The sequence below is a fragment of the Staurois parvus genome, unplaced genomic scaffold, assembly GCF_062004578.1.
Source record: "Staurois parvus isolate SC_StPar_1 unplaced genomic scaffold, SC_StPar_1.0 ptg000706l, whole genome shotgun sequence".
NCBI classification, from domain to species: Eukaryota; Metazoa; Chordata; class Amphibia; order Anura; family Ranidae; genus Staurois; species Staurois parvus.
Window position 1 is genome coordinate 1,417,417 of NW_028318502.1, and position 72,089 is coordinate 1,489,505.

A 72,089-nucleotide genomic window follows, 5' to 3' on the forward strand; every position below is an offset into this window, starting at 1 on the left:
ATGTGTTCTCTCAAACCAATCGCCTGAAGGGTTGCCCTCAAATAATCCCAGGACACTCTGTCAAAGGCCTTCTCAGCGTCCAAAGAGAGAAGGAACCCAGGATTCTTTGATGTGCGAAGCCAATGGATAAGGTTGAGGGCCTTGATAGTATTGTCTCTCGCTTCCCTGCCAGGAATGAAACCCACTTGATCGAGGTTAATCAAAGAAGGGAGTAAGGGGAGGAGACGGTTGGCCAGAATTTTAGCATAAAGTTTCACGTCTACATTCAGAAGGGAGATGGGCCTATAATTGGAAACCAAAGTTGCATCCTTATCTCCTTTGGGTATGACAATGATGTGCGCTTCCAGAAGGCGATGACACGACACAGGGAGTGAAGAGAAAGTGTTGAAAGCCGAGAGGAAGGGGTTGGACAAGACGGGTAAAAACTCCTTGTAATATACCGCAGACAGGCCATCAGGGCCCGGGCTTTTACCAGACTTCATTTGTTTGACGGCCCGCGACAGTTCCTCTGCCGTGATAGTTTGCTCCAGTTCCAGGGCGGATGTCTCAGAAAGTGCAGAAGGGCTATAAAGATGAAGAAAGTCCGAGATCACCGTGGCTCTGAGTTTGTTGGTTTCAGGTGGGGGACGTTCCGGAGGGAGATTATATAATGCCTTATAATACTGCTCAAAATGAGAAGCAATGTCAGCATTAGTGGTGGCAAAAGAACCGTCTGGACCCCTGATTTTGTGGATTGTTAAGCTCGACTTTTTCGCTTGAAGGGATCTGGCGAGGAATCGCCCGCTTTTGTTCGCAAACTCATAAAATAATTTTTGAGACAAGACATATCTACGTTTAGCCACCTTACCCAGTTCGGTCAAAAGCTGCGTGCGAGTGTTTGTGAGTTCAGTCAAGGTAGAAGCCGCTTGACTGTGTTTGTGAACTCTTTCCAAAAACTGGATGCGCTCCATAAGTCGTCGCAAATGTGCTTGTCTCTCCCTTTTACGCTTCGTAGCCATGGCTATGAGAACCCCGCGAATTACGCATTTATGTGCCTCCCATTGCGTCAAGGAGGAGGTATCTGAAGTCTGGTTGGTCGCGAAGTAGTCTACCAATTGGGAGCGGATCTCGGCTTCGTGAGTTGGGTCGGAAAGAAGAGATGCGTCCAATCTCCAAATCTTAGAGCGGGAGTGTTTTTCAGGAAAACGCAACGTCATGGTTATGGGATGGTGATCCGATAGGACCATTGGTTCAATGGAGGTGTCATGAAGAAATGGCAGATCCACTTGCGAGAGAAAAATGTAGTCAATTCTGGAGTACTTATTGTGTGGAGGAGAAAAGAACGTATAATCTTTAACGTTCGGGTGTAGGATTCGCCAAGAATCGTGAAGTTGTAAATCCTGGAGTTGTGTGCGGATCTGTCTTAGGGATTTGTATGGTAAAAATGAACTGCCCGAGGAGGAATCCAATAAGGGGCATAAAGGGACATTAAGGTCTCCCCCCAAGATCAGTACACCCGACTGAAAAGAAGAAAGAGAGGTGGAGATTGAGCGGAAGAAGGGAACCTGCTTGGTATTGGGCGCATATAAATTTGCCAGTGTAATGGGTCTGTTGGCAAAAGTACCTTTTAGAAATAGGAACCTACCTTCTGAGTCAGGGAGCGACTCCGTTATAGTTAAAGGGAGATGTTTTGCAATCAAGATGGCGACACCTTTTGATTTGGCATGAGGGTTAGGGGCATGAAAGACTGTCGGATAACGTGAGTTAAAGAGCTTGGGAATGACATCCTGTCTAAAATGCGTTTCCTGAAGGAAAACGATATCCGCTCTTTGTTTAGATAAATAGGAGAGCAGAATGGAGCGTTTTTCAGGCGCGTTCAAGCCCTTCACATTAAGAGATAGAACTTTCAGTGACAAGTGTCCGGACAACGATTTGGGAGAAGACATGTCCAAAGAGGTATGTGAAAGCAACCTAAAAAAAAAAAAGGGAACACAGGGTACTAAAAGGGTGGGAATAGAATTGGGGGGGGGGGGGGGAGAGAAAAAAAAAAAAAAAAGTAAAAGAGATAAATGAAAGAAAAATAAAATAAAATAAAATAAAAGAAAAGAAAAGAGAAATAAGAAAGGGGAAAGGAGAGTAGATACAGGTAAGAGAAAAAAAAAAAAAAAAAAAAAAAAAAAAAAAAAAAGACAGAACTACCAGCGGGAGGAGAAGACCAGCTAATCCGCCTAGATATATAAAAAAAAAGGAGAAGAGAAAGGAAGAGAAGATGGGGGGGGGGGGGGTAAAGGGGTAACAGAAAAGAGAAAGGAGGGAGTAAAAACAGCCGGCAAGAGTCAGTAAAAGCTCTCCGAGCTTACTGTGTGGGGAACGCAGTGGGTCGAAATCCAAAATAAAAAAGAGGCCCGCCGTACGGAAGACCTTAAAAAGTGCAGGGAATGGAGAGGTAGGGCGAGGATAGGGCATGCACAGAGAGGGACTACACCCAACCGGCGAGGGAGATGTATCAACCCTCACCTGGTAGGGCGTATGGCTCAGGATTTAGCGAGAAATTGGGGTCAAGAACAAAACGGTAGCCTGCGCTAGGAGGGAAGTGAGGGAAGTGAGACAGGCAACAAGCCATATCAATGTTTGGGAGATACCCATATGAACGGAGCACTACGTAGGAAGTCTAAAGCGGAAATATGGTGTCACGAGTATACCGTGGTGGAACTACTAGGAATGTCGTCCTCAAAGGTATGGCTTCATAGAACGGTCAGACCGCCCTCTCCTCAGGGAGAGAACAGGCAGTGTCTCACAACGCATGAAGTCACAAAATATTGGCAGAGGAACAGTAAGGCATAACATGTGCAGAAAAAAACATACAGCTCAAATATCGCATATCAAAAAAAACCACAATATACTAAATTGAGAACAACTAATATGACAGAACGACCCCCCCCCCGGCCTGGACTCTCAAGGTACTCCTGGACTCGAGCAGCACCTCAGATCAGATAGGAGGAAATGCGTGGGGAGAAAAAAAGAAGGCACAGGCAGAGTACCTACATTGGAGCCTCAGCAGAGGTACTCATTAGTATGCAGAAGGTGAAAAAGGATACAGAGCGGGATGGGAGAGACCGATTTCTGCAAGGAGTCTCCATCCGGAGAGCTCATTGAGGTGATGCTCGTTCACAGGTGCACAGCAACAATGTGAAGGTAAAAAAAAAAAAAAAAAAAAAAAAAAAAAAAACAAATAAATAAATTATAAGCAAAGGTTTCCCCCCCCCCCCCACCCCTCCCAATCCAAACTCAGCAACCCGCTCATCAGAGTACGTGAAAAAGGAAAAATGGTGCTGAGGAACTCTCTTCATCCTCTCCCAACTCAGTCTTCTGGAAACGGTGCAAGGCGAGATGAATACGATGCGTGTGGGGGGACATAAAGTCCTTCATTGGCGAATCCGATATCCTCGAAGGTCCCCAGGAAAGGCTCGGAGTCAGCTGTGCAGGAGATGGAAGAGGATCGGAGCCCTCCGTAGTCCACCCGGGGACTCTAGATGGCAATAGACCTATCAGAGGTGTCATGGAGGAGGTTGGGCACTAAATTGGTTGTAGATCCGATATTCCCGTTGCGAAGCGACAGCGGTGGTGCAGAAAATGGGCGGGTAGAAGGGAGGAACTTAAGGGAATATTCTGTGCCAAACAATCATTAAGGGTCAAGAATCGTAGGGATGAGATCGTAGTGGCCCCAGATGCATAGGGCTGCCTGTGTGCAAGAGTACCAATGAGTCCAGTCCAGATCATGTGGAGGGAAGATCCCAGGATGATAGATCAGAAAGCTCCATAGGTAAGGCGAAATGGGACAAGGAATTTGCAGACAAAGTCCGAAGAGTGGCTGAACGGATCGTGAGCAATGAAACCAGCGGTAGCGCACAGTAAATTAAGAAAATCAGGACAGAGTGTAGAGAAGGGTCTCTAAGCTTCATGACGAGGCCTGCGATGAGCAGGAGAGGCCGTCGGGCTGGTTATGCTGGTAGAGCCACCGGCTGGAAGTCTCGGCGGGGTTGCGGGAATCAATCGGCGTCGGCGAGAGCCAGGGCCCTGCCATTCCATCTCACTTGGCGTCGGTCTGGATTCCGGAACACCTGGGAGACGCATATTGCTGTACCAATCGGGGAGGTCGATTAGTGGGATATCTAGGGAAGTGCAGAAATTAGGCAGATCCTCCGGAACTCGCAGGTAGGCTGTGCGCCCCTGCGCCTGTGCGGAAAGACAAAATGGGAAACGCCACCTATATGGTATGTTATGTGAGCGGAGTGTATCCAATAGGGGGCGAAGTTCCCGTCTTTGTTGCAGAGTAATATTGGAGAGATCCTGGAATAAATGTATTTCTGACCCCTGATATAAGAGGCGCCTTCTGTCCCTGGCGCGCCTGAGTATGTCCTCTTTTAGTGGGAAACTGACTAGGCAACATATTACATCTCTTGGGGGATCAGAATCTCTGCCCCTGGGACGGAGTGCTCTGTGTGCTCGTTCCAACTCTATAGGCGTGGCCGGCGGGCGACCTAGTAGGTCATTAAAGATCGCCACAACCGTTGTAGAGATGTCGTTCGGTTCCACAGATTCTGGCAAACCACGGAGTCTAATGTTATGTCTGCGTCCACGGTTATCCAAATCCTCTATTTGTCTGTAGAATTCACGGATATGTGATGCGTGTGAGACTGTTGTCTGCTGTATTTCTGCTATGGCGTCTGCATTATTGCGGCTAGCAATTTCCACTCCCTCCAGCCTTGTGCCCAAGGAAAGTAAATCCTCTCGCAGGTCACTGAGGGCGGTGGTGAGTGTGACTTTAATATCTGCAGCCACCGCCTGAAGATCTCTGAGGGATAATGCCTGGGAGTCAGAGGAGAGATCATGCTGAGGGACTGTGTCAGTGACATGCTCAGTGTCACTGCCCTGAGCACAGGCTGCCGTGGAGGAGGAAGGAGGGGGGGGAGAGGGGGAAGCTGCTTGGGCCCTGTCCCTCTGGGAGCGGAACAGCTCCTGTATATGCCGCGATTGCGGCTGATTAGGGACCCGTGGGGAACGGGAACGGGAACCGGGTGTGTTCCGGTCCGTTTTCCCCATGGTCATGTGCCCCTGCCTCACCCGATCCTCTATGCAGAAGAGGGAGAAGTCTTCGGCCGGCGGGAGCTCCTTGCTTAAGCGGCCATTCCGGATCGCGGCAGACCACGCCCCCCGTGGAACATTCCTTTGTTTTCATAACAAGAACCTGGATTGGTAGATAGTATGCAAAAGGCTTTCATATAGTTGTCATAGGCACTGCAATTAAAAGGGGGTTGGAGATTAGAAACATTCTGAGAGTTCCATGCATCATTCTGTTGGCCTCCATGGCCTGCAGCAGAGCCAGAGGAGTCCGGGGGGATCACTGACAAGAGCTGGTGCAGGAGAGAGTGTAGGTGCTGGGGCATAGCAAAATAGAACCCCATCCTTATGTATACTCAGCACATGGGCCCAGTATGATCTGGGAATGGTGGTGGTGGTGGTGGGGGCTACAGTGATGGTAGTAGATGCTAACAGTGCCAGGCCAGTAGTGGTAGAAGAAAGTGTTAATGGTGGCCAGCTGTGCTCTTGGGGGCAGGAGACAGCAATAGTGGAGGATGGTGGGATTTATTTCATTCCTGTAGTGATGAAAGGAGAGGTTTAGGCTGTACAGAAAATAAATACTTTAGCAGAATTCCCCAATTATTCAGAAGCATCTGCAGCAGCGGCTTGCTATTTGTTCCTGATTCAGGACTGGATCATTTTCAGCCACACAACTGTGTGCAGGGACAGATGAAATAACTGGTCTGTCACATAATAATTTCCTCAGCTATCTCCCCATATCTACATACAACTCCAAGGATTTGTGAGGAATGAAACCAATAACCCGAAGCCTGCCCTATGCCCTCCTTCTCCTCAATGCCACCTGGCAACTATATTCCTTCTCCTCCTAATGTTGCTCCTGTACCTACTAAGGCCTCACAGGGATGGTGGCCAGATATATCCGACCCTGAGACACTGGGAAGTTCACCTTCTAATTTTACTGTGCCCCCAGTGCTCTGTCTATAACGTCATGCACTGTCTGTTTCAGAAGAAATGCCACAGGAATAGTGATGCTGATGCCTGCATTGTCACAGCTCACCATTGTGGTTGCTTCCTCAAATCATGACGATATGGTGCATGCATCTTGTATGAGATGCTATTAACTTGGGGTGACGGATCCCGATTCCATACAAGAGCTCAGATTCCCCATAAGATCCTGTATAGTGCAACCGGCATAGTTCAGTTTCATCTCACCCAGATAGCACGGTACTCCTCAGTAGTCTGAAAATAGAGCCAGCATGCCCAATGGTGGGAGTATGTGTGGATGGAGTCTCAGGCAATATGGATCAGTTCCTCCAGTTCTGCCAATCTATTCACGTGCAGGATCCATTTCCACAGGGTAGGTAGAATTGTCATGCGCCAGTGAGTTGAGATACACATTCGCGCTGCTGTGATCAAAAACATGGGCATGGATCTGCGATAAGAAGATCCCATGATGGAAGAGTGATGGAACAGGTACTGAGTTGAACTGAAATCCAGGTCAAAAGTTGTAATGCGTGCAATCAGATCATGCACCTTGTTCTAAAAGGGCTTAATCATTGGGCATGACCACCTGGCATGTACAGTAGCATATCACCTACATCTAGTCCGCAGCACCAACAAAGGTCAGAAGTGTTTGAGAACATCTTATGAAGAAGCTCAGGAGTTTTATACCATCTAGAAAACACTTTAAAATTGTGCTCCTGGGCCGTTACATTACTGGATCCTTTATGTATCACAGCAAGCGATATTTGCCACTGTCAGGGCTCCAGGGTATGACCAGAGGTATGTGAACTGACGCAGGGAAACGCAGGCTTCAGATATGTTATAAATAGAGATGAGCGAAGTATTCAAAAATTCGATTCGACTGATTCGGCGAATTCGTGGAAAAAATTTGATTCGAGTCGAATATATTCGCTGTGAATTTAACTTATAAAAGGGTGTTTCTAGGCTTCAGAGAGCCTTTATATTAGTGCAGAACACTGTACCTTTAATTTAAATGCCCTTGGAGTCTGCTGGGGAAGAGAAATAATACTGTCAGTCAGTATGACATGCAGATGAGTGCCGTCGATCTTAGAATCACCGCACACTTCACTCATTTGGGCAGTCACGGGGCCAAAACCAGAGTGTGGAGCCACAGTGTGGCGGTGGAGGCAGCAGCAATGGGAGGCCATACAGCACCCTATGACAAAATGGAACCCACCAGCAGTGTGAGGAGACCTGAAAGTGGCACATGGCAGAGTGTGGCGATGGAGACAGCAGCAATGGGAGGCCGTACAGGGACCTACGCTGCTGGTGGAGCTGCCACTGCTCCTACCACCCCTCCCCTGCTGCCATGGCAGCGGAACGCGAGCGCACAGGGCCCACAGTGTCTGAGGATGGACGTTGGCGCAGAAAGGCAGAGACCAACTGACTACATAGGTGGTTTTTATAGTACGTAATTTTGGCCTCCCTCTCAGCAGGTGTGAAAAAGGCCACCATTTTGGAACGGTAGCGAGGGTCCAACAAGGTGGACAGCCAAAAGTCATCCCTCTGTCTGATGGTTATTATTCGGCTGTCGCTACGCAAGCAACCGAGCATGCTATGGGCCATTTGTGCCAAGGAATGCGAGGGACTCCCTGCCTCCATCTCCACAGCATACTGCCACGGTGTGTTTGGGTCCTCTGTCTCCTCCTCCTCCTCCTCTACCAGATGCTCCTGCTCCTCCACTCCTGTCCGCTGAGTGGAAAAACCACCCATTTCACTCAATAATTCCTGAGCACCAATGTCCTCCTCTACCTCCTCCTCTTCTTCCTGTCCTGCCCCCACAGGGGTCATGTGGCGTTGAGATCTGTGCGCCACGGCTACCGCACCCTGACCAGCCATTGTTAACAGCATTTGTTCCAGGACGTGCAACAGAGGAATGACGTCGTTCATCCCATAGTCCTGCCGACTCACGAATAGCGTGGCCTCCTCAAAGGGCCTGAGCAAGCGGCAGGTGTCACGCATGAGCTGCCAATGGATGACATCGAAGTTACACAGGGGAGTACCTTTATCCGCTTGTAACATCAGGAAATCGGTGATGGCCTTTCGCTGTTCGTAAAGGCGGTCTAACATGTGTAGGGTTGAATTCCACCTTGTTGCAACGTCGCAGATCAGGCGATGCTGTGGAATTCCGTTCTGCCGCTGCAGCTCAAGGAGGGTGTGCTTTGCGCTGTAGGAATGGCTGAAATGCATGCAAAGTTTACGTGACATTTTAAGGATGTCTTGCAGTGGGATGGTGGATTTTAGGAACCGCTTGACAACCAGATTGAACACGTGAGCCATGCATGGCGCATGGCACAACCTTCCTTGACGCAGAGCAGACACCATGTTCTTTCCGTTGTCGGTCAACATGGTTCCGATTTTCAGTTTGCGTGGAGACAGCCATCTGTCGATTTCTCTGTTCATTACACTCAGAAGTTCCTCCCCTGTGTGACTACGTTCGCCAAGGCATACCAGGTGCAGCACAGCGTGACACCGTTGCGCCCTGCACATGTGATATGCCGGTCGGGTAATGGGACTTGGCACGGGGGTGGCGGCTGAGGACACGGCGGAAGAAGAGGTGGTAGAGGCGGACATGTTTGCTGGACCAAGGACGTGCAAACGTGGAGGCAAAAGCGTCGTGACCTGTCCAAGTTGCTGGTGCGGCTGTGCCGGCACCACGTTCACCCAGTGGGCCGTAAATGACATGTACTGTCCCTGACCGTAGTTACAGCTCCACACGTCGGCGCTGCCGTGCACTTTGGCAGAGACCGACATGCTCAAAGACTGGCCCACCATCTCTTCTACATGTGAATGCAGGGCTGGCACTGCCTTTTTGGCGAAGAAATGACGGCTTGGCACTCTCCACCGCGGCGCGACACAAGCCATCATTTCTCGGAAAGGTGCTGAGTCCACCACTTGGAAAAGGAGGGACTGCAGCACCAGCAACTTGGACAGGAGGACGTTCAGCTTTTGCACCGTCGGGTGCGTGCTCGCAAACTGTTGTCTCTTGGAAACGGATTCCAAAAAAGACTGCTGACGGAATCCGTGAAGAGGAGTAGCAGGAGAAGGAGCATCTGAACGAGCGGAACAACTCCCCTCAGCAGAGGTGTTGGAGCCTTGACTGGCTGATAGAGGGCGATTGACGTCGGGTGACGGAGCAAGTAACGGAGCGGGTGATGGAGCGGGGGCTGGGGCAGGCAGAACCGCCGTATCTTTATCATGGTTTTCCCAGGCCACCAAATGGCGACGCTGCATATGCTGACGCAACGCTGTAGTCCCAACATGGGCCCCCTGGCCACGCTTGACTTTCTGGCCACATAGTCGACATACGGCTACGTTTACTTCCTCGGGCGGCTTGACGAAAAATTGCCACACCGCCGAGTAGGAAACTTTGCCCCCGCTACTCCTCACTGGCTGACTGCTACTTCCTCCGTGCACACCGGCACCACTACTGGCCGTGGTGGTAGGCTGCAGTGGAGCTGGTGCTCTACTCCGTGGACGTTTGCCTCCACTGACACTGCTGCGACCCTGCTGCCTCCTGGGCAACCCACCGACTGTTTCGCTCGCTGCCAAGCTGGCACCCTCTTCTCCTGATGATGCGGAAGAAATTGCCTGATGACAACGAGGCTGCCAAGTGCGATCAACCTCCTCATCATCAAGTAGGGTCTCCGCCTCACTACTAGCCCCCTCGGCTGCGTCTGGGTCAGGAGACAGACCTGTCTCTAGACCGGCTACCGAGCCACTCTCCTCGCCAGTACTTCTTCGCCTGTCTGCTGAAGAGGCGGATGTCTCCCCCCGTTCCTGACCGCCCTCTGTTAGCTCTTCCTCACTGTACAGTGGGGCTGAGCCCACAGCATGCGATACTTCGCTTGGTGAGGGAACAGCAAAGGACAGGGGCAGGTAGAGGACACGTGATTTCAGTGGGCTTGCTCCCGGGCCATGCCAACTAACGGTTGTGTCTGACGTACACACCGACCGTTGGCTGTAGGTGTCAGTGGTGACCTGGGAAGAGGAAGACGACCGAGCCAACCAATCGATGACGGCAGGGTTGTCGGTGGAGACACGACCGCTGGATGACACCGGGAGCACTGGCCTCTGGCTGCGACTAGTGCTGCCTCGACCCCTTCCTCTGCTGCCACGTCTGCTCGCTCATAAAACATTGCCTCCTCTGCCACTCCTCTGCATGTTGTCTGACATACTCTTTAATTCAACGATTATGTGTCCCTGAGTAACAATTCTGTGTCCCTGAGTAACAATTCTGTGTCTGTCCCTGAGTAACAATTCTGTGTCCCTCAGTAACAATTCTGTGTCCCTCAGTAACAATTCTGTGTCCCTCAGTAACAATTATGTTGCCCTCAGTAACAATTCTGTGTCTGTCCCTCAGTAACAATTCTGTGGCTGTCCCTGAGTAACAATTCTGTGTCCCTCAGTAACAATTCTGTGTCCCTGAGTAACAATTCTGTGTCCCTCAGTAACAATTCTGTGTCCCTCAGTAACAATTCTGTGTCTGTCCCTGAGTAACATTTCTGTGTCCCTGAGTAACAATTCTGTGTCCCTGAGTAACAGTTCTGTGTCCCTGAGTAACAATTTTGTGTCCCTCAGTAACAATTCTGTGTCCCTCAGTAACGATTCTGTGTCCCTCAGTAACAATTCTGTGTCTGTCCTGAGTAACAGTTCTGTGTCCCTGAGTAACAGTTCTGTGTCCCTGAGTAACAGTTCTGTGTCCCTGAGTAACAATTCTGTGTCCCTCAGTAACAATTCTGTGTCCCTCAGTAACAATTCTGTGTCTGTCCCTGAGTAACAGTTCTGTGTCCCTGAGTAACAGTTCTGTGTCCCTGAGTAACAGTTCTGTGTCCCTGAGTAACAATTCTGTGTCCCTCAGTAACAATTCTGTGTCCCTGAGTAACAATTCTGTGTCACTCAGTAACAATTCTGTGTCTGTCCCTGAGTAACAATTCAGTGTCTGTCCCTGAGTAACAATTCTGTGTCCCTAAGTAACGTTTCTGTGTCCCTAAGTAACGGTTCTGTGTCTCTAAGTAACGATTCTGTGGCCCTAAGTAACGTTTCTGTGGCCCTAAGTAACGTTTCTGTGGCCCTAAGTAACGATTCTGTGGCCCTAAGTAACGTTTCTGCGGCCCTAAGTAACGTTTCTGCGGCCCTAAGTAACGTTTCTGTGGCCCTAAGTAACGTTTCTGTGGCCCTAAGTAATGTTTCTGTGTCCCTAAGTAACGTTTCTGTGTCCCTAACTCTGTCCCTAATACAGAGAGGTCTGCCTCTCTTGAATGACTGGAGGCAAATGGAGAATTCTAAAATGGCCGCCATTTATAGCTCGACCATTACACAGTGCTGGCTGGCTGGCTGGCTGCTGATTGGCTAATGCGATCACATGTCATGAATGAATGCATTATGGGTCAGCGCGCCTTGTCTGCGCGCCTTCCCAGACATCCCCCGCTCCGTCGCCGCACATGTCGCCGCCATTTTAGGAAATTTTTCCAATATTCGAAACGAATTACACTTCGCCTACTTCTATTCGCTCATCTCTAGTTATAAACAATACGACAATTTATTAAAGACTAACAATACAAACATAAACGCAGTGCAATACTAAAACATAATACAGTGCAAATGAACCAAACCACCCACAGATAACAGTACATACAATGCAAGCGTCGTCAGGCAGGCCGGGTCAATAACAATCGGGCAGGTAGGAACAGGAGGAGCAGGCAGAGAGTAGTCAGGTCACGAGCCGGGTACAGCAACTAACGGGCAGGTAGGTACAGGGGGTCAGGCAGAGAATGGTCGGGGTCACAAGCCAGGGATAAAACAGGAGAAGTCAGCAGAGGTCCGGATCAGGCAGGGTCAGCAACGAATCAGTCAGACAGGAACAGGAACAGGGATGCAGGTAACAAGATACAGGGGCCCAGGAAAAACACACACCAAGGCCCAGACTGCAGGTCTGGCCATCCCTTAAATACACCTGCATAATCAGCTTCAGGTGTTTGGCTGGCTGCAGGGTTGAGTCTCTGATTGCTGAGAGCACCCGCTGGCCAGCCCTGGTACTGCAGCCCACAAGGCAGGTGAGTCCCACCATTACTGGCAAGTCCATTCCTGACAGCCACTCTTCCTCCGGGAGGGAAATGTTTGGGTCTTTTTCCCATGATCTCACTGATCTGAGAGTCTTAGGGGACTTATCCTCAAAGAAAGTCACATAGATCATGGAAATCAGTTGACATTGGTGGGATTTCAAGCAGCATAGTTCTTCATATCAAGAAAGCAGTCTGCCAAATGCTTGTGGCTTTTGGGAGTTTAGTGTCTCAGTTGAAAATAAAGCCACCACGGGAAAGAAGAGGAAGTAGAAAGGTCTATCAACTGGAGGTTATTTTTAAATACTCCTCTCTCAAAAAACAGAGTGGCCTCTAAGCGGTCTTCAGAACATCCTGGGATTCTGATTCCACCCTCAATGCCAGGTAGAAAATTGGGGTTAAAATTCAGGGGTGTTAATGGGCCTATAATGAAAGAAAACTCATGATCCGAGATTCATGCCTCGTGGAAGCTGCTCAGAAAGGCTGCTGTCCAGAGGTGGTCTGTAGTAACTGCTTGCATATTTCTAATGACCAACCAAAGAAGTCAGGCCAGAGGATTAGGTACACACACTTGTTTAAATGGCAATCCAGTCTTTCTGGGCATTATGAAGATGCCAGTCTACGATTCTCACTAGGTGGCATGCTCTGTAATACAATTTGAAGTCTGGCAAGCCTATACCACCTTTATGGCGGGGTTAAACAAGGGTGGATAAATTTAGTCAGGAAGTTTTAGAACTCCATATAAAAGATCTAAAAGCGGTTCTCAATGATTTATAAAATGCTGCTGGGATTTTTATATTGACCGTCGTAAAGACGTATTATAAAAGTTGCAGAACAATCATTTTTACAATTGCTTTCCTACCAAACCATGAAAAACATGGCTTGTCCCAGTCTTTCAAATCTCGCTGAATAGATCTAAGTAGAAAATTTTGTGTGTACAGTGACTGGGGATTTGCCGTCATTTGTATGCCCAAGTATGTAATTGCGTCCATTTGTCAGCTAAAGGGGAATTGGTGAACACTTCTCTGCATTAACAAGGAATCCAGAGTAATATTAAGAGTGTAAGATTTGGAGATCTTGATTGCCAGGTTAGCTAAATCACCAAAATGGTGCATCTTGATCCCCCAACAGCGATGGGGGAGAAGATAGAGGATCAGACAGAAAAAGAAGCATATCATCGGCAAAAGCCTTGATCTTGTATGTCTTATTCTTAATGTGAATTCCCTTGATAGACTCCACTTGCCTAAGACAATTTAAAAATGATTCTAAGGTAAGAACGAAAATAATTGGGCAACCCTGTTGAGTGTCATTATGAATTTGGAAGGCGTCCGACAGGTGGCCATTTACTTTGACTCTGGCTGAAGGGGTGGAATACAGCGCAACAATATGTTTGCACATCTGAATCCCCAGACCCAAATGAGATAAGACCGACAGCATGTAATCCCAGGCCAACCTGTCAAATGCCTTTTCAGCCTCCATAGACACAAGGAAGCCCCGGACCCCACGATGTTTAACCCGGTGGGTGATACCTACAGCCTTGATCGTATTATCCCACAAAAGCACAAAGTCTACTTGATCCAAGGAGATCCAGGATGCGAGAAAAGGTAGCAAACGGTTTGCTAAGGCTTTTACGTAAAGTTTAACATCCACATTAAGTAAGGGTATGGGTCTATAATTATGGACGATTGCTGGATCCTTTCCTTGTTCATGACTAACCATTACATGAGCTTCCAACAACTGACTAGAAACTAAAGCATCCTGAGACCATGTGTTAAAAGCGGATAGAAAACGGGGAAGTAGTACCTCATTAAAGCATTTATGATATTGCACATGTAGTCCATCTGGACCAGGGCTTTTCCCAGCTTTCATTTTCTGGAAGGTCCACTTAATCTCTACTTCAGTGAGTGGCTTCTCCAAGTTAGCCATCTTCTTATGGGGATTGCGCAAGGGCAAAACTTAGACAAGTAGTTCTCAGTCATTTTGGTTCTAGAATGTTCATCAATAATCAAGGAAGGTCATAGGTTGTAGAGGGCCTCATAATAGGTCTTGAATTGAGAAGCTATTGCCTGCATACTATGATGGTCGGTGCCAGTCTGGTCTCTGATTTTATGCATTCATACTCACTTTACAAGCCTGAGCCATTTTGGCCAACAGCTTGCCACTCTTATTAGCATGTTCATAGAACAGCTTTTGACTCAAAATCAACTGATGCTTAGTCTTCTTCCCCACTCCTCTAACAAGGATTCTCTTGCCCTAGTCAGGGAAGCCATAACTGATGATAATTGCGAGCGCTTATGTTTAAGTCCCAGTCTCTGTATTTTGTCGGTCAATGTCTTAACTTTTGCTTGACTTTCTGATTTGCGCCATTTCGCAAGGGCTATAAAGGTACCCCTAAACACACATTTATGTGCCTCCCAGATCATGTTTTCATGAAAATAATCTCTTATATGAGTGTTGATCATAGAGATCTGTGCAGGATCACTCAAAAGAGAGGGGTTCAGTTTCCAGTTTTTTTGTCCTCCAGTCCCTCTCTGGAAATTGTAGTGTGAGATTGTGTTATGGTCCAATAGATACATTGGATCAATGGAGGCCGCTGACAAATATGACAGGTTTGGTTGCAATAAAAATAAATAGTCTATCTGCGAATACTTACAATGTGGTGCAGAATAAAAAGAGTAATCCTTGACCAAAGGATTTGAGGTACGCCAGGTGTTGTGGAGCATGAGGGATGCATGATGTTTTCTAAGGGTGTTTATGGTAGTCTGACTGTCATAGACATAAAGCAGGCCATACAGTATGATTTTTTGGGAAAAACTGAGTAGACTTACTGCACCTTCTGCAACACTCTTCTAATGCTACTCAGTTCTCTCCCTTCTGCATCCTTGCACCCCTGGGGTACTGCATTACAGCACTTTCAAAATGTAGTTACTGTTTACCAATAGCAGTTCATTGTTTGTAATTTATGTTGTCTGCAATTGCCATTTAAATCATTTTTTTCCTGTGAAAGTCTTAGTTTTATGAGCTGTGGCTAAACTGTAATCTCAGAATTAACCATTTTGTGTGGTTTGAAAACCTCTCATATCCTGCAGAGTTGACTTTGAAGAGTACAGAAGCATCATAGCAATGATCTATGTTATCAATGAGATTAACAAGGATCCCGATGTTCTGCCCAATGTCACCCTGGGCTATCATATATTTAGTACTTGTAGTGATGCAAAGAAAACTTTGGGATATGCCATAAAGATATTGTCTGGAGAGATGGAAGCTGCTAACTATTGCTGTAAGGAACATGGAGAAGTGGCCGGCTTTATTGGTGACAGTAATTTCAATTCAAATTATGCATTGGCCCAGTTACTTAGTCTGTATCGGTATACACAGGTAAGTGATCACTGCAATATACATTGCTCAAAAAAATTAAAGGAACACTTTGAAAACACATCAGATCTCAATGGGGAAAAATATAATCCTGGATATCTATACTGATATGGACTAAATAATGTGTTAAGAATGTAAGGACGCCCCATTGTTTGATGGAAATGAAAATTATGAACCTACAGAAGACTGAATTCAAAGACACCCCAGAAATCAAAGTGAAAAAATGATGCAGCAGGCGAGTCCATTTTGCTGACATTTCATTGCAGCAACTCAGAACGGTCCTCAGTAGTTTGTATGTCTCCACATGCTTGTATGCATGCCTGACAACATTGAGACATGCTCCTAATGATACAACGAATGGTGTCCCGGGATATTTTCTCCCAGATCTGGACCAGGGCATCACTGAGCTCCTGGACAGTCTGCAGTACAACCTGGCGGCGTCGGATGGACCGAAACATGATTTAGATCAGGCAAATGTGGGGACCATTCAATGGTATCAATTCCTTCATCCTCCAGGAACTGCCTGCATACTCTCGCCACCTCATCAGGCCGGATATTGTCTTGCACCAGGAGGAACCCAGGACCCACTGCGTCTGACAATGGGTCCAAGGATTTCATCCTGATACCTAATATCAGTCAGGGTGCCATTGTCTAGCCTGCAGAGGTCTGTGCCTCCCTCCATGGATATGCCTCCCCAGACCATCACTGACCCACCACCAAAACGGTCATGCTGAACCATGTTACAGGCAGCAGATCGTTCTCCACGGCTTATACAGACCCTTTCACGTCTGTCACATGTGCTCAGGGTGAACCTGCTCTCATCTGTGAAAAGCACAGGGCGCCAGTGGTGGACCTGCCAATTCTGGTGTTCATTGGCAAATTCCAATTGAACTCTTTGGTGCTGGGAGTGAGCACATGGCCCACTAGAGGACATTGGGCCCTCAGGCCACCCTCATGAAGTCTGTTTCTGATTGTTTGGTCAGAGACATTGACATCAGTGGCCTGCTGGAGGTCATTTTGTAGGGCTCTGCCAGTGCTCGTTCTGTTCTTGCATAAATGAGCAGATACCGGTCCTGCTGATGGGTTAGGGAACTTCTACGGCCCTGTCCAGCTCTCCTAGAGTAACTGCCTGTCTCCTGGAATCTCCTCCATGCTCCTGAGACTGTGCTGGGAGACACAGCAAACCTTATGGCAATGGCACATATTGATGTGCTATCCTGGAGGAGTTAGACTACTATGTAGGGTCCAGGTATGGCCTCATGCTACCAGTAGTGACACTGACCCTAACCAAATGCAAAACTATTGAGAAACAGAAAAGAGTAGGGAAAAAATGTCAGTGATTTACACCTGTAAAACTTTTCCTGTTTTGGGGGTCGTCTCAATGTTGCCCATCTGGTGTACCTGTTGTTAGTTTAATTAACACCAAAGAAGCTGAAACTGATGAACAACCCCCTCTGCTACTTACCTGAACAGATCGATATCCCAGGAGTTTATTTGACTTGATGCTAGACTCTGATTAAAAAGTTTTCCTTTAATTTTTTTGAGCAGTGTATTTATTATTGTTAGGAAGGGGAGATATGATTACATGCTGTATATAGCCCCGCTGGCATCTGTGTGGTTTGGAGTGAGGTTTCATGGAGATAATGGGTTTGATTCTTGATGGATGGTGATTTTAATGTAGATGAGGTGGGATGTCTGCTCTTTTAAAATGTATACATGATTATTGTGCTTTATACAGTATATGGACCCGGCTGGGCTCCTTTGAGGCATTTTACATGTTGGTTGGATACACTATTATCATCCTTGATGTAGTGCTGTTTGAATCTGGGAGACTCATGGTTTTGAGAGTGGCGTTTGTGGTAAGATTTGAAAATCATTCTAATGTAGGAAGGCTTGAGCTTTCATTATAATTGGATGTCTCTCTTTTTTTTCTTTTGTTGCTCTAAAGTCAATCTGAATTCTATTTCTTCTGGCAACCTACTTGTCATAACATTGTGCATCTTCCTCCTTTTCTGTAATATACGGTTGAAGGAAATATCGTTTTTTTATACCATACTATCTGAGGTTTCCTCCTGTACTTGTCAACAACCTATTATCATGTAGGTCCTCTTAACATTTAGGGGAAAGTGTTGAACCCAAAATTCCAGTGGGGCTTTTGTCATTCTGGGTGGATGTCACTTGACGTCCTCCCGGAATGCTCCTCATATGCTCCCATGCAGCTGTGCTGCAGGTGCAATCTGTCACCAACTGTGTCCATGACAGATCACTGTCCTATCCAGCTGCCAGTACTATGTGATAGCTGTGGCCAATCACAGCAGATCACATGACAATTGTAAACCATGAATGTCTTAATTAGGCAGGCTAGCTCACTTGTAGGTCCTCAGTCAGGAGAGTCTTAGTTTAATCTTGAGAATTGAGTAAAACACCTGCAACCAGTGTCCCCAAAAAGAATAAACTCTGAATATAAAACAGTCTGAAATCTTGCCTCTTCTGCCGGCTTAGTTGGGGCCCTGCATTGGTGCTCAATGCAAAGTGCTGTCCTTTTAGGTAGTGCGATGAACAGCATTATTCTCTTTTGAGAGACAGACTCATTGGCACAAATCACTTTAGGTAAGGTGAGGTGAGGTGGCTGACAACATTCACTTTAGAATGAGGAGCGGTGGGCTGAAGTTAATTTAAGATATGTAGCTGTCGGAAAAAGTCACTCTAGGATATGAAGCAGTAGGCCAGTTTACCTTGAGGTGTGAAATGGTTAGCAAAGTCACTTTAAGGGAGTGATTCTGTGGGCTTGATGGACTCTAACATAAGCTTGATAATAACCGCAAAGGCAACCTCCTTAGATGGCCTGGACAGAAGTGGATGTAGTCACTTGAAACAGACTCTGCCTAGCAGGGAACAAGGGGTTAACTCAGTTCAGCAACCTGCAAGCAGAGTTTTGCAAAAAGAATTTTGAACATACACCGATCAGCCATAACTTTATGACCACTGACAGGTTAAGGAAATAACATTAATTAATTACAGTGGCAACCTGCAAGCAGAGATCACGATGGCAGAATGAAGGATGGCAGTCTGAAACTTGAAGAACCTGAATGGTAGCAAGCTGATTATAACTAAATATGATGATATGTGTGCCAGGAACCCTCTCATCCAATCCTTGTGTGGTGATCAGTAGAGTCAATGGGGGGCAGGTAGTGGGACACCCCTTTGATTTAAGATGTGGCTATGATGGCAGCAACTCTCATGCTCCTACACCTAACAGGTTTCCTAGAGGTGGCCTCTGTCACCTGATGCTCGTCTTGACAGTAATCTCTCCAGTTCCTCCAGTAGCTGTGCTTGCTCTGGTCCAGTCCGGTCCGGTCTGGAACAGCACAGGTCATCACAAACAATCACATGCACCCAAACCTTCCAAAATCTCTCTCCAACTCCCCACTGTCTTCCCAGGCTTTCTTTTATATGCCCCGGCCCCTTAGTGATCGCTCATGGATCCTGTAGTTTATCCTCAGCTTAATGATGTAGAAAAGTTTTGCTTTCAGTTTACACTTCCCAGAAGTCTCTGATTACCGGGATTAAGACTATGGCAGATAAAGTGCTGAATGTTGTCATATTGAGAATAAGGAAAGTTCTGCATTCACAGAAACAACATAAAGTGTTCGAATAATAACATCCCAATAAAATATTTCCCAACATTTCATCTAGATCAATTATCAAGTCACTGACCATCGCCTGAGTGATGGAAAAACCTTTCCAACTTTATTCCGTATGACACCAGATGATGGAGCCCGTTATACAGCTATTATTAAAATTATCCAGCATTTTGGGTGGAACTGGGTTGGAATAATATCATCAGGGAGTGGCGACGGGGATGATGAGTCCCAAGAACTGAGTAAGATGATGAGACTACATGGGATCTGCACAGATTACATTATTCAACTCACTTCAGTTAAAGCCTCTTATATTCAGAAAAGGAGAACTGTTAGTGAATCATCAGCTGAGGTTGTCATAATATGTGGAACTTTTACAGTAAACTTTTTTTATTTAATTTCTGGTATACGCTCTGCTATAAACAATATCACATTTATTCTCCCACAATCATGGAATAAAGTAAGAAGTATGTTTTCCTATGACTTTACACCACTCAACTGCAGCTTCATATTTATATGGAAACCAAAAGGAGAATTAGGCATTAATATTTATGGTGATGGTGCCAACATCTCCGACTGTCTAACTGACCCAATACTGGAAGATTTTTGGATTTATGCGTTTTGCTGCCTTTCCCCAAACTCACACAAAAATAACTTTTTCCGATCAAGGTATCAAAGTATTTCCACAAAGCCTTGTACAAAGGTAACAGATGTGTCATCCATATTTTCTCGTTATACAACTATGCCCTCCTGTGTGATCATGGCTGTAAATGTTCTGTCCAATGCTCTACACATAATATACATGAAGAAAAATACATCTGAGCAAAATGGATTACAGCACAGAGTAAGTTGGAGAATACGTGTTTATCTTACTAGGATCCTATATTATAAAATACAAGTAATTATGTAATTTAGGTGAGATGGACAGCTATCTCCACCCTTTCTCTCACTGTCTGGGCAATCACTGTCTGGGCAATCACTGTCTGGACAATCACTGTCTGGACAATCACTGTCTGGGCAATCACTGTCTGGGCAATCACTGTCTGGACAATCACTGTCTGGGCAATCACTGTCTGGGCAATCACTGTCTGGGCAATCACTGTCTGGACAATCACTGTCTGGGCAATCACTGTCTGGGCAATCACTGTCTGGGCAATCACTGTCTGGACAATCACTGTCTGGGCAATCACTGTCTGGGCAATCACTGTCTGGGTTTCTCTGTTTTAAAAATTATAAAACAAATGGGCAGCCTTTATAATAGGAGTGTGTGTGTGGGGGGGTCGCCAGTGCACTGTATCCCTCGGACACAGCGGATCACGAAAAGAGCCGAAGATGTCGGCTCGGTCATGTGATCAGCTGTGTCCAATCACAGCTGATCACATGTAAACATGGAAATGCCGGTTATCAGCATTTCTCTCCTCTCGATCTGTCACGCTGACAGAGGAGAGGAGAGCCGGTAATCGGCTTTCCGTGGAGGGGACATGTACACTGATCATCAAGGCACTGATGATCAGTGTGCCCTGATGATTAGTGTGGCCCCAGAAGTGCCACTTGTCAGTGTCCATCAGTGCCAGCAGTCAGTGCTCATCAGTGCCACGTGCCAGTGCCCATCAATGCCACATATCAGTGCATACCAGTGCACATCAATGCCACATATCAGTGCCCATCTGAGCTGCCTTTCAATGTCACCCATCAGTGCCAGTCAGTGCCACCTATCAATGCCAATCAGTGCCACCTATCAGTGCTGCCAATCAGTGCCGCCTATCAGTGCCAGTCAGTGTCGCCTATCAGTGCCATTCAGTGCCACCTAACAATGTTAGTCAGTGCTGCCTATCAGTGCCAGTCAGTGCTTCCTATCAGTGCCATATATCAGTGTCATGTATCAGTGCTGCCTTTCAGTGCCCATCAGTGATGCCTGTCAATGCCCATCAGTACCACCTACCAGTGCCTCCTCATCAGTGCCCATCAGTACCACCTATCAGTGTCCATCAATGCAGCCTATCAGTGCCCATCACTGCAGCCTCATTAGCGCACATCAGTGAAGGAGAAAAATCACTTATTTACAATATTGTATGACAAAAACTAAGAAAAACTTTTTTTTTTCAAAATTTTCAGTGGTTTTTGGTTTGTTTAAGAAAAAATAAAAATCCCAGAGGTGATTAAATACCACCAAAAGAAAGCTCTATCTGTCTCAAAAAAATGATAAAAATGTCATATGGGTACAGTGTTGCATGACCGCGCAATTGTCATTCAAATTGTGACAGCGCTGAAAGCTGGAAATTGGCCTGGGCAGGAAGGGGGTATAATTGCCCTGTAGGCGAGGGGTTAATTAAACAAAATGTGTGTGAACAGCATGTCAGGCCACTGCCTTGTGGTACAGTGGTGGGTTGGAACTAGAAGAATCAAATGACAAAGGGACGCCGTCCATGATCCAAAAACTGTCTTACACATTTTGAGGGTAAACCCTCTACTTCCGAGCCAAATCATTTGTCTCTGAGGATACGGGTTTATCCTTGAAACACATAAGCCGCTATTTGGACCTTGGATGGTGTTCTTTGGCATTTGTTTCTTCTGGTTCTGACTTACCAATGTAGCACGAGGCAGTGGCCTGACTTGCTGTTCACAGACATTGTTTGTTAGTCTGTTTTTATCCTTTTTCATTCATCTATCCTTGGGATAATGCACTAGGCTGGGGTGCTGTTTGTCTCTTTGGAACAGGACGACACAGTTCCAGTTGTCACAGTAGCAGCGTGTGAACACCATTGTGTTCTGTATTGGGAGTCTGAGTTCTAGAGAGCCGTGTAGTCCGAGGTGAGCTCCCTTATAGCCAGGGGCTGTGTTTTTGCTTCTGATTTCTGTGTGGAAGCTGAACCCCTGTTTGGGAATCCTGATGTGAGGAACCTTTACTTTTAAATTATTTTAAATGAAAGTGGGCAAATAAAGCCCTTCAATGGACTTCACTGGCTGGACTGAAGATCATGAATAGAGATGAGCAAATCGAACCAGGCGAACCGGAATTCGAGTCGAATTTCAGGAAATATTTGATTCGCGTCGAATCCGAAATTTTGCCTACTTCGGGTGCGCGAATCGAATATTTCCCGATCAGCCGGCAAAAGTGTCCCTGCAGTGAGCTCCGCTATTTCTGACAGTTCTCTGACAGAAGGAACACATGTAAAGCGGTTGAAACATTGTATCTATTAGTTTCCATTTAGGATACAGATGTTTCAACCGCTGTACATGTGAAGGAGCTGTCAGAGAACTGTCAGAAATAGAGGAACTCTGCACATACACTTTTTGCCGGTTTGGAATTCTTATTTTCATCCTACTTCTTCTTCTTCTTCTACTTCTTCATCCTCATCCTCATCCTCAGAAGAAGAAGAAGAGGATGAGGATGAGGATGAAGAAGAAGAAGAAGAAGAAGAAGAAGAAGAAGTAGGATGAAAATAAGAATAATTCCAAGCCGGCAAAAAGTGTATGTGCAGAGCTCCTCTATTCTGCAGATACACTTAGAGGAGCTCTGCAGATACACTTAGAGGAGCTCTGCACATACACTTTTTGCCGGCTTGGAATTAATCTTATTTTCATCCTACTCTTCTTCTTCTTCTTCATCCTCATCCTCAGAAAAAGAAGAAGAGGATGAGGATGAAGAAGAAGAAGAAGAAGTAGGATGAAAATAAGTATAATTCCAAGCCGGCAAAAAGTGTATGTGCAGAGCTCCTCTAAGTGTATCTGCAGAGCTCCTCTAAGTGTATCTGCAGAATAGAGGAACTCTGCACATACACTTTTTGCCGGAAACCGCTGTATGGAGGGAATGTCCCAGAACTGTCAGAAATAGATTATTTATGACAGTTCTGGGACATTCCTTCCATACAGCGGTTGAAACATTGTATCTATTTGTTTCCATAAATGGATCCATTTATGGAAACAAATAGATACAATGTTTCAACCGCTGTATGGAGTGAATGTCCCAGAACTGTCAGAAATAGACAGAAACTGTCACAGAACTGTCCTTCTTCTCATCCTTCTCCTTCTTCTCATCCTTCTTCTCATCCTTCTCCTTCTTCTCATCCTTCTCCTTCTTCTCATCCTTCTCCTTCTCCTTCTTCTCATCCTTCTCCTTCTTCTCATCCTTCTTCTCATCCTTCTTCTCATCCTTCTCCTTCTTCTCATCCTTCTCCTTCTCCTTCTTCTCATCCTTCTCCTTCTTCTCATCCTTCTCCTTCTCCTTCTTCTCATCCTTCTCCTTCTTCTCATCCTTCTCCTTCTTCTCATCCTTCTCCTTCTCCATCTTCTCATCCTTCTCCTTCTCCTTCTTCTCATCCTTCTCCTTCTGCTTCTCCTTCTCCTTCTTCTCATCCTTCTCATTCTTCTCATCCTTCTCCTTCTTCTCATCCTTCTCCTTCTTCTCATCCTTCTCCTTCTTCTCATCCTTCTTCTCATCCTTCTCCTTCTTCTCATCCTTCTTCTCATCCTTCTCCTTCTTCTCATCCTTCTCCTTCTTCTCATCCTTCTCCTTCTTCTCATCCTTCTCCTTCTTCTCATCCTTCTCCTTCTTCTCATCCTTCTCCTTCTCCTTCTTCTCATCCTTCTCCTTCTTCTCATCCTTCTCCTTCTTCTCATCCTTCTCCTTCTTCTCATCCTTCTCCTTCTTCTCATCCTTCTCCTTCTCCATCTTCTCATCCTTCTCCTTCTTCTCATCCTTCTCCTTCTTCTCATCCTTCTCCTTCTCCTTCTTCTCATCCTTCTCCTTCTCCTTCTTCTCATCCTTCTCCTTCTCCTTCTTCTCATCCTTCTCCTTCTCCTTCTTCTCATCCTTCTCCTTCTCCTTCTCCTTCTTCTCATCCTTCTCCTTCTTCTCATCCTTCTCCTTCTCCTTCTCCTTCTCCTTCTCCTTCCTCATCTCCAAGGGCATTTAAATTAAAGGTACAGTGTTCTGCACTAATTTAAAGGCTCTCTGAAGCCTAGAAACCCTGTTAATAAGTTAACTTCGTAGCGAATTAATTCGCATCGAATCGAATTTCATACTGGAATTCGCCGAATCAGCCGAATCAAATTTTTGAAAAATTCGCTCATCTCTAATCATGAACTGTTCTACCAAATCCGAGATTTTTTAAATTTAAAACACATTAAACAGAAAATGATGTCTCCAGTCTATGATAACACAAAATCACTTAGATCTACTCCCACTCCTATACACCAGTGCCATCTTAATAGCATCATGGGCCCCTAGGCAAAGTAGTGCACTGGGGCTCCTACTAGCCTGCATCAGGTTTCCCTATCACAGTGCCCATATACTGTTCATCAGATGTCCCCATCATAATCTCCCCATACATCAGGTGTCCCCATCACAGTTTCCCCGTACATCAGGTTTCCCCATCACAGTGTCTCCATACATCAGGTGTTCCCATACATCCGGTGTCCCCCATCACAGTGTCCCCATACATAAGGTGTCCCCCACCACAGTGTCCCCACAAAGCCGGGATCCCTCTCCACAGGGGTCCCCTTACAGCAGGTGCTCCCCATCATAGTATCCTCATACATCAGATGTCCCCATACATCAAAGTTATGCCTTCCCCCCTTCACTGTTGTACTCACAGCCATCTGCAATGAAGAGAACTCCTCCTCCATCTCCCACACTGAGACTGAGATGAGTTCTCAGTCTCAGTGCCCATTCTCTGCTACCCATGCAGGAGGGAGATGAAAGCTGAATCCTCTCTCCAGCAGAAACCAGATGTTGCTCCTTGTTCAGTTACTCCTGACAAATTAGAGTGGCATGAGTGACCAAATCGCCAGTGCACCCCCCCAATACAGCATCTGCCCACCCCTGTTTGTCTTGGGCCTGATCATGGGCCCCCCATGCACCTGGGGTTCCAGGGCAGTGCCCAGGTGTGCCCCTTCATTAAGACAGCCCTGTCCTACACCTCTTTCTATGGTTACACCTTCACACACATATATTTAATTATGAATTTGCAGTTTTTTGATCTTACTTCATTAGTGGCCCATGGTGCACCTGGAAAAGGGTGGCCTGCTCTGATGAACCACATTTGTTTTCATCATGAAGATGGCTGGGTGTGTGTAGGACGAGATGGCACCAGGACACAGTAAGGGAAGAAGACAAGCCAGTAGAAGCAGGGTGATGCCCCAGATTGTTTTCTTGCCATACTGCATCCTGTTCTACAGTTTTGCTAGGAATGTTCTGTTGGGAAACCTTGGGTCATGCCATTCATGTGAATGTTACATGACACATACCACCTACCTAAACATTGTTGTTGACCAAGTACACCCCTTCATGGAAATTATGTTCCCTGATGGCAGCTGCCTCTTTCAGCAATATAATTTGCCCTGCCATACTGCAAACATTCTTCAAAAAAGAGTTTTCTTCTGCAGCTACTACAGACTATTGATATTGACTCTAGTTGCAAAAAACAACAGGGATATAAAAAGAAATCCAATGGGTTCCAACTGAGATTAACCCGAGTGTAGAGCTATTTGTCATATGAATGGTGGAGGAGATCAAGAATATGGCCTTAGAATCTATACAAAACCTTACATTACTTACCTACAAAACCTTCAGACAAAGAAGGTAACATTGTGGCAATAATTATTTAGCCATACATAATGATGGGTTTGAAAATTCCTAACCCTTTCTATGCCCTGACATGGGGGGGGGGGGGTTTGCACACACTCACAACAGCTGCAGGTGTTCCCAACAGAAGATGGAAGTGTTCTGGAGGCCGGGCAACATGCGATCACTTTCAAACACCCCCAGTAACAGCCGCCTAAAATACAATAAAAAAAAAATTGGAAAGAATGAAAGTTACACCAAAGAACTTAAAATAACCCCTTCAAAATTCTGAGTCCCCCAACCCCCGCACATATGCATGTATGAACGTTATTGCATGCATTAGGAAATCCTATGAAGGAAAACATTGATTGTGCTACACATTTTACATATCACCGTACATGCTGGAGGGAGACCAAAAATTCTGGCACTAGAGCTCCTAGAGAACTCTGAACCGATGACCTGTAAAGCTTTGCCTATCCACTTGCGCTCCAGACGATTTACCCCCCTTCATGGCCAGGCCATTTTTTTTTTTGCTTTACGGTGCTGCATTACCTTAACTGAAAATTGTGCGGTCATGCAACACTGTACATTCCCCCTTTTTCCCCACAAATAGAGCTTTCTTTTTCCTTTATGAACAACATTGCATGACCGTGCAATTGTCAGTTAAAGTACCGCAGTGCCTTATCGCAAAAAATTGCCTGGTCAGGAAGGGGGGGGGGGGGGTAAATCCTCTGGAGGGCAAGTGGTTAAGGTTTGACATGCTGGTTATATATTTGGTCTTTTATATTTTATAAAAAATTGGTAAATACATTGTGTCTGTGTGCCCTAACTATATCTCTAGTGTAGTTTGCACTGAAATTTTGTTTTTCCTAAACTGGTGCACCAATCCTGTGTGACATAAAAAATTGGGAGTTTTATATAATCTTTAGGATTAAATGATTTTTTAATCATTGCAAAAAATACAAAAAATGGCTCTGAAAAAAATGGCTATGAACAGTTCATAATATTCAATTCCAATCACTCCATATGAAACTTTTTCTGTCCTCTGCTTACCTCTCTTGAAGCAAAAATATAAATAGAATAGACAGAAAAATGTACATTTTTTGAGTCTACTAAATATATACATACAGAGTTGTGCAATCTGAATATAAAATGAATGATTGATGATTCTCTGGATTATTAGGACAGGAGATTCTATTCATATCAGAGGAGACATTGCAGGAGAACCAATAGTGAAGAATAAGTGATTCTTCTGGTTCATTCATATATAGAAAGACCGCCGAGTCACTTGGATGGAGCTCTCTCACTGTTTTGTGTTTTGTGAAGAAATTCCAGAACTCTTCTATCTGTATATAGTAATCTGTGAATTTTTGTCTTCCATGAAAAGCTGCACAAATATGTGAGAAAAGTTCACTTCATGGACCTAGCAGAAGGCGAGATCTACTTTAACGAGAGAAGAGAAATTCCAACCGATCTTCAGTTACTCCACTGGACTGTGAATGATACAGTCTTTTTAGATGCCACAGTTTCCATTATTGAAGGCCCAGATTATGTGCCCGAAACGTTTCCAAATATGAGTATGCCCTACTGGTGGAAAAATGGCAAAGTAAGAAATTACTTGTTTGTTTTCTGTTTATATATGTAGCTCTACCTCCTCAGGGGCCGCTTGATAACGCTTGTCCCCAGTGGTTGCCCTGACCTTGCAAGTCTTCCAACACCTCTTTGACCAAGACCCGGTGTGTGGGGCGAAACATGTCAGGGGGCCTGGATGGAGCAGCACTGGCTGATGCCACACTCATCCACATATTCATGGCCTGGGTCAATGAGTGGTGTGTCTTCCATTCACTGATGATGCTCCTACACCCCTCAATGATGTATAGGCCTCTGCTCCCTTCACTGCAACCAGCAGGGACATCCTTGTCTCAGCCTAGAACAGGACAGCAAGTTATACCTATACCTCCCGACATCTGACACTCTGGGTTCAGACATTTTTCAATGGTATAGAACCGTATTTTTCAACCATTTTCCAGTCAGGGCACCCTTGAAAAGAAATTTTAGTCTTGAGGTATCCCAGTCTAAGGCTTGGTTCCCATTACTGCTGTCAGTAATACGTGCAAAATTGTGCATGTTCCTGACACGCAGACACACACACTGATCTTTAGCAGATGCACAGGGGTGCCATTCATTCTTAATAGTACCCCCACATATTGGAAAATGCCATGTGTTTTTGGTGCTGTCACACAATACCAAAACATTGAATTATTAATATAGGTGCACCCAATACAAATATCCAACCCTCTATAAACGTATTATACTTGTAGATCAAGATAGTCAAATGCTCTGTCCAAAAAAGGACCATATACAGTACTATAATTTATACAAAGAGGGGGGAGAAGAGGGTCACCGATGAGCTCTACACGTTTCGCAGTCCAAGCAGATTCATCAGGAGAAGTACAGATCAGAATCTATTACAATCTATAAAACAATATACAGTAAGTATATACACAATGACAAAATATAACAACATAGATACAAATACACATCACATCTTCTCTTTACCACTTCATTTTCTTACCCAAGATGCATGTGGGTATTCAGGCATAACTATCAGCCCAAGACCCCACAGTGAGGGAGAGACATCCCCAGAACCACGTGCCACCCCCAAAGCGAGACCACTGGAGCATACTAGGACAGAAGGGGCCACCACCCCACCAGCCTCTAACATTTTCAATGTATCCTACATGATTGTATAAATATATAGTATGCAGTAATATACTATGATAAGTACATCCCTAATTATAACACAAACACATATGTGTTACTCAGGGACACAGAATTGTTACTGAGGGACACTGAATTGTTACTCATTGTTACTCAGGGACACAGAATTGTTACTCAGGGACACAGAATTGTTACTGAGGGACACAGAATTGATACTCATTGTTACTCGGGGACACAGAATTGTTACTCAAGGACACAGAATTGTTACTCAGGGACACAGAATTGTTACTCATTGTTACTCAAGGACACAGAATTGTTACTCAGGGACACATAATTGTTACTGAGGGACACATAATTGTTACTCATTGTTACTCAGGGACACAGAATTGTTACTGAGGGACACAGAATTGTTACTCATTGTTACTCAGGGACACAGAATTGTTACTCAGGGACAGACACAGAATTGTTACTCAGGGACACAGACACAGAATTGTTACTCAGGGACACAGAATTGTTACTGAGGGACACAGAATCGTTACTGAGGGACACAGAATTGTTACTCAGGGACACAGAATTGTTACTCAGGGACACAGAATTGTTACTCAGGGACAGACACAGAATTGCTGCTTAGGGACACAGAATTGTTACTCAGGGACACAGAATTGTTACTCAGGGACAGACACAGAATTGTTACTCAGGGACAGACACAGAATTGTTACTCAGGGACACAAAATTGTTACTGAGGGACACAGAATCGTTACTGAGGGACACAGAATTGTTACTCAGTGACACAGAATTGTTACTCAGGGACACAGAATTGTTACTCAGGGACAGACACAGAATTGTTACTCAGGGACACAGAATTCTTACTGAGGGACACATAATCGTTACTGAGGGACACAGAATTGTTACTCAGGGACAGACACAGAATTGTTACTCAGGGACACAGAATTGTTACTCAGGGACACAGAATCGTTGAGTTAAAGAGTATGTCAGACAACACGCAGAGGAGTGGCAGAGGAGGCAATGTTTTAGGATCGAGCAGACGTGGCAGCAGAGGAAGGGGTCGAGGCAGCACTAGTCGCAGCCAGAGGCCAGTGCTCCCGGTGTCATCCAGCGGTCGTGTCTCCACCGACAACCCTGCCATCATCGATTGGTTGGCTCGGTCGTCTTCCTCTTCCCAGGTCACCTCTGACACCTACAGCCAACGGTCGGTGGGTACGCCAGACACAACCGTTAGTTGGCATGGCCCGGGAGCAAGCCCACTTAAATCACGTGTCCTCTACCTGCCCCTGTCCTTTGGTGTTCCCTCACCAAGCGAAGTATCGCATGCTGTGGGCTCAGCCCCACTGTACAGTGAGGAAGAGCTAACAGAGGGCGGTCAGGAACGGGGGGAGACATCCGCCTCTTCAGCAGCCAGGCGAAGAAGTACTGGCGAGGAGAGTGGCTCGGTAGCCGGTCTAGAGACAGGTCTGTCTCCTGACCCACACGCAGCCGAGGGGGCTAGTAGTGAGGCGGAGACCCTAATTGATGATGATGAGGCTGATCGCACTTGGCAGCCTCGTCGTCATCAGGCTATTGCTTCCGCATCATCAGGAGAAGAGGGTGCCAGCTTGGCAGCGAGCAAAACAGTCGGTGGGTTGCCCAGGGGGCAGCAGGGTCGCAGCAGTGTCAGTGGAGGCAAACGGCCACGGAGTAGAGCACCAGCTCCACTGCAGCCTACCACCACGGCCAGTAGTGGTGCCGGTGTGCACGGAGGAAGTAGCAGTCAGCCAGTGAGGAGTAGCGGGGGCAAAGTTTCCTACTCGGCGGTGTGGCAATTTTTCGTCAAGCCGCCCGAGGAAGTAAACGTAGCCGTATGTCGACTATGTGGCCAGAAAGTCAAGCGTGGCCAGGGGGCCCATGTTGGGACTACAGCGTTGCGTCAGCATATGCAGCGTCGCCATTCGGTGGCCTGGGAAAACCGTGATAAAGATACGGCGGTTCTGCCTGCCCCAGCCCCCGCTCCATCACCCGCTCCGTTAATTGCTCCGTCACCCGACGTCAATCGCCCTCTATCAGCCAGTCAAGGCTCCAACACCTCTGCTGAGGGGAGTTGTCGCTCGTTGGCATCTTCCGCTCGTTCAGATGCTCCTTCTCCTGCTACTCCTCTTCACGGATTCCTTCAGCAGTCTTTCTTGGAATCCGTTTCCAAGAGACAACAGTTTGCGAGCACGCACCCGACGGTGCAGAAGCTGAACGTCCTCCTGTCCAAGTTGCTGGTGCTGCAGTCCCTCCCTTTCCAAGTGGTGGACTCAGCACCTTTCCGAGAAATGATGGCTTGTGCCGCGCCGCGGTGGAGAGTGCCAAGCCGGCATTTCTTCGCCAAAAAGGCAGTGCCAGCCCTGCATTCACATGTAGAAGAGATGGTGGGCCAGTCTTTGAGCATGTCGGTCTCTGCCAAAGTGCACGGCAGCGCCGACGTGTGGAGCTGTAACTACGGTCAGGGACAGTACATGTCATTTACGGCCCACTGGGTGAACGTGGTGCCGGCACAGCTGCACCAGCAACTTGGACAGGTCATGCCGCTTTTGCCTCCACGTTTGCACGTCCTTGGTCCAGCAAAGATGTCCGCCTCTACCACCTCTTCTTCCGCCGTGTCCTCAGCCGCCACCCCCGTGCCAAGTCCCATTACCCGACCGGCATATCACATGTGCAGGGCGCAACGGTGTCACGCTGTGCTGCACCTGGTATGCCTTGGCGAACGTAGTCACACAGGGGAGGAACTTCTGAGTGTAATGAACAGAGAAATCGACAGATGGCTGTCTCCGCGCAAACTGAAAATCGGAACCATGTTGACCGACAACGGAAAGAACATGGTGTCTGCTCTGCGTCAAGGAAGGTTGTGCCATGCGCCATGCATGGCTCACGTGTTCAATCTGGTTGTCAAGCGGTTCCTAAAATCCACCATCCCACTGCAAGACATCCTTAAAATGTCACGTTAACTTTGCATGCATTTCAGCCATTTCTACACCGCAAAGCACACCCTCCTTGAGCTGCAGCGGCAGAACGGAATTCCACAGCATCCTCTGATCTGCGACGTTGCAACAAGGTGGAATTCAACCCTACACATGTTAGACCGCCTTTACGAACAGCGAAAGGCCATCACCGATTTCCTGATGTTACAAGCGGATAAAGGTACTCCCTGTGTAACTTCGATGTCAGCCATTGGCAGCTCATGTGTGACACCTGCCGCTTGCTCAGGCCCTTTGAGGAGGCCACGCTATTTGTGAGTCGGCATGACTATGGGATGAATGACGTCATTCCTCTGTTGCACGTCCTGGAACAAATGCTGTTAACAATGGCTGGTCAGGGTGCGGTAGACGTGGCGCACAGATCTCAACGCCACATGACCCCTGTGGGGGCAGGACAGGAAGAAGAGGAGGAGGTAGAGGAGGACATTGGTGCTCAGGAATTATTGAGTGAAATGGGTGGTTTTTCCACTCAGCGGACAGGAGTGGAGGAGCAGGAGCATCTGGTTGAGGAGGAGGAGGAGGAGACAGAGGACCCAGACGCACCGTGGCAGTATGCTGTGGAGATGGAGGCAGGGAGTCCCTCGCATTCCTTGGCACATATGGCCCATAGCATGCTCGGTTGCTTGCGTAGCGACAGCCGAATAATAACCATCAGACAGAGGGATGACTTTTGGCTGTCCACCTTGTTGGACCCTCGCTACCGTTCCAAAATGGTGGCCTTTTTCACACCTGCTGAGAGGGAGGCCAAAATAACGTACTATAAAAACCACCTATGTAGTCAGTTGGTCTCTGCCTTTCTGCGCCAACGTCCATCCTCAGACACTGTGGGCCCTGTGCGCTCGCGTTCCGCTGCCATGGCAGCAGGGGAGGGGTGGGGTGGTAGGAGCAGTGGCAGCTCCACCAGCAGCGGCTGCCTCAGTTTGCAGTCGATGATGAGTAGCTTTCTTCACCAGCGCAGTGAGGAAACTACTAACCAGCCGCAGCAGCAGCAGCATCAGGTGGACCAGAGGCAGGACCTCAAACAACAGGCTTGGGCCTACTTGGACAGCACCCTGCCAACCGAGGTAGACAATCCCCTTGACTACTGGGCAACGAAACTTGACCTTTGGCCCCAACTAGCTGAATTTGCCCTTGAAAGGCTGTCATTCCCGGCCAGTAGCGTGGCATCGGAGCGCGTGTTTAGTGCAGCAGGAGGTATTGTAACTCCGCGGAGGACACGACTGTCCACCCAAAGTGTGGAGAGACTCACGTTTGTGAAAATGAATCAGGCGTGGATTAGTTTGGATTTCAAACCACCAGTTCCTGACACAACTGACTAAATCCGCCATGAATCATGCCCCAAACATGTGCCACTTTCAGCTCTCCTCACACTGCTGGTGGGTTCCATTTTGTCATAGGGTGCTGGCAGATTACGGGCCTCCCATTGCTGCTGCCAGGCCCGGGATCTGCCATGGGCCCCTGTACCGCCTCCTCATGCTGCTGCCAGGTCCACAGTGTGTCATGGGTCCCTGTACGGCCTCCCATTGCTGCTGCCAGGCCCGTAATCTGCCATGGGCCCCTGTACCGCCTCCTCATGCTGCTGCCAGGTCCAGAGTGTGTCATGGGTCCCTGTACGGCCTCCCATTGCTGCTGTCTCCATCGCCACACTCTGCCATGTGCCACTTTCAGGTCTCCTCACACTGCTGGTGGGTTCCATTTTGTCATAGGGTGCTGTATGGCCTCCCATTGCTGCTGCCAGGCCCGTAATCTGCCATGGGCCCCCGTACCGACTCCTCATGCTGCTGCCAGGCCCGTAATCTGTCATGGGCCCCTGTACCGCCTCCTCATGCTGCTGCCAGGTCCAGAGTGTCTCATGGGTCCCTGTACGGCCTCCCATTGCTGCTGTCTCCATCGCCACACTCTGCCATGTGCCACTTTCAGGTCTCCTCACACTGCTGGTGGGTTTCATTTTGTCATAGGGTGCTGGCAGATTACGGGCCTCCCATTGCTGCTGCCAGGCCCGTAATCTGCCATGGGCCACTGTACCGCCTCCTCATGCTGCTGCCAGGTCCACAGTGTGTCATGGGTCCCTGTACGGCCTCCCATTGCTGCTGTCTCTATCGCCACACTCTGCCATGTGCCACTTTCAGGTCTCCTCACACTGCTGGTGGGTTTCATTTTGTCATAGGGTGATGGCAGATTACGGGCCTCCCATTGCTGCTGCCAGGCCCGTAATCTGCCATGGGCCCCCGTACCGCCTCCTCATGCTGCTGCCAGGTCCAGAGTGTGTCATGGGTCCCTGTACGGCCTCCCATTGCTGCTTTCTCCATCGCCACACTCTGCCATGTGCCACTTTCAGGTCTCCTCACACTGCTGGTGGGTTTCATTTTGTCATAGGGTGCTGGCAGATTACGGGCCTCCCATTGCTGCTGCCAGGCCCGTAATCTGCCATGGGCCCCTGTACCGCCTCCTCATGCTGCTGCCAGGTCCAGAGTGTGTCATGGGTCCCTGTACGGCCTCCCATTGCTGCTGTCTCCATCGCCACACTCTGCCATGTGCCACTTTCAGGTCTCCTCACACTGCTGGTGGGTTCCATTTTGTCATAGGGTGCTGTATGGCCTCCCATTGCTGCTGCCAGGCCCGTAATCTGCCATGTGCCCCCGTACCGACTCCTCATGCTGCTGCCAGGTCCACAGTGTGTCATGGTCCCTGTACGGCCTCCCATTGCTGCTGTCTCTATCGCCACACTCTGCCATGTGCCACTTTCAGGTCTCCTCACACTGCTGGTGGGTTCCATTTTGTCATAGGGTGCTGTATGGCCTTCCCTTGCTGCTGCCAGGCCCATAATCTGCCATGGGCCCCCGTACCGACTCCTCATGCTGCTGCCAGGCCCGTAATCTGTCATGGGCCTCTGTACCGCCTCCTCATGCTGCTGCCAGGTCCAGAGTGTGTCATGGGTCCCTGTACGGCCTCCCATTGCTGCTGCCAGGCCCGTAATCTGCCATGGGCCCCCGTACCGACTCCTCATGCTGCTGCCAGGCCCGTAATCTGTCATGGGCCCCTTTACCGCCTCCTCATGCTGCTGCCAGGTCCAGAGTGTCTCATGGGTCCCTGTACGGCCTCCCATTGCTGCTGTCTCCATCGCCACACTCTGCCATATGCCACTTTCAGGTCTCCTCACACTGCTGGTGGGTTCCATTTTGTCATAGGGTGCTGTATGGCCTCCCATTGCTGCTGCCAGGCCCGTAATCTGCCATGTGCCCCCGTACCGACTCCTCATGCTGCTGCCAGGTCCACAGTGTCTCATGGGTCCCTGTACGGCCTCCCATTGCTGCTGTCCCTATCGCCACACTCTGCCATGTGCCACTTTCAGGTCTCCTCACACTGCTGGTGGGTTCCATTTTGTCATAGGGTGCTGTATGGCCTCCCATTGCTGCTGCCAGGCCCGTAATCTGCCATGGGCCCCCGTACCGACTCCTCATACTGCTGCCAGGCCCGTAATCTGTCATGGGCCCCTGTACCGCCTCCTCATGCTGCTGCCAGGTCCAGAGTGTCTCATGGGTCCCTGTACGGCCTCCCATTGCTGCTGTCTCCATCGCCACACTCTGCCATGTGCCACTTTCAGGTCTCCTCACACTGCTGGTGGGTTCCATTTTGTCATAGGGTGCTGTATGGCCTCCCATTGCTGCTGCCAGGCCCGTAATCTGCCATGGGCCCCCGTACCGACTCCTCATGCTGCTGCCAGGCCCGTAATCTGTCATGGGCCCCTGTACCGCCTCCTCATGCTGCTGCCAGGTCCAGAGTGTCTCATGGGTCCCTGTACAGCCTCCCATTGCTGCTGTCTCCATCGCCACACTCTGCCATGTGCCACTTTCAGGTCTCCTCACACTGCTGGTGGGTTCCATTTTGTCATAGGGTGCTGGCAGATTACGGGCCTCCCATTGATGCTGCCAGGCCCGTAATCTGCCATGGGCCCCCGTACCGACTCCTCATGCTGCTGCCAGGCCCGTAATCTGTCATGGGCCCCTGTACCGCCTACTCATGCTGCTGCCAGGTCCAGAGTGTCTCATGGGTCCCTGTACGGCCACCCATTGCTGCTGTCTCCATCGCCACACTCTGCCATGTGCCACTTTCAGGTCTCCTCACACTGCTGGTGGGTTCCATTTTGTCATAGGGTGCTGTATGGCCTCCCATTGCTGTTGCCAGGCCCGTAATCTGCCATGGGCCCCCGTACCGACTCCTCATGCTGCTGCCAGGCCCGTAATCTGTCATGGGCCCCTGTACCGCCTCCTCATGCTGCTGCCAGGTCCAGAGTGTCTCATGGGTCCCTGTACGGCCTCCCATTGCTGCTGTCTCCATCGCCACACTCTGCCATGTGCCACTTTCAGGTCTCCTCACACTGCTGGTGGGTTCCATTTTGTCATAGGGTGCTGTATGGCCTCCCATTGCTGCTGCCTCCACCGCCACACTGTGGCTCCACACTCTGGTTTTGGCCCCGTGACTGCCCAAATGAGTGAAGTGTGCGGTGATTCTAAGATCGACGGCACTCATCTGCATGTCATACTGACTGACAGTATTATTTCTCTTCCCCAGCAGACTCCAAGGGCATTTAAATTAAAGGTACAGTGTTCTGCACTAATATAAAGGCTCTCTGAAGCCTAGAAACACCCTTTTATAAGTTAAATTCGCAGCGAATATATTCGACTCGAATCAATTTTTTTCCACGAATTCGCCGAATCAGCCGAACCGAATTTTTGAATAATTCGCTCATCTCTATTTACTGGCATTTGGGAGTTGTGTTCCAGGATATGTGTCCTATTGCCTATGAAGGAAGTGACAACACTGGTTCCATTTGATGATGCTGGTGGGTGGACTTCTGTGGGAGTATATATTGGCCAATCCTGGGCTTCATTTCCTCTGTTTTTGGACTATGTTGCATGTCCCTGATGGTGGTAGTGGTGGTGGTTGAAAATCTTCCTAATATGCAAAGGGATTAACAGTCTGTTCTATATGATATGTATACATTGTTTCATCTTGTATGTATATCTTAGTACTTGTCCCTAGGATTTGATAGTTATCATATATTTTTTATATTAGATTAGGGATCAAGTTATTATTGTATTGCTGGACTTTTGACATTTAGCTAAAACCATGGGCATCTCCATTGCGAACCTTAGATAATTATATTGCTTGTAATTTATTACAGATTATGTATACTGCTCAAAAAATTAAAGGAACTCTTTGAAAACACATCAGATCTCAATGGGGAAAAATATCATCCTGGATATCTATACTGATATGGATGAGGTGATGTGTTAGGAACGTAAGGATCCCCCATCATTTGATGGAAATGAAAATGATCGACTTACAGAGGACTGAATTTAAAAACACCCCAAAAATCAAAGTGAAAAAATTATGCAGCAGGCGAGTCCATTTTGCTGACATTTCATTGCAGCAACTAAAAATGGCCCTCAGTAGTTTGTATGGCCCCCACGTGCTTGTATACATGCCTGACAACATCGGGGCATGCTCCTAATGAGACGACGGATGGTGTCTTGGGGTATTTTCTCCAAGATCTGGACCAGGGAATAACTGAGCTCCTGGACAGTCTGAGGTACAACCTGGTAGCACCGGATGGACCAAAACATGATATCCAAGAGGTGGTTTATTGGATTTAGATCACGCATGCGTGCGGGCCATTCAATAGTATCAATTCTTTCATCCTCCAGGAACTGCCTGCACACTCTCCCCTCATGAGGCCGGGCATTGTCGTGCACCAGGAGGAACCCAGGACCCACTGCACCAGGAGGAACCCAGAACCCACTGCACCAGGAGGAACCCAGGACTCACTACACCAGGAGGAACCTAGGACCCACTGCACCAGGAGGAACCCAGAACCCACTGCACCAGGAGGAACCCAGGACTCACTACACCAGAAGGAACCCAGGACCCACTGCACCAGGAGGAACCCAGGACCCACTGCACAAGGAGGAACCCAGGACCCACTGCACCAGGAGGAACCCAGGGCCCACTGCACCAGGAGGAACCCAGGACCCACTGCACCAGCGTAGTCTAGCCTGTAGAGGTCTGTGTGTCCCTTCATAGATATGCCTCCCCAGACCATCACTGACCCACCACCAAAACAGTCATGCTGAATGATGTTACAGGCATCAGAATGCTCTTCATGGCTTCTCCAGACCCTTTCACGTCTGTCACATGTGCTCAGGGTGAACCTGCTCTCATCTGTGAAAAGCACAGGGCGCCAGTGGTGGACCTGCCAATTCTGGTGTTCAATGGCAAATGCCAATCGAACTCTGTGGTGCTGGGAGTGAGCACATGGCCCACTAGAGGACATTGGGCCCTCAGGCCACCCTCATGAAGTCTGTTTCAGATTGTTTTGTCAGAGACATTGACATCAGTGGCCTGCTGGAGGTCATTTTGTAGGGCTCTGCCAGTGCGCGTTCTGTTCTTGCACAATGGATACTGGTCCTGTTGATGGGTTAAGGACCTTCTACAGCCCTGTCCAGCTCTCCTAGAGTAACTGCCTGTCTCCTGGAATCTCCCCCATGCTCTTGAGACTGTGCTGGGAGACACAGCAAACCTTCTGACAATGGCACGTATTGATGTGCCATCCTGGAGGAGTTGGACTGCCTGTGCAACCTCTGTAGGGTCCAGGTATTATCTCATGCTACCAGTAGTGACACTGACCCTAGCCAAATACAAAACTAGTGAAAAACAGTCAGAAAAGATGAGTAAGGACAAAAATGTCAGTGGCCTCCACCTGTAAACCCATTTCTGTTTTGGGGGTCGTCTCATTATTGCCCATCTAGTGCGCCTGTTGTTAATTTCATTAACACAAAAGCGCTGAAACTGATTAACGACCCCCTCTGCTACTTACCTGACCAGATCAATATCCGAGGAGTTTAATTGACTTGATGCTAGACTCTGATTAAAAAGTGTTCTTTTAATTTTTTTGAGCAGTGTATATTGGTCAGTTGCTAATGGGCAGCAATGGAATTTGGGTTATTTAAGGGGATATTACCAATGAATTTGGTGTATACTGGATATTGCTGATAAGGAACTCCAGAGACTGGGTGCAAATGGTATTACATAGTATTTGTGTTATAATTAGGGATGTACTTATTGTATATTAATAATCTGTCTGTAATAAGCTCACCTCTTTCCATGACCTTTTTGTCTCCCACTCCCTTAACCTGCTATCAATTACAGAAACCTGGCTTCAAGCATCAGATTCTGCTTCTCCCGCAGCACTTTCCTATGGAGGCCTTCTCTGGACCCACTCACCCAGACCCTGTGGTCGCAAAGGTGGTGGAGTTGGTTTGCTTCTATCCCCACTGAGCACCTTTCCAAGTCCTCCATATCCCTCCCTCTCTATCCTTCTCTTCTTTTGAGACTCACTGCATTCGGCTATTTCTCTGAGGATTGCAGTAATCTACTGGTCTCCTGGACCGGTGTCTCGCTTTCTTGGTGACTTCTCTGCCTGGCTACATTACTTTCTCTCCTCTGAAATACCCACTATCATTCTTGGAGATTTTAACATCCCCATTAATGTGAACAACCCAGCTACATCCCAACTCTTCAACCTAACCTCATCTTTTGCCTTAACACAATGGACACAGTCCTCCACTCACACTGATGGGAATACATTAGACCTTGTTTTCTCTCATCTTTGCACTCCCTACAACCTCACAAACACCCCCTTTCCTCTCTCTGATCACAATATCATCACCTTCACAGTGTCCTCATCTTCAAACACTTACCCTCCAAGCAGCAAACAATTACCCGCAGAAACCTTCTCTTTTCCACTCTGCAACTGAATGCCTCTATGCAGACGGAATCTCTCCCCGGTCCTGCCCTGACCTGGCCACTGCTGTCTACAACAGTTCGCTTTCATCCACACTAGACTCAGTTGCTCCTCTAACTACACAAAGTATCAGGCCCCGACCATTACAACAGTGGCAGTCTGACGACAACAGAAATCTTAAGAGACAGACGTGCTCTAGAGCGATTGTGGAGTAAAATCAAATCTCAGCAAGCATTCATCCAATATAAATCTGCTTTCTTAACATATAATTCCTCCCTCCATGCTGCTAAACAGGCCTACTTTGTCACACTTATTAATATCTTGTCATCCAGTCCTCGTCGTCTCTTCTCTACTTTTAACTCTCTACTTTCTCCACCTCCACCCAGTAACTCACTCACTGCTTACGACATTGCAACTCATTTCACAAACAAGATTGATGTAATTTGTAGGGGCATCTCCACTGCACAGACATCCATCCCACTTAGCATACCTCATACTAAACCTCCCTCAACACTTTCCTCTTTTGACCTCGCTACTATTGAAGAGGTCACTAAAGTTTTCTCAGAAGCCCATCTCATCACCTGCCCCCTGGATCCTGTCCCCTCGCGACTACTATGGTCACCCTCTTCTTCTATCCTATGCTCCCTCACTCACATCTTCAATCTCTCCTTCTCTAATTGGACCTTCTCCACCCCTCTAAAGCATGCACACATCACTCCCATACTTAAAACATCCTCCCTGGACCCCACCAACCTGAACATCTTAAGACCCATCTCCCTGCTCCCGTTTACCACTAAACTCTTAGAACGCTTACTCTACAATCACCTGAGCTCCTACCTCACTGACAACAACCTTCTTGACGCTCACTAAACTCCACTGAAACTGCCCTACTAAAACTTTCTAATGATTTACTAACTGATAAAACCAATGGCCACTACTCTGTACTCATCCCAACCAATGGCCACTACTCTGTACTCTTACTACTTGACCTCACTGCGGCTTTTGAAACTGTTGACCATCCCCTCCTCCTCAAAAAACTCCACTCTCTTGGCCCCTGAGACTCTGCTCTGGTTCTCCTAACCTACTAAGTGACATATCAGCATGGATGTCTCTCCACTTCCTCAAACTCAATCTTTCTAAAACTGAGCCCATACTATTCCCTCCAGTCCATGGCCCTTCCCCTGACTTCTCCATCAAGATCAATAATGCAACCATTAGTCCCTCCCCTCATGCCAGGGTACTAGGTGTAATCCTAGACTCCAATCTGTCCTTTCAGCCGCAAATCTAATCACTGTCCAAATCTTGTAGACTTCACCTCCGCAACATCTCCAAGATACGGCCGTTCTTAATCTATAAAACTACTAAGCAACTTATTCCCTCCCTGGTTATCTCTTGCCTTTGTAACTCCCTCCTCATTGGCTGACCTCATCGCAGGCTAACCCCTCTTCAGTCTATCATGAATGCTGCTACCAGACGCATCCACCTTTACAGCCATTCCATATCTGCCACCCCTCTCTGCCAATCCCTCCACTTGCTTCCAATTGCCCAATGAATAAAATTCAGAACATTAACAATCGCATATAAAACCATTTATAACTCTGCCCCAAATTACATCACCAATCTTGTCTCCAAATATCACCCAAACCATCCTCTCTGCTCCTCCAATGACCTCCTGCTCTCTAGCTCCCTTGTCTCTTCCTCCCATGCTTTTCTCCAGGACCTCTCCAGAGCCTCCCCCATCCTCTTGAACTCTCTACCCCAATCTATCAGACTATTGCCTACTCTGCCCACTTTTGGATGATCTATGAAAACCTATCTCTTCAGGGAATCCTATCCTGCCTTCACCTAATAATGGAATCTTCTATTCCTTCTACCAGTCCATCCCCTACAGTTATTACCTTTTGTACCACCAGCTACTTCCTCTTAGATTGTAAGCTCCAAGGTGCAGGGCCCTCCTAACCCTCTTGTATTGAACTGTATTGTTGCTGTATTGTCTCCCTTTATTTTGTAAAGCGCTGAGCAAACTGTTGGCGCCATAAATCCTGTATAATAATAATAATTATAATATATTGCTGCATACTATATATTTATACCATTACAAATGTTGGAAGCTGGTGGGGTGGTGGCCCAGTCTGTCCTAGTATGCTTCAATGGTTTCACTTTGGGGGTGGCGCATGGTTGGGGATGTCTCTTCCTCACTGGGGGGTCTTGGGCTGATGGTTATGCCTGGATAGCCACATGCATCCTGGGTAAGAAAAAGAAGTGGTAAGTGGTATCTATGTTGTTATATTTTTTCATTTTGTTTTGTTTGTTTTGTGTTTTTCGTTTTATAGATTCTGATCTGTACTGCTCCTGATAAATCAGCTTGGACCGCGAAATGCGTAGAGCTCATCAGTGACCCTCTTCTCCCCCCTCTTTGTATAAAATCTATTAATAAGTACTGTATATGGTCCTTTCTTGGACAGAACATTTGACTATCTTGATCTACAAGTTATAGAGGGATGGATATTTGTTTTGAGTGCACCTATAATAATGATTCAGAATATTTTTTCCTTTTTAAATGTGTTTTATGTATATTATTTATTGTGTAAAAATAAAAATTTGTATGTTGATACATAGTTGTCATTAATTGATACCTGAGCCTTAAAAGCTGAAATGTTTTGGTATTCTGTGATTGTAACTACTAGGCTGCCACACCTTTTACACCACCCGTGTTTTGAATTTACATGTTTTTGGTGCAGCGTGACTTAAAAAATGGGTCAGGGACTTCTGTCCCTGAATGTATGAGGGTGGGCTATCCCATTTAAATGAACAGGCTTCCCTACACACAACATGCAAGAGCTTGTTCACATGCAAAGTTGGGGAATAGTAAAGCCATGGGGTTGAGCTGTGTTTTTACTACCCCCAACTGCTCTACCTTTAGCTGCGGAGGTCATACACATGCTGTGGCCCTGGCAAGATGTATGCCCCAAGGTGAATGGGGCCATGCTATAACCGCCCTGCAGTGCTGCTGCATTTAGGGGCATAAAATGGGCATTGAGGAGGCAACATAGTGCCTCTTCGCCACCTGTCAAATTCTTCTGAAAAACAATCTGAACATGGATCGCTTTTCAGAGGAGTGTCAGTTCTTTCTGCCATTGTGATCAAGCCCAGAAAAAGCAGTTCTGATTGTACAGGATTAAAAGTATTGTACACACACACACACATATATATATATAGTTGTGTTCAAAATAATAGCAGTGTGTTGAAAAGTGAATAAAGCTGAAAATCCTTCTAATAGCTTTTATTTCCATCCACACAAATGCATTGGGAACACGACACATTCTATTCCAAATCACAACATGAAGAAAAATACATCAAATTTGTGTTCTTCCTCTAAAAAATTAAAGAAAAGTGAATATTAGACGGTTCTAAAAAATGGCCGTGTTTGTATTCTTCTTTACAAACTCAAACATTCACTATATAAACTGAGAAATGTTTGAAGATTTTCTTTCCTTTGAATGACTTCATGAATATTTGGTTGTAGTCGCACTGTTTCTGGGAACTGCTGTACATCTGTGTTGCATGGAGTCACCCAACTTCTGGCCCCTGTGATCAGGTATTCCAGCCGAGGATGATTGGACCACATTCCACAGTTCTTCTCTATTTCTTGGTTTTGCCTCAGAAACGGCATTTTTGATGTCACCCCACAAGTTTTTTATTGGATGAAGATCCGGGGATTGGGCTGGCCACTCCATAACGTCCATCTTGTTGGTCTGGAACCAAGATGTTGCACGTTTACTGGTGTGTTTGGGGTCGTTGTCTTGTTGGAACACCCATTTCAAGGGCATTTCCTCTTCAGCATAAGGCAGCATGACCTCTTCAAGTATTCTGATGTATTCAAACTGATCCATGATCCCTGGTATGCGATAAATAGGCCCAACACCGTAGTATGAGAAACATCCCCATATCATGATGCTTGCACCACCATGCTTCACTGTCTTCACAGTGTACTGTGGCTTGAATTCAGTGTTTGGGGGTCGTCTGACAAACTGTCTCCGCCCACTAGACCCAAAAAGAACAATCTTACTTTCATCAGTCCACAAAATGTTGCGCCATTTCTCTTTAGGCCAGTCAATGTGCTCTTTGGCAAATTGTAACCTCTTCAGCACACGTCTTTTTTCCAACAGTGGGACTTTGCAGGGACTTCTTGCAGATAGCTTGGCTTCACATAGGAGTCTTCTAATTGTAACAGTCCTCACAGGGAACGTCACACCTTCTTTCATCTTCCTGGAGCTGATTGTTGGGTGAGTCTGCGCCATTTTGGCTATTCTTCTATCCATTCGAATAAGTTAACATACAGAGAGATTAGGGTATGACCTTGCTCAGATTCTGCCAACCCCATCCTGTTATTTCAGCTATACCATTGGGCAGGCAAGTTTTTCTGTTTACTCCTAGCCACCTTTGAAATATTGGTGGTTTTACAGATTGCGCCTTTCCAGCTGGTGGATTCAGACCCCTTTATGACTTGGCAGTAGCAGGTTCCCAGCCAACATTTCTTTATCTGTAAGACCATCCCTAACAACCACCATCATGAGGAAGGCAAGGTTTCTACAGCACTGGACCATGGGATCAGCTGAAGATTCTACATGACTACAGGAACATGATCCAGCAAGTATAGACAGGAATGTTATGTATATATATAGTTCATGGCCAACTGAGTAACTATGAACAGTGATGGGTACAGGACAGGACACATTGTTGGAGCTGATTGTGCTGCCCTCCATTTGGATGGCTGGTGATGGTGACAGCCAGTCACCTCCATATCCTGCTCCCCTCAATACCCTCTTTGGATGAGTTGTTCTATGAACAACCGGTCCTCTTCAGGCATTTAAGAGGCTAGACAAAGGTTAGGCAAAACAATGCCATGCAGCATTGGAGCTTGTTCCTAGGAGATAGGAGCCACACTGGGGAAGAGCTTTTGTCAGCTCTGCAGGGGCAGGCCCAAGGGTGGTTACTCTCATGACATCTTGTGCCCAGAAAAGTTGTGTTACAATGTTGTTTCATACCCCAGAGCCAGTAAAAGGACCGGGGCTATTTTTTCAATGGGAGCACGAGGAACGCAGTTTCGGCACCTCCAGCACTAAATGTATATAATGTCAAAGGGTGCTGGACTGTGTTGGAGGGTCTATTGATGCTGGCTGCTGGGGTATCTATTGTTGCAGGGCAGGGTCTATTGTGGGAGAGATCTTCTGTTGAGGGAAGGGTCTATTGTTGCTGGGTGCTGGAAAAATCTATTAATGAACCCCCTCAAATTCATGAAAACACCGAACTATTACCCCTGAATGGATCTCAAACCTGCAGATTTGATCTTGAACCCATGGTTGGGGCAAACCTGATCCTCTGCTATTTGTAACGCTTAGTTTGTATATCCTCATGAGATATGATGGAATGTCACAATATACTGTAATAATAATAATAATAATCATCATATTAATAATAATATCTGATTTCAGATGCCGGTATCTCGATGCTCAGATCCCTGTTTGCCTGGCAGCAGAAAAAAGTTTGGATCTTCAATTCATAAATGCTGCTATGAGTGCATCCCATGTCCAGAAGGAGAGATATCCAACATTTCTGGTAGAGTTTGTATTTGTTACTAAGTCACTGTTGGACTGGGCAGAAGTTATCCCTGTAGTTAAAGCGTATGTCAGGGATAAAATATATGAAGTATATTATTTTTGGCCTGGTCAGAAGTAACCTCAGTACTTAAAGTGTTTGTCAGAGAAAAACATATGAAGTATGTACCTGCAAAGTGTGTACATTCCCTCATGTTTTATATCTGTAAAGCCACTGCAAGTACGGAAAGATACCTGTTGGTCCTGCTAGAAATGTAATTAGCTCCTAATACTGTTGTAGGCTGACAACACACAGGGGTTTGTGAATTGAAATGGTGTCAGCCCTGCCTAGTTGTATTTTGCTATTGTTACTTCTACTAATACTACTACATACAAGAAAAAATTACTCCCTTGGGACTTTAATGCATCTAATAAAACATCACCACATATATATTGATTCAAAATTCTATCTATCTATCTATCTATCTATCTATCTATCTATCTATCTATCCATTCAGTCGTATCCAACCCTTGGCGATTGCATGGACCGTCACTCATAAGCAACTTTTTTCCATGAATTCTCTTAGCAATTATTTTTACAGGATAGGATGCCAGGTCTTTCCCCAACCCCTACCATGCAGGAGATCCCGCATGGCCAGGGATGAAACTAGGACAATTTAGACAGGAGCCAATTAACCTACCATCATGTCTTTGGAGTGTGGGCGGAAACCGGAGTACCCGGAGGAAACCCACGCAAGCACAGGGAGAACATGCAAACTCCACGCAGGAGGTGCCATGGTCGGGAATCAACCCCATGACCCATTTCCTGCATGGCAGATGTGCTAACCACTAAGCCACTGTGGTGCCCAATTCAAAATTATAGATACTTTATTATACAAAAATTTGTAAAAAATTATTTATTACATACTGAAATCATAATAATGTAAATTAATAGGTATCCTCTGTAGTGAAGGAGTGTGAAGCCTCTGGATGGATGGTGATCATCGGAATGTGGCGGTGGTGGTGCTGGTGGCTTCTAGCATGTCCTCATAGTTCCTGGATTCCCTCAGGTGAAATGTCACTTCCAGTCACGTGATGGTGGGGGTTGGCACGCATTCAGAGCATGCATGCTCCCTCCTCACTGCCCGGAACTAGGAGGACATGCTGGAAGCCACCAGCACCTTTGCCAGATGCTGGTGACCACCATCCATCTAAAGGCTACTTACGCTTTGTAAGTGGCCTGTATTACTACACTTTTTATACATTAAAAATCTTTCATACTAGAGGGTGCCGCCTCTTTCTTCCTGATCTTCCACAGAGCCTCTCTACCTTGTTATTGGCCGGCTGCCTCCACTCCATGGTGCATCAGAATTACCAATAGGACTCTAAGGAAATTTTGTTTCTGTATTTATTACAGTATAGTGTTCATGATTTATTTTCCCTAATTCCATCAACATTGATTATATGCTTACACATACTATTGTATGCCACATCTACCTCCTTACTCCTGTCTTGGAGTGCATCAAATATCCTCAACAACGAGACAACCCCCAAAACAGGCATGGTTTTACAGGCGGAGACCACTGACATTTTTTCCCTACTGATCTTTTCTGATGGTTTTTCTCTAGTTTTGCATTTGGTTAGGATCAGTGTCACTACTGGTAGCATGAGACGATTCTTGAACCCTACATGGTTGCACAGGCAGTCCAACTCCTCCAGGATGGCACATCAATCCGTGACATTGCCAGAAGGTTTGCTGTGTCACCCAGCATAGTCTCAAGAACATGGAGGAGATTCCAGGAGACAGGCATTTCCTTTAGGAGAGCTGGACAGGGCTGTAGAAAGGTCCTTAATCCATCAGCAGGACCGGTATCTGCTCCTTTGTGCAAGGAGAAACAGGACGAGCACTGCCAGAGCCCTACAAACTGACCTCCAGCAGGCCACTGGTGTAAATGTCTCTGACCAAACAATTAAAAACAGACTTCATGAGGGTGGTCAGAGGGCCCGACGTCCTCTAGTGGACCCTGTGCCCAGTAACATAGAACTCGATTGGCATTTTCCATTGAACACCAGAATTGGCAGGTCTGCCACTGGTGCCCTGTGTTTTTCACAGATGAGAGCAGGTTCACCCTGAGCACATGTGACAGACGTGAAAGTGTCTAGAGAAGCCATGGAGAACATTATGCCACTTGTAACATAGTTCAGCATGACCATTTTGGTGGTGTGTCAGTGATGGTCTGGAGGCATATCCCATGGAGGGAAGCAAAGACCTCTACAGGCTAGACGATGGCAATCTGACCCATTGGACCCATTGTCAGACTCTACACTGGTGAAGTGGGTTCTGGGTTCCTCCTGGTGCACAACAATGCCCGGCCTCATGTGTCAGGAGTATGCAGGCAGTTACTGGAAGATGAAGGAATTGAATGGCCCCCATGCTTGCATGACCTAAATACAATAGAACACCTCTGAGATTTCATGTTTCGGTCCATCCGACACCGCCAGGTTGCACCTCAGTATGTCCAGGAGCTCAGTGATGCCCTGGTCCAGATCTGGGAAGAAATACCCCAGGACACCATCAGTGGTCTCATTAGGAGCATGCCCCAACATTGTCAGGCAGGCATACAAGCACGTGGGGCAATACAAACTACTGAGGACCATTTTGAGTTGCTGACACAAAGTCCATCCAATTCAACCAACAGAAAAAAAAAAAATAAATCAAAATGATCAACAGGTGTTTTTTTTGCACTTGTACAGATATAACAAATGTTTCCAGTTGTGTATTTAACAGACCAAAAGGGTAGCAAATATGTTCATTATCAGGGTTTTCTGACAATTTAAACTGAAACTCCCAATTATCACATTTCTGCCTATAACACAATTCTTGTGCATTCCACTTTTTGTCTTTTCACCCTTTTTTGTGTCCTTATGAAACCAACATTTTTTTTAGCACTTCCCATTAGACACACTCAATATCTATCTATCTATCTATCTATCTATCTATCTATCTATCTATCTCCTAAATTAATTAATATATTTAATTTGTTTTCTAAGCTCTGACCCCGATGCTCATTGTGTTTGTATTGTTCTTCCTGCAGACAGTGAAAACTGCATGAAATGTCCCGATGATGAATGGCCAAATGAACAGAAGGATCGGTGTGTTCCAAAAGTGGTGGAATTTCTCTCCTACACTGATGACACCATTGTTGCAGTATTTTCAGCTGTCTCCATCCTCTGTTGTCTTCTGGCTGGTTTAATATTGGGGATATTTATACATTACCAGGACACCCCCATTGTTAAAGCCAATAACCGGAACCTGAGCTATCTTCTCCTGGTCTCCATCATGCTGAGCTTCCTCTGTGTCTTCTTGTTCCTCGGCCATCCAGTAGATGTAACCTGCATGCTGCGTGTCACCTCTTTTGGTGTCATCTTCTCAGTTGCCGTCTCTTCTCTACTTGCCAAAAGTATCATGGTGTGTATTGCTTTTAACGCTACCAAACCTGGGAGTCCCTGGAGGAAATGGATGGGAGCCAAACTGCCCAATTGTATCATTTGTGTCTTCTCACTGGTCCAAGTCCTAATCTGTGTCCTTTGGTTGTCTATTTCTCCCCCCTTCCAGGATCAGGACACTCACTCTTATCAGGGGAAGATCATCATCCAGTGTAATGAGGGTTCAGTTATCGGCTTCTACTCAGTCCTGGGATATATGGGGCTTCTGGCAGCTGTGAGCTTCATTATAGCTTTTATAGCCAGGACATTACCGGACAGTTTTAATGAGGCCAAGTACATCACCTTCAGCATGCTGGTGTTCTGCAGTGTCTGGATTGCCATGATCCCGGCCTATCTGAGCACCAGAGGGAAATACATGGTGGCTGTGGAGGTTTTTGCTATAATAGCATCAAGTATTGGACTTCTTGGCTGTATATTTTTACCAAAATGTTACATAATTCTGTTCAGACCTGACCTGAATACAAAAACAGTTATCCACTGATATGTGAGGAGCACACTGGGTTACCTGTCGTTATGGCATTATCTCTATTATTGTTCATTTTAGTATTTTGCTAGTGTATTGAGAATGAACACTGTTAGATATAAACATTTAATACTTCCCTGGAACAAAGTAAAATGGTGGACAGTGAGAGTAATTTTTGCTCTGGACACCATTGGTATCAAATACTTTGGGTTTGTTAGAAACCTTGTCTCTGCTGGGTGTAGTGGTTCCTCCCACCATCCATTACATCACTACAGAACAATGTAGTCACTTAGTGAGGAGGAAGCACAGTGACCAGAGGGGGGAATGTATTCAAAACATCCTAAAGTGTCAGATACCAGAGACACCCATCACTCTTCAAGAGAGGGAAGATTTCACTCACCACCTTCCAAAAAAGATAAATATTATACATGTTCTATCATAATCTGATTGTAATGCAGTTTAGTTTGGTGTCAGGGTCACTGTAATTATATTGTATGTAGATGTATTGTCTATATTAATAAATACATTTTGCTTGCTTTAATTTAAAAATAATTTTTAATATTAGTTAAAGTTGATGAGAGCGTGTTATCAGGAAGATCACATTTAAAGTGAAAGGTTTACTTCATTTTAAAGGACATTTTCATTACAGGACCTACTAAATCTTTCTCCTTGTAGACATTTATTTGCAAACTGCTGCCACAAGGGAGTATACGGCTTCCCCATACAATGCTGCAGAGACAACTCTCATACGCCAGACCTTGCCAGATCCTGATATGAAAACTTCTAAAGTAAAAACAGATTCCAGGGGCACATTGATCAATCAGAGGTTTATTCTCAGAATCAGAATTACAACAACCAAGGAGCTTAATGTAGGACCCATAAGGTGGTATGTCTCCAAGCTCTAAGATCTCCTGGTCAGACACGTCAAAGAAAAAGCTAAAAAAGATTAAGAAGTAATCATTAGAATTCAACACATTTTCTTCACTAGATTCAAGTACCCTCTTGTCCATCAGAGCAGCACCATAGTTGTCCTGGGCAACCTCCGGCCCCTACACACAGAGCTCCCTGGAGTTTTCTAGGGACAGCTCTGCGGCCTCATATATTGTTTCTAGGGGAGACAGCATACCCTGTTTAGTGGTCACCTCATTCAATTCAGAACTTTGTTCAGCTGACACAGGTGTATACACAGCAGCAATACCATACTCATCAATAGACATCACATCAACAGATTAATTTTTAACCCTTTCCTATCCACTACACAGGGCACTGCAATGAGGCAAGTCTTTTTTCACACAGATGGTAGGTCTCTCAGTTGGGGTCACTCCCATAGCAGTTTGGGCAAACACACAGTCAGTCTTCCTCATGACTTTTCCATCAACAGTCTTACCCAACAGCGTAACAGGTTTTGCCATCTTCATTTGAGTACCTTGACTTTCTTCTGCTACACTTCTACTGGCCAACTCCCCCAGGTGGCCACAGGATGAAATTACAGCAGGCATCTCCCTCTCTTAACCACTTCCTGTCTGCCCTATTGCAGTAATACTGCTACAGGGCAGCATGGGTGCACAAAATCATGTACATATATGTGATTCGCTGGCCGGGGGGCACACGCTCCCCCGCCAACCAGTGGGTAATGTGATGCGGTCCCCAAGGGATGAATCATCAGATACAGGCCAGTGATGTTCAGCCTAAATTGGATGATGGATCCCTGGCCTATTAGGGATCTTCTTGTACCTGTGTACAGGAAATTATGACATCTTCTCTCTCTGGGCACATTCCATCCCAGAGAGAGCAGACACAGTGAGTAAATCAGCACAATAACACACAGAACACTTTCAGGTCACATTTAACCTCTTGATGGCCCCCCAGTTAACCCCTTCGCTGCCCTGTCACCAGTGTCATTAATACAGTCTACAGATTTTTTTGCTAATCACTGTATTAGTGTAACCGGCGACTTCAGATAGCATTAGCGTCAGTTTGTGCCCCTCCCAGATAGTGTCAGAATGCATGTCAATACATCAGTCATCACATTTAACCCCTTGATTGCCAGAAATATGCTAACATACCCAATAAACCTCCAGTTTACTAGTATAGTGTCTGAATGGATCAATATCAAGATTAGCACTATACCAGCGTTCACATTAGTATAGTGTCCCCAAAAAAGCGAGATCAGCCCTGGCACCTGCATTTAGCCCCTACGCTAACCCCCTGTTCCCCAGCAAGTGCAGTGTCAATAGACCACTGTCACTTGATACATTGAACACAAAACCGCAGTGTTCGCAGAATCAGTCCTGATTAGCACTTGCCAGAACATTTTCTTGCAGAGGTTCAAGCAGTCCTTGAAAGGCAGGTGCTCTTTTTCCCATGAGTTGCACAAGGTACCTATAAATTTAGTGGCCAAAAAGTCAGTGAAATAAATTTAGTGGCCAAAAAGTCCAACTAAAGGTACTCTAGTGAAGAGGCCTACAGGATTCTGAACATGTCAGGTGAGAGTGAAGGAGAAGACACTGACACAATCAGCCTCAGAATACGAACCTGTAGACAGAGGCAGAACCCTGACAGATGCTCAGATGATGGAGAAGAGATCTCTGCTAAGATCCGGCTTACCTGACCCCGTTCCCAGGTTGCTGAGGTGTTACAATTGCATGATGATTCTCAAATGCAGCAGAGTGCCAGTACTAGTGCCGTTCTAGCTTTTGGTGAAATGGCGAGCACCAGCGGCCTAGTACATCCTGGTCTTTCACATACCACCACTGCAGTATCACTTGTTGACGTGGCGAGTCCCATAAGTGCAGTACAAGCTGGTGAGGTGGCGAGCACAAGTAGTGTCCCACAGTCACCAAGAAATCGCACACAGGCCCGTAGAGCCTCTAGTGTCCTTCCGAATGTGCTTGCAAATACTGATTGGCAGGCCACAAGTTTTTCAGCACCCGTACTTCCCCCATTCACTGCCCAACCTGGAATTCAGGTGGAAACAGCAAATGTAACTACTCCCCTTGATTTTTTGGAGCTGTTTTTTGTGGAAGATCTGTATGCATTGATTGTGCATCAAGGCAATTTATATGCACAACAGTTTATCCCCGACAACCCAAATCCAAACCTTGCCAGACAATTCGCATGAAAAACCATTACGGTTTCCAAATTTAAAGTTTTTTTGGGCCTAACCCCTCAACATGAGTGTCATGGATCCAACCCACATGCACACGCCCACAGCGTCTAGCTAACCGAGGCGCGCATGTCCAGCCGTGACTTGGGGTAAAGAGGGAATGACGGAGACTTACTTTGAACATATAAGACTGGTCTTGGTACACTTTCACAGCCTGCACTACCTCTGGCCACCACTAGAGGGAGGCTCCACTCTAATCCAGCTGGCTGACCACACACAGGCAGATACGAATCCTATATACAATCTGGTGCACTCTAAGGGTTGGGCAGCAGATTAGCAATTGGCACACCCTTCTAGGATTCTACAAGCTAGAACCCCAGTGTTAATCACTCTTCCACTGTCCACACACCCCCAAACCAAACACACAAGGAATGGTAGCTTGCCACCACCCAACAGTTTGTCCTCAGACTGGTCTGCTGGGCAACCACACACACACAGATCTTCGTCTTGCAGATCTGCTACTTTGCAATCTGCATGCAATATGCCATCACGCAATGCAATTGCATACAGATAGGTAATGAAATTGACCGAGCATATAAAGGCACTAACATACAATACAATCTAATTTCTCTGAAGATATGAGCCCGAGCTTAAATACACAGAAGTCACTTATTAATTTTATGATTTAATATCCCGAAAGTGGGCAGTGCATAAAATATGTACAAAGAAAAAACAATTACAGAAAATCAAAAAGACACAAAATTGGCTATTTACTATAAAATAAAAGGAAATAAAAACATAAATAAAACTTTTACAAAGAGTTATCCTGCAATTGGAGCAAGTCAGAGAAAGTCTGCGATTCGCCAGTCAAATAGAACTGGCTCCGTATGAATCACCCCATCCATATCTCAGGGTCCTCAATTTATTGAAATATGGAGGTAGGCTGGACATTAGCCCTTGGCCAATCAACCCTGAGGGGTGTTCCTGTATCAGCCCACAGGACGTTCTGGGTTCTGAAGTGCCCAAAGTCGATTGGACCAGGAACTGTTTGAATCACCAAGTCAGGGATAGAATTTCCGACACCAGCGCATCAGTCCGATTGCGACAGTATCAATCGCTGTTCAGCTGTCACAATCAGGCGCCATGTAACCATTTTCTGCATTTCTCTGGGATTCCACAGGGGCTACAAATACAGTTTTACATGCAGATGTAACCTGCAGTGTGTCCAATCAGAAGGGAGTATTTTCATCTCTCTGCAACTAATATTTTAGCTTTTATGGGAGATGAAATATATTCCTTTGATCTGTGGGTATAAGTCATAGCTGACAGACAGATCGGAGCCTTCTCCTGGTCTCCTGCTGCTTCCCGAAGCCAAAATAGCTTGAGCTCTTCTTTTATTATTTATTTTCTTTCAGGTACATTCACATCAGTCCCTAACCCTCAAAGGGTGTACAATCTAAGGTCCCTAACTCACATTCATACATACACATACTAGGGACAATTTAGACAGGAGCCAATTAACCTTCCATCATGTCTTAGAGTGTGGGTGGAAACCGGAGCACCCGGAGGAAACCCACGCAGGCACATGGAGAACATGCTAACTCCAGACAGGTGGTGCCGTGGCTGGGATTCGAACCAAGGACCCTAATACTACTAGGCAGAAGTGCTAACCACTTAGCCACTGTGCTGCTCAAGACTTCAAGACCTTTAGACTTCAAGAAGCTGGCAAAGTCTGGCTATAGGTGTCATAGGTGTCATAGGTGACAATGTTTTATTGACATCTAGGTGCCACCTCCAGCCTAGAAGCTGCTCTGTCCTTTCAGATGCTAATTGGTAAACATGTGTCTCTGACTGAATACTGAACAGTTGTCTTTAATAACATGGAATTAAACTAGACCTATGATTACATATTTCTACTGATCACCTAACATCTCAGCTACCCGAATCTTACATTTACAGTTGTGGCCAAAATTATTCAACCCCCACTGAAATTGAGTGTTTTGGCCAGTTTGACATTGCTTTTGATCATTCAGTCATCTTGCTTACATTTACATTAAAGAGGCACTTGTAGGTCAGACAAATATAACATAACAGTTATAATGAAATAACCACAAATGTCTTTTCTGTGCTCACAGCATTATCAGTTTTATTCAACCCCCAAGTGACATTCAATCTTAGTACTTAGTACAGCATCCTTTTACAGTTATAACAGCTTTTAAACGTGAAGCATAGCTTGACACAAGTGTCTTGCAGCGATCTACGGGTATCTTCGCCCATTCTTCATGGGCAAAGGCCTCCAGTTCAGTCACATTCTTAGGCTTGCGCACTGCAACTGCTTTCTTTAAGTCCCACCAGAGGTTCTCAATCGGATTTAAGTCTGGTGACTGCGATGGCCACTCCAAAATGTTCCAGCCTTTCCTCTGCAACCATGCTCTAGTGGACTTGGAGGTATGCTTGGGATCATTGTCCTGTTGAAAGGTCCAACGTCTCCCAAGCCTCAGGTGTGTGACGGACTGCATCACGTTTCCATCCAATATCTCCTGGTACTGAAGAGAATTCATGGTACCTTGCACACGCTGAAGCTTCCCTGTACCTGCAGAAGCAAAACAGCCCCAAAGCATGATTGACCCTCCACCATGCTTCACAGTAGGCAAGGTGTTCTTTTCATCATAGGCCTTGTTCTTCCTCCTCCAAACATAGCGTTGATCCATGGGCCCAAACAGTTCTAATTTTGTTTCATCAGTCCACAGAACACTATCCCACAACTTTTGTGGTTTGTCCACATGGCTTTTGGCATACTGCAGTCGACTCTTCTTATTCTTTGGAGACAGCAAGGGGGTACGCCTGGGAGTTCTGGCACGGAGGCCTTCATTACGCAGTGTGCGTCTTATTGTCTGGGCTGAAACTTCTGTACCCACATCTGACAAATCTTTTCTCAGTTCCTCAGCAGTCACACGGGGACTTCTCTCCACTCTACGCTTCAGGTAGCGCACAGCAGTCGAAGTCAGCATCTTCTTTCTGCCACGACCAGGTAGCGTTTCAACAGTGCCCTTTGCCTTGAATTTGCGAATGATGCTTCCTAAGGTGTCTCTTGGTATGTTTAACATCTTTGCAATCTTCTTATAGCCATTGCCCTTCCTGTGAAGAGAAATCACCTCTTCTCTTGTCTTCCTGGACCATTCTCTTGCCTTCACCATGTTTGTAACCACACCAGTAAATGTCTAGAAGGAGCTGAGTATCACAGTCATTTTAAAGCTGCCTAATTGGTGCTTATTATGCTTGATTGCTGCTCGGTGACATCCACAGGTGTTTTCAATACCTGATGGAAAGCACCTGTATGAACCTCTGTTCTTCAGAGTGGTAGTCTTTAAGGGGTTGAATAATTGTGGCAATGAAGAAACCACATAAGAACCATTTACTACTGTATTACATAAACAATTGATGTCATTTTAGTTGCATTTGGGTAGTTACAACGTCCTTGTAGGATTTGATTCTGAATACAATTCCAAATGTACACTATAGTCCCTAAACCCCTTTACAGCATTGGGGGTTGAATAATTTTGGACACAACTGTATGTTACAATGGGCAGTACTAAAAAAAATAAATTGAGGTTGTATTGGTCCACAGACCCGATTCTTCATTTGCTGTGTTCTCTGTTGCCTTGGCAAGGCATAGATATGAGAATATAATTTTATGCATTTTAATGACAATAAACTGTAATCCTCGGGGTGACCCTGAATTTGACTGGCTCCACAAAACTTGGCCCCTCATAAATCACCTTAACCAAAAATTTGCAGATGTCTATACTGTGCAGCAAAAAATCTGCGTTGATGAGTCCCTCATTAATTTTTCTGGCCGCCTTGCATTCAAACAATTTCTCCTCAGCAAGCGTGCCAGATATGGGGTCAAGATGTAGAAGACCTGTGAGAGGGCAACAGGCTATACATAAAAGTTTCGGATTTACGAGGGAAAAGATAGTCACGTGGAGCCCCTCGGATGCCCAGACTACATGGGGAGCAGTGGCAAGATAGTTTGGGACTTGGTGACATCCTTTTTCCATATGGGGTACCACTTATACGTGGACGATTTTTAATCAAGCGTGCCACTATTTAGACATTTGTACAATCTTGGAACTGGCACTTGTGGTACCGTGTGACCTAATGTGTGCCCACCATTAGAAGTGGGTGGATGCAGGGCGGTATATTCTAATGGTGGGCATACCACACACTTTTTCTGGCAGAGATTTCTTCTCTTTTTTTCATTCAGTCCACAGGCTGCATACAAAAAAAAGAACATAGCATACAGTGAGAAACACAAGTATTTGAACACCCTGCGATTTTGCAAGTTCTCCCACTTAGAAATCGTGGAGGGGTCTGAAATTCACATTGCAGGTACATTCCCACTCTGAGAGACAGAATTAAAAAAAAAATTCAGGAAATCACATTGTATGATTTTTAAAGAATTTATTTGTCTTGCACTGCTGAACAGAAGTATTTGAACACCTAAGAAACAGCAAGAATTCTGGCTCTCAAAGACCTGTTACTGCGCCTTTAAAAAGTCCACCTCTACTCCACTCATTAATCGAACTTAGTAGCACCTGTCTGAGCTCTTTAAAGACACCTGTCCACCCCACAGTCATTCTGACGCCAACTACTACCATGGGCAAGACCAAAGAGCTGTCAAAAGACACCAGAGACAAAATTGTAGACCTCCACAAGGCTGGAAAGGGCTACATGGCAATTGCCAAGCAGCTTGGTGAAAATAGATCAACTATTGGAGCAATTGTTAGAAAATGGAAGAGGCTAAAGACGACTGTCAGTCTCCCTCAGACTGGGGCTTCATGCAAGATCTCACCTCGTGGGGTATCACTGATGATAAGAAAGGTGAGCAATCAGCCCAGAACTACAAAGGAGGAGCTGGTCAATGACATGAAGAGAGCTGGGACCACAGTTTCAAAGGTCACTGTCGGTAGAACACTACGCCGTCATGGTTTCAAATAATGCATTGCATGGAAGGTTCCCCTGCTCAAGTTGTCACATGTCCAGGCCCGTCTGAAGTTTGCCAATGACCATCTGGATGATCCAGAGGAGGCATGGGAAAAATTCATGTGGTCAGATGAGACCAAAGTAGAACTTTTTGGTCTAAACTTCACTCTTCGTTTTTGAAGGAAAAAGAAGGATAAGTTGCATCCCAAGAACACCATCCCTACTGTGAAGCATGAGGGTGGTAACATCATGCTATGTATTAAGGAGAGGATGAATGGGGCCATTTATTGTGAGATTTTAGCAACAACCTCCTTCCCTCAGTCAGAGCATTGAAGATGGGTCGTGGCTGGGTCTTCCAACATGACTACGACCCAAAGCACATAGCCAGGATAACCAAGGAGTGTCTCTGTAAGAAGCATATCGAGGTTCTGGAGTGGCCTAGCCAGTCTCCAGGCCTAAATCCAATAGAACATCTTTGGAGGAAGCTGAAACTCTGTGTTGCTCAGCGACAGATCCGAAACCTGACAGATCTAGAGGAGATCGGTGTGGAGGAGGGGGCCAAAATCCCTGTTGTGGTGCAAACCTGGTCAAGGACTACAGGAAACGTCTGACCTCTGTAATTGCAAACAAAGGCTTCTGTACCAAATATTAACACGGATCTTCTCAGGGGTTCAAATACTTCTGTTCAGCAGTGCAAGACAAATAAATTCTTTAAAAATCATACAATGTGATTTCCTGAATTTTTTTTTTAATTCTGTCTCTCAGAGTGGGAATGCACCTACAATGTGAATTTCAGACCCCTCCATGATTTCTAAGTGGAAGAACGTGCAAAATTGCAGGTTGTTCAAATACTTCTGTTCCTCATTGTGTATACCCAACAAGTACCAGCGATGTACTGGTACATCACTGGACTTTGAATGGTTATACCAGGATGATGCCTACAGCTGCAGGCATCATTCTGGTATAATTTTTTTCAGCTGGCGATCAGCTTTCATGTAAAAGCAATCATAGTGGCTAATTAGCTGCAGGATTGCTTTACAAAGCAGAAGGAGATGATCCCCCCTCCCACGCTGCCTTCCATGACCTTCTCAGGCAGTCCCATGCCATCAGGGGGAACCTGTGAATGCAGTCGGTGTTTCTGCCAGCTGGCCATAGAGCTGATGGAGACCAATCATCTCTATAGCCTAAGAAATCGGAAGCTACAAGCATGTCATCACTTCAGTTTTGCAGGATATAAACAGCGCCATTTGTAAATTGGGAAAGCATCTGATCACACTGATCTTGGTGAGATTAGATATTGTAAGGGCAGAGGAGATATCTAGAGTCTGATAGACCCCAGATTTCTCAAAATAGAATATATGACAATGCCCATTGAACCATTGAAGTTATAGGGGATGTTTGCATTCCCTGTGATAGCATTAAAAGTGATTCAAAAAAAAAAAAACATAAAAGGGACAGTGTGAATTTTTTTAAAAAAAATCAAAATAACATAAAAAAGTACCCTGCCCCCCCCCCACACGCATGCGCGCACCTGCGTTCGTGAGCGTTGACCCTGTGCCAGTATGGAAAGAGCAGTTGCACCATGCATGTGAGGTATTGCCATGAACGTCAAATCAAGGGCAGTAATTCTAACACTAGACCTCCTCTGTAAATCTAAAATAGTAGCTTGTAAAGGCTTTTAAATCGTTGCCTATGGATAATAAAACGTATGCAGTTTGTCTCCATTGCACGGGGCATGCGCAGTTTTTAAGCATGTCATGTTTGGTATCTATTTACTCGGCATACCATCATCTTTTATACATTACCAAATAATTGCCCAATATATTGTGCTTTTGTGCATTAAAAGTAAAAAAAGTGTATTCTTTTTAAATTGCGTATGAAAAATCGCTGTGCGAGTACTATGTGACATAAAAAATTTCAGCAACCACCATTTTATTCACTAGGGTGTTTGCTTTAAAAAAAATTTCTAGCAAAAAATACAGATTTTTTTCATGTGAACAAAAAGTGTCAGAAAATGCTTGGACTTCAGGCGGTTAGAAGAGTGAATGATGTGTGGCATAAACTTCTAATGCTGGGCATAGAATACCCCCACCCCCCAAAACAACCCCTTGTTGGAAAGTACACACCCCAAACTATTTGCTGAGAGGCATGTTGAATCAATAGAAGAATTTATTTTTTTAACACAGGTTTTTTCTTTACACAAAATTGTCACTGAAATGATGTATTGCTCACACATGTCATGGGTATATGTGGAATTACTCCCCAAAATACATTCTGCTACCACATGTGAGAGATGTTTTGGTAGTCTAACCAAGGACAGGACCCCAAAATACAATAAGCACTTTTAGGCTTTTAAAGGGCTTTATTTCCTCATTACACTTCCTGACTACCTATCACAGTTTTGGAAGCAATTAAATGCCAGGATAGCACCAACCCCCCCCCCAAATTACCCATTTTTGGAAAGCAGATACCCCAAAGAAACATGGTGTGTATTTTTCAGATCTAGTTTGTTGCCACAAGTTTTTGGAAAACAAAGAAAGAAAACAAAAACATATTTTTTCTTTTCTTTTTTTATATTTCAAAACCTTGTGAGAAAAATAAGATCTGCAAAATACTCACCATGCCTCTTTTTAAATTCCTTGGGGTGTCTACATTTCAAAAAGGGGTCATTTGGGGGGTGTTGGTGCTATCCTGGCATTTCACGGCCTCCAAAACTGTGTTAGGTAGCGAGGAAGTGAAATGAGAAAGTTACGTACCTTTAGGCTTTCAAAGTGGTCATTGGATTTCAGGCTCCTGTGTGTGGCTAGGCTCCCTAAAAGCCTCACACATGTGGTACCCTCCATAGAAGTAGCAGAATGTATTTTGGGGTGTAATTCCACATATACCCATGGCTTGTGTGAGAAATATACCATTTAATTGACAACTTTGTGTTAAAACGAAATACAAAAATGGTTTTGTCATTTTCCAAAAACTTTTGGAAAAAATAAATCTTTCATGGACTCAACATGCCTCTCAGCAGATAGCTTAGGGTGTCTACTTTCTGAAAAGGGGTCATTTGGGGGTGTTTGCACTATCCTGGTATTTTAAAGGCAAATTTGTCTTTATTGTTTTGTATAAATTTAACAAGCAGAGCACAGGAAAATAAAAAACAAGTACAACTCCAGTATCAAAAGAAAAACATCAGAGAGGCAGTTATGATCCATGGGGATAAATAAAAATAGTGCAAACATAGTGCAATATAACAGCGTGAGGAAAGGTTTAATAACCGATATCATGGAGGTATAACATAACAAATTGCCAGGGGGGTATCCCCTGGCGCAGTGTATGGACCAATGTGAAAGAACTCTGCATAACCAAGATGGTAAATTGTAATTGAGGAGAAAGAGAAAAGGAAGAAGAAGAAAGAAGAGAAGAAAGAGAGAGTGTTATGATCCGCCAGGTGGTGCCTCAGGCTGCCAACTGACAGACCTACCCAGAGCGTGGGGTCTAAGCCCGGGCTGTGCTTTCACCAGGGCCCCTGATGGTGGGGATGGACTTGTAACAGACCCGGGCCAGGTCACGACCTCCGAGCAGGCCCACCAGTGGCTGAGGAAGCCTCCGGGGACGTATGCAGTTACCGGGAGAGCCAGATGTGAAGAGGATGGCGGCCCTAGCAGGGTGGTAACGGACCGTGGTCCCGTGGGGGTAAGCAGGGTACCGAATCGGCGGGCAAAGAGTAGTCAGGTCACACGCAGGATCAGCAGGGTAAGTCAGTCCGTAGAATGGTCAGACAAGCCGGGGGTCAGAATAGGAGAAGGCAGAGTAGTCAGAGCAATCCGGGTCAATCACAGGAGAAGGCAGTGTAGTCAGGGCAATCCAGGTCAAATCACAGGAGAAGGCAGCGTAGTCAGGGCAATCAGGGTCACTAGAATGGATACAGGAACTCAGGATCACAGATAGCCCTTGCGGCCATCTGTGACAGTGCAGGGCATCTTTAAATAGTGCACCCTGCACTGTCATTGGCCGGCCAGGACGCGCCCCCGGCTGTCATTGGACGCCTGAGGCGCGCCCACGGCTCCTACTGCGCATGCGCGGCATCCTGTCAGCCGCGGCTCGCCGGGACCTAGTGCCTGTGTCCCGGCGTGATCTGCCGCCAGTGCGCATGCGCAGGGGGAGAAGCCGCGATCCCTGACCCTGGAGCCGCGATCCCTGACAGAGAGAGAGAGAGAGAGAAAAAGAGAAGGGGGTGCGGAGCGGGGACGGCAGTAAGCAGCAGCGAGATAGCTGCCCATGAGTATTACGTGGAAGCAACCTTGATGTACATAGCACGGCATGAGACATATTATTATTTATTATTATACAGTATTTATAAAGCGCCAATAGTTCGCTCAGCGCTGTACATTACAAAGGGGGACAGAACATGTGACAGAACAGTAGCAATACAATGCAAAACATGAGGGGATTGAGGGCCCTGCTCTTTCGAGCTTACAATCTAGGAGGGAGGGGATAGTGGTACAGGAGGAGATAGCTGTGGGGGATGGGGTGGTAGGAAGAGTGGAGGAGGTTGGCAAGTTAGCAGGGGGTGGGGTAGGCTTCCCTGAAGAGGTGGGTTTTCAGGGTGTGCCTAAAGGAGGGGAGAGTAGGTGATAATCTGATGGGTTGGGGCAGGGAGTTCCAGAGGATAGGTGACACTGGAGAAGTCTTGGAGGTGGGCATGGGAGGAGGAGACCAGGGAACTAGAGAGAAGGAGGTCTTGTGAGGAGCGGAGTGTGCGTGCTGGGCGGTACTTGGATATTAGGTCAGTGATGTAGTTCGGGGCAGTATGGTGGACAGCTTTGTACGTCAGTGTTAGGATTTTGAATTTGATCCGTTGCGCAATCGGAAGCCAGTGGAGGGATTGGCAGAGGGGGGTGGCGTAGATGGAGCCGTTGGAAAGGTGAATGAATCTGGCTGCCGTATTCAGGATCGACGGAAGCGGGGATAGCCAGCAGCGAGGCAGGCCAGTGAGGAGGGAGTTGCAGTAGTCGAGTCGTGATATGATGAGGGAGTGGATGAGCCGTTTAGTGGTTTCTGGGGTTAGGAACATGCGGATTTTGGCGATGTTGCGGAGGTGAAGTCTGCACGAGTTAGTTAAAGATTGGACTTGGGGCTGGAAGGATAGGTTGGAGTCCAGAATGACACCAAGTACTCTGGCCTGCGGGGCGGGTTTGATGGTGGCGTTGTTGGATGTGATGGAGAAGTCAATGGGGGGGGGGGTGTTCAGGCTGGGGGGAAGACAAGAAACTCGGTTTTGGAGAGGTTCAGTTTAAGGAAGTGGAGCGACATCCAGTCTGATATGTCGCTCAGTAGGTGTGTTATTCGGGCGGAGACCGAGGGGGTGAGGTGGGGGGTTGAGAGATAGATTTGTGTGTCGTCGGCATAGAGGTGGTAGTTGAAGCCGTGAGAGTGTATGAGTTGGCCAAGGGAGGAGGTGTAGATGGAGAAGAGAAGGGGCCCAAGGACAGAGCCTTGAGGGACCCCAACAGAGAGGGGGAGTGAGGGGGAGGTGGTAGCATTATAGGTAACGCTGAAGGAGCGTTGTGACAGGTAGGATGAGAGCCAGAATCTCTGAGGCCGAGGGAGTGTAGTTTTTTGAGGAGGAGGGGGTGGCCGACTGTGTCGAAGGCCGCAGAGAGGTCAAGGAGTAGGAGCACTGAATAGTGGCCATTAGCTTTGGCGGTTAGCAGGTCGTTGGAGAGTTTGAGTAAGGCGGTTTTGGTGGAGTGTAGGGGACAGAAGCCGGACTGTAGGGGATCGAGGAGGTGGTTGTCGTTGAGGTGAGAGCATAGGCGGGCTGAAGACTAGGTGCTCGAGGAGTTTAGATGTAAATGGGAGCAGGGAGATGGGTCTGAGGTTGTTCGGGTCATTGTGGTCAAGGGAGGGCTTTTTAAGTATGGGGGTGATGTGTGCATGTTTCAGAGGGGAGGGGAAAATGCCTGAGGAGAGGGAGAGATTAAAGATGTGGGTGAGGGAGCATAGGATGGAGGGGGAGGGAGGTCGTAGGAGTTGTGAGGGGATAGGGTCAAGGGGGCAGGTGGTGAGGCGGGCATCAGAGAGGATCTTGGAGACTTCCTCGATGGTAGTAAGGTCATAGAGTCCAAATGGCAGAAAAGCCAAAATGAGATCGAGTTGGTGGAACAAGGCACAGCTCCACTAGGGCGTAGCAGGGGCACACATATCACGGAGAGTCATAGAGGAGGAAAAATGAAGCCAGACCGACCACAACTGCTTATGTTTATCATTAGTATCATTAGTAAACGCCAGCATCTCCTCCATACGCATGGTATCATTAAGCACGGAGACCCACATCGGAAGAGGGGGGGCAGCTGATTTCCAAAAAAAAGGTATTAACTGGCAAGCTGCAGACAGGAAGAACCGCAACAGACATTTCTTCTGTGATGCCCAGGAGCCCGGCAATATAGAAATAGGAGCAATTTCCAGAGAAGGGGTCAAGGTCTCCCCGTAGATCTCATTATACACAGCAAAGACCTGCCACCAAAAGGGTTGTATTCGATCACAATCCAACCAAATGTGGAGTTGTGTACCAACAGCTCTCTCACAGCGCCAACAAAGATCAGGTGTAGAAGGAAAAATTTTGTGTAGGGAGAGGGGATCCCTGTACGATCGGGAAAGAAGCTTAAAATTCTTTTCTTGTGAGTAGCAAGAAATAGACGATTTATGGGTGAAGTGAAATGACGTGGAGCATTCCTCCTCCGACACCTCTCTACCGAGGTCCCGAGCCCAAGCCTTAGTGTAGGAAGGGAGTTCAGAGTAAAGAGCAATATGGAGCACTTTGTAAAGAAAGGCAAGGACATGTCTCGGCGGTTCAGAGAGGGAGCACAGTCGCTCAGTCTCAGAAAGTGGACAGTGAATGTTGGAGAAAGAGTGTAAGGACTTGCAAAATGAGGATAGGTGTAAAGTGGTCATCCAATCTCTAGACCCACCTTGAAGGAGCGGAAGACCCGATTGGGGGCAAATAAAGTCCCGAGCTACAGGCCAGGAAGCACGTGAAAATGGTCCAATAATAGAGGAGCCCAACCCTTGGGGAAGGGTGGGGTTATCAAATAGGGATGACAAAGGAGAGGGGTCGGAAGATAAAAGAGCAATTACAGTATGCCTCATTTATACCGCAGCCATAGCACAGCTCAATTCAATGTTCAATCATGCAAGAGGCCTTACGAAAAGGTCTAGGAAACCAATCAAGTATTCGGGCCAGCAACGTAGCTCTATAATAAAGCTCAAAGTCCAGTAAACCCACTCCGCCCTCAAGATTTGAGTAGGTAAGTAACCTGTGTTTTAACCTAGAGAACCCACGGTGCCAAATAAATCGAATCGAAAGGGAATGTAAAGAGAGGAAAAAACTCTTAGGAACAGTGATCGGTACTGTCTGAAAAATGTATAATAGCTTAGGTAAGGTATCCATCTTTAGGGTGTTGATACAACCGAACCAGGGGAGGGCTACAGTGCCCCATGTAGCCAGACCTTTTTGAATACGTGAAAATAAGGGTAAATAATTAAGGGAATATAAAGCAGTAAGATCAGTCGAAATTAGGACCCCAGGTATGTGATGGCCTTAGGTCGCCATTGAAATGAAAAATTGGGACGAAGGTTCGCCATGACATGGGCAGGTAGAGAAACAATGAGGGCCTCTGTTTTAGAGATATTAAGTTTAAAGTTACTGAAGGAACCAAATCTACGGAATCCGTGGAAAAGACTGGGGAGGGAAACAAGTGGTTGTTGGATGTAAACTAGTAGGTCGTCAGCATATAGGGATAATTTGTGGTGCGCAAGAGTAAGTATGCCCAGTATAGAGTCATTAGCTTGTATAGCTCACGCAAGATGTTCCATTACTAAAACAAAGAGAAGGGGCAAGAGGGGACATCCTTGTCTGGTTCCATTCGATATGGGAAAGGACGATGACATCATACCGTTAACAAGGACAGATGCTGACGGGCGAGAGTAGAGGGACATAATCCGAGCTAGAGTCCGCGGGCCCAAACCAATATGTTCAAAGGTAAGATGGAGAAAGCACCAATCGACGCGATCAAATGCCTTCTCGGCATCAAATGCCTTTAAATCGTGGTGTTTGATGTAAAAGATAAGATGGATCATTTTGGAAGTATTATCCCATGCTTCGCGACCCTGAACAAAGCCGACCTGGTCATGGTGGATCAAGGTTGGTAGAAAAGGAGAGAGCTGGTTCTCTAAAATTTTTGCAAAAAGCTTAACGTCCAGGTTAAGTAGAGAAATCGGGCGATAGCTGCTGCAATGAGGGGTCTTTACCTGGCTTGGGGATAACCAAAATGGTAGTAGACAGAAAGGCTGATGAAGGCACGGTTGAATTGTCAATGGAATTAAACGCTCGGGCCATAAGAGGAGCTAATTAGGCGGCAAACGTTTTGTAAGAGCGAGGGGTGAATCCGTCTGAACCCGGGCACTTACCATTTTTCAGGGCCTTAATTGCCCCAAGAACTTCCATAACTGAGAAGGGCTCCTCTATATCCACAGCATCTTGGGCATCAAGGGCAGGTAACGCCGTCTCCAAAATATATTGGGACATAGCCGGCAGGGAGGAAATGGGGGGGATATCAGGATTTGTCGGGGAGAGGTTATACAAATGAGAATAATAGCGCACAAACGCAGAACAGATGTTCTTATTGTGGTAAAGTTTAGAATGATCAGGTGCCTGGATGCATTGAATCGGACAGCGGGATGGACAGGGGGTGTAGTACACGCGCCAAGTGTTGGCCACATTTGTTAGCTAAAGAATAATGGGTATTGCGTGCTTTGTCTCGCAATAAGGGAGGAGGAATCTAAAAGTTGGAGTAAATCTCTGCAAGCGTTAGATAGTTCCACCGCAAGCACTGGGTCTAACGTGCGTTTGTAGGACAGTTCCAAACATGCAATAAGTGAAAATAATCACCTCATCTCCGCCATACGAGCCTTTTTTAGGCGAGAGCCATGTTTAATGAGAACCTCTCTAAGAACACATTTGAGGGTCTCCCATTGAGTAAGAGGGCCAGTAGTGTCCATTGTGTGATCAACAAGAAAGTCCTGGATAGTCTTCTCTATCTCCACGATACAGAGAGAATTTTTGAGTAGGATGTCATTTAGGCGCCACAAAAAATGACAAACCGGCGATGGCCTGCCTTTATTCGCAAGATAGATCGGAGCGTGGTCTGACCACAAGAAGTGACCAAGAGAGGATGAGGTCGGGCAATCTAGCAAGGATTGCGAGACAAGGAAATAGTCTATATGACTGTATGACGCATGAGCTGCAGAGTAATAGCTATAGTCGTGCTCCAAAGGATGTTGAATACGCCAAATAATATCCACTAGGTGTAAATCATGCAAGCACGACTTAAGTTGAGATAAGGTCAAGAAGGAGAGAGAAGATTTACCTGCTGAAGTGTCCAAATCTGGAGAGAGAGCAACACTGAAGTCCCCTCCAACAATGAGATAGGAACCCCCAAAAGCGGATAGCTGGGAAAGGACCTTCGTAAGAAACGGAGCCTGATCAAGGTTGGGAGCGTAGATGTTTGCAACTGTAAAATCTAAATCTTGGTATTTCAATTTAAGGAAAAGGTAACGACCAGTTGGGTCAATTAGGAAGTCCAAGACCTCCGGGTCGAAAGTATGATGAAAGGCTACCGACACTCCCCTAGACTTAGTCTGCGGATTAGTACTATGATACCACTGAATATGGTAACGATTGCAGAGGACTTGGCTTCTCCGGAGTGTTAAAACCCCTACAGTTAATAGAAGAAAATGTTATCGGAGTCATATTTGGTTGTAGGGGAACAAATTGGTAAAACGTTTGACACTAAAAAAAGCCCTGCCGAATCGCCCCCAACCCCAGAAAAGAAAAAAAAACAAAAAAGGGGGGGAAGGAGAGGGGAAAAATCGAGAAAGAAGAATAAATAAAAGGAAGAAAAAGGAGAAAGAGAAACTACTAGACAGGCAAGCTGTCAAAATAACATACAGTGTAATACTACGCAGTACACTGAAGGCCTAGGTGGGGAACGTCAAAGGCGCACGTAGCTGATCCCGACCCAGGCCTCCCACAGGCAAATGGTAACATGAGGGAGATCACCCACAAATAAGGGCGACCGCCTCTTACAAAACGTATTCAATAATCGCTCAAAACAGGCAAAAGTAAATAAACCCCCACCCCCAACAAATAAAAATGAACAAAATATGGCAAAAACAGAGTGTGAATAAAACAAACAAGAAAGGACCCAAAGCCCCTAAGGCTAGGGCCAAAGGCGTCCCCGTCCATCACGGCAAAACCACAGCGGCGATACCTGGGGATTAGCCACATGCCACAGCCTCAGAAAACATAAAAAAACCAACAGGCACAAATATAAAGTACTTAACCAGCAGCGGTAACCATCAATAGATGTAGAAACTGTAGAAAAAGGAGTAAAGGGAGAAGCCCCTCCAATGCACGTAGATAAGGGGTCATCCCTCCGGGATCTGTTGAGAGGAGGATCTGGAACGCTTCTTTTTCTTGCGATCGGACCACTGCCAGGAAGAGGATAGAGGGAGACCAGGGGTTGGAAGTTGAAGGGATCAGTCTGGGAGGGACACCTGGGGCAGCTCAAACACTCCGAGAAATGTGGGCAGGTCTCCGAGAGTGCGCAATTGGGCAGATTTACCGTTCTGTGAGGCGTGAAGCTGGAACGGGAACCGCCCTTGGTAGCGATTATGCCTCTCTCGCAACATCTGAGTGAGAGGACGCAGAGCCCTACGCATGGCTAGAGTCTGGCAGGAAAGATCAGGGAGAAGCATCACTGGTACTTCGTTGAACAGGATGGTATCCTGCGTACTGGCCGCACACATAATAGCGTCCTTGACCTTAAAGTAATGGACCCTGTAGAGAGTGTCACGGACAAAAGACGGATCAGGGTGTCTCGGGCCCATTGTGCGATGTATGTGGTCTACCTCAGTGTAGGTGTCCTTAGGTACTGGAGTAGTTGAATGAAGATGGCGGTAGCTGCCGCGGCCCAATCTTTATGTTCAACAGATTCGGGTATACCCCTGATGCGGATATTAGAGATGAGCGAATCGAACATGACGAAGTGGAATTCGTTCCGAAGATTTGGAAAAATTCTATTCGCGACGAATCCGAAGATTAGCAAACTTCGGATGCACGAATTGAATTTTCCCAAAAATGGCGGCGACATGTGTGGCGACGGAGAAAATGGACAGAGAAGATGGGGCGGGGATCTCTGGGAAGGCGCACATTCAGTCGATTTAAGACGCAAGCTCCACTTCCTGTGGTCTCTGACCGTCGATATACCTTTAAGTGTCAGCTTTGAAGCTATATTCCCTCCGGAGCACTGACACTGGTGCCCTTCCGTCAACATGCCTTTAAGTTTCAGTTTTCAACCATATTCCCCACAGAAGCCAAACTCTTGGGTATCCCAGAAGCTGCTCAGCGGGTCAGGGCAATAAAGCTCCCGGTTCGCAGGTTGTTCCGTCTTATGGATGGAAGTACGACGGTATATGATCTTCTTCGCACCCACGGCATTACCTCATAGAATCTCTGCATTGCATCTGCAATCACAACGCTGACTTCCCGGATCGCCACTCAGCCATTGGACTCTTGATAGTCGTCTCCCCACACTGCTGCTGGGGGGACTTTTTAACCTAGGCCTGTGTATGGCCTTCAATTGAAGCTGCTTCCGCTCCGCCACTCTGCCATTGGACTCTTGATAGTCGTCTCCCCACGCTGCTGCTGGGGGGACTTTTTAACATAGGCCTCTGTATGGCCTTTAATTGAAGCTGCTTACGCTCCGCCACTCTGCCATGGGCCTCTTGGGTATCCCAGAAGCTGCTCAGCGGGTCAGGGCAATAAAGCTCCCGGTTCGCAGGTTGTTCCGTCTTATGGATGGAAGTACGACGGTATATGATCTTCTTCGCACCCACGGCATCACCTCATAGAATCTCTGCATTGCATCTGCAATCACAACGCTGACTTCCCGGATCGCCACTCAGCCATTGGACTCTTGATAGTCGTCTCCCCACACTGCTGCTGGGGGGACTTTTTAATCTAGGCCTGTGTATGGCCTTCAATTGAAGCTGCTTCCGCTCCGCCACTCTGCCATTGGACTCTTGATAGTCGTCTCCCCACGCTGCTGCTGGGGGGACTTTTTAACCTAGGCCTGTGTATGGCCTTCAATTGAAGCTGCTTCTGCTCCGCCACTCTGCCATTGGACTCTTGATAGCTGTCTCCCCACACTGCTGCTGGGGGGACTTTTTAACATAGGCCTCTGTATGGCCTTCAATTTAAGCTGCTTACGCTTCGCCACTCTGCCATGGGCCCCTGTACCGCCTCCTCTTGCTGCTGCCAGGTCCAGAGTGTGTCATGGGTCCCTGTACGGCCTCCCATTGCTGCTGACTTCATCGCCACCCTGCGCCATGTGCCACTTTCAGGTCTCCTTACACTGTTGGTGAGTTCCATTTTGTGATAGGGTGCTGTATGGCCTTCCATTGCTGCTGCCTCCACCGCCATCCTGCGCCATGTGTCTCTGTCGTCTGCTCACGCTGCTGACGGCTTCCGCTTTTTAACCGAGGCCTGTGTTTGGCTTCCGAATACTGCTGCATCCACCGCCACCCTGCGCCATGTGCCTCTGTCGTCTGCTCACGCTGCTGCCAGGTCCATACTGATTCATGGCCCCCTGTACCGGCTCCTCATGAACGTGGTTCAGCGGGTTTGCATCACTTAACGGCAAATCGTTGACAAACGCTGGGACGTTCAGTGTTGTGCGCATTAAGCCAGACACCAAAGGGCAGCACAGACCTGTTATTACTCGCTCAAGCATGGCTGAACAAAACCAGTCTCTACCACAAATTGGACCCAGACCTGCCCAGGGTCTCGTAAGTAGATTGCACGGAGGAGTAGAGTTCGTTATTGGAATTAACTGTGAGGGACTTTTAAACCTAGGCCTGTGTATGGCCTTCAATTGAAGCTGCTTCTGCTCTGCCACTCTGCCATTGGACTCTTGATAGTCGTCTCCCCACGCTGCTGCTGGGGGGACTTTTTAACATAGGCCTCTGTATGGCCTTCAATTTTATCTGCTTACGCTCCGCCACTCTGCCATGGGCCCCTGTACCGCCTCCTCATGCTGCTGCCAGGCCCGTAATCTGTCATGGGCCCCTGTACCGCCTCCTCATGCTGCTGCCAGGTCCAGAGTGTGTCATGGGTCCCTGTACGGCCTCCCATTGCTGCTGTCTCCATCGCCACACTCTTCCATGTGCCACTTTCAGCTCTCCTCACACTGCTGGTGGGTTCCATTTTGTCATAGGGTGCTGTATGGCCTCCCATTGCTGCTGCCTCCACCGCCACACTGTGGCTCCACACTCTGGTTTTGGCCCCGTGACTGCCCAAATGAGTGAAGTGTGCGGTGATTCTAAGATCGACGGCACTCATCTGCATGTCATACTGACTGACAGTATTATTTCTCTTCCCCAGCAGACTCCAAGGGCATTTAAATTAAAGGTACAGTGTTCTGCACTAATATAAAGGCTCTCTGAAGCCTAGAAACACCCTTTTATAAGTTAAATTCGCAGCGAATATATTCGGCTCGAAGCAAATTTATTCGGCGAATTCGGCGAATCAGCCGAACCAAATTTTTGAATAATTCGCTCATCTCTAGCGGATATTGTTACGGCGGTTCCTGTTCTCAATGTCATCCTGCTGGTACAAGAGCTGTTGTATAAGAACCGTATGGGAGTTAAGGGTCTCTTCGTGGGATTGTAAAGCGTTACACAGACGGTCAGCGGTATTTTCAATCTCTTCCATATGCACACAAATGTCCCGTTTGAGATCAGAAATTTCCTGCTTGTATGTGCTTTCAATACGTTTCACACATTGCTCAAAATCTGCCTTTGTAGGAAGGGATTTTATGTAGGAGTGCAGGGATTTCATGTGGGACTGCAAGTCCCAGCCATCCTCAGAGCAGAAAGATGCTGGGGAGGGTCTGCGGGATCTCTGTGTGCCCTGTGTGTGCTGTGCTTGCAGAACTCCCCAGGATCCCCAAGAGGAGAGAGAGAGAGAGAGCCCCGAGGACTTACCTGCCCTTCATCTGTCAGGCGCCCTGCAGTTACGGGGGATGAGGAGGGAAGAGGTGCCGGTGCCATCTTGACGGCCGCGACGCCCGAGGCCTCGGCCCCGGCTCGGGTGACAAACCGGCATATATTGCCACCGGGTTGGCCCCCTGCTGCTCCCCGGGGTGTCCGGAGATGGTTCTTCCCCATGTGGGGTGGATTCGGCAGCCTGCGAGGGACAGAGGATGCCTGGATAGGAGGATGGGGTCGGGAGCTCAGCGGTAATGCTGCTACAGCTCCATGCGCCAGGCCACGCCCCCCATCCTGGTAGTTTAGCAGCTCAAGAAATATGATGGGCAGTCAGAAAGTAAAAGCTGTATAAATTCTATTATCTATACCAGGGGTCCTCAAACTTTTTAAACAGGGGGCCAGTTCACTGTCCCTCAGACCGTTCGAGGGCCGGACTAGATTAAAAAAAAAAAACTATGAACAAATGTGGACACACTACAGGAGATGACCAGAGACTGTGAATATACGGCAGTGGCGCGAATACTGGGCCGGCCGCTCCATAAGATGCACAGACATTTCCCCCCAAGTGTGTCTTATGGAGCGAAATAGTGCCCCATCATTGGTGTCAGTGGGAAGAATTGTGCCCCATCATTGGTGTCAGTGGGAGGGATAGTGCCCCATCATTGGTGTCAGTGGGAAGAATTGTGCCCCATCATTGGTGTCAGTGGGAGGGATAGTGCCCCATCATTGGTGTCAGTGGGAGGAATAGTGCCCCATCATTGGTAACAGTGGGAGGAATAGTGCTCCATCATTGGTGTCAGTGGGAAGAATCGTGCCCCATCATTAGTGTCAGTGGGGGGGAGAAATAGTGCCCCATCATTGGTGTCAGTGTGGAAGGGAATAGTGCCCTGTCATTGGTGTCAGTGGGGGAAGGGGATAGTGTCCCAACATTGGTGTCAGTGGAAGGAATAGTGCCCCGTCATTGGTGTCAGTGGGGGGGAATAGTGCCCCATCATTGGTGTCAGTGGGGGAAGAAATAGTGTTCCATCGTTGGTGTCAGTGGG

At 46.8% G+C, this 72,089-nt stretch overlaps 1 protein-coding gene across 1 annotated transcript; it reads left to right on the forward strand.

Moving 5' to 3' along the window:
* The first annotated feature begins 15,290 nt into the window (after window positions 1–15,290).
* LOC149445857 (vomeronasal type-2 receptor 26-like) lies at window positions 15,291–49,322 on the forward strand. Its single transcript, XM_089653310.1, has 5 exons — window positions 15,291–15,545; window positions 19,239–20,027; window positions 27,136–27,354; window positions 44,783–44,906; window positions 47,980–49,322. The coding sequence occupies exons 1-5, from the start codon at window positions 15,291–15,293 to the stop codon at window positions 48,870–48,872; spliced, it is 2,280 nt and encodes a 759-aa protein (XP_089509436.1). The 3' UTR covers window positions 48,873–49,322.
* The last annotated feature ends 22,767 nt before the right edge of the window (window positions 49,323–72,089 follow it).

What these genes read in the sequence shown, in the direction of transcription:
- LOC149445857 (XM_089653310.1), top strand. Translation starts at nt 15,291, where the DNA reads ATGATCTATGTTATCAATGAGATTAACAAGGATCCCGATGTTCTGCCC. An exon ending in GTCTGTATCGGTATACACAG is followed by an intron (nt 15,546 to 19,238) that starts GTAAGTGATCAC and finishes CATTTCATCTAG; the next exon opens with ATCAATTATCAAGTCACTGA. An exon ending in ACTGGTGGAAAAATGGCAAA is followed by an intron (nt 27,355 to 44,782) that starts GTAAGAAATTAC and finishes ATCTGATTTCAG; the next exon opens with ATGCCGGTATCTCGATGCTC.